This window comes from Brachycentrus maculatus, unplaced genomic scaffold (assembly GCF_059751285.1).
Source record: "Brachycentrus maculatus isolate JH-2025_06_01 unplaced genomic scaffold, ASM5975128v1 h1tg000102l, whole genome shotgun sequence".
Classification (NCBI taxonomy): domain Eukaryota; kingdom Metazoa; phylum Arthropoda; class Insecta; order Trichoptera; family Brachycentridae; genus Brachycentrus; species Brachycentrus maculatus.
The window spans coordinates 170,909-242,997 of record NW_028280856.1 but is presented as its reverse complement, the minus strand read 5'-3'; the positions used below and the strand labels follow the sequence as shown (position 1 = coordinate 242,997).

The 72,089-nt window shown below is 33.3% G+C and overlaps 4 protein-coding genes across 8 annotated transcripts in view; 2 read left to right on the top strand and 2 right to left on the bottom strand.

Moving 5' to 3' along the window:
• cpx (synaptic transmission protein complexin) overlaps nucleotides 1-4,118 on the top strand; it is a 561,632-nt gene extending 557,514 nt beyond the window's left edge. For all 5 annotated transcript variants that reach the window (XM_088258682.1, XM_088258679.1, XM_088258681.1 and 2 more), the window contains 2 exons: nucleotides 1,366-1,498; nucleotides 3,800-4,118. In XM_088258682.1, coding sequence (XP_088114808.1) covers nucleotides 1,366-1,498; nucleotides 3,800-3,873 — 207 coding nt within the window. In that variant the 3' untranslated portion in view covers nucleotides 3,874-4,118. The remainder of the gene's footprint in view (nucleotides 1-1,365; nucleotides 1,499-3,799) is intronic.
• An 8,924-nt stretch (nucleotides 4,119-13,042) lies between these two features.
• On the bottom strand, nucleotides 13,043-27,638 carry LOC148310254 (uncharacterized). Its single transcript, XM_088258678.1, has 6 exons — nucleotides 27,503-27,638; nucleotides 27,018-27,295; nucleotides 23,028-23,214; nucleotides 19,730-19,961; nucleotides 17,925-18,172; nucleotides 13,043-15,530 (listed from the first exon to the last, which is right to left on the bottom strand). The coding sequence occupies exons 2-6, from the start codon at nucleotides 27,280-27,282 to the stop codon at nucleotides 13,166-13,168; spliced, it is 3,297 nt and encodes a 1,098-aa protein (XP_088114804.1). The 5' UTR covers nucleotides 27,283-27,295; nucleotides 27,503-27,638; the 3' UTR covers nucleotides 13,043-13,165.
• Nucleotides 27,639-29,937: 2,299 nt separating this feature from the next.
• On the top strand, nucleotides 29,938-44,275 carry Hr96 (Nuclear hormone receptor HR96). Its single transcript, XM_088258712.1, has 7 exons — nucleotides 29,938-30,105; nucleotides 30,214-31,296; nucleotides 33,965-34,190; nucleotides 38,056-38,265; nucleotides 40,436-40,648; nucleotides 42,433-42,671; nucleotides 44,095-44,275. The coding sequence occupies exons 2-6, from the start codon at nucleotides 30,224-30,226 to the stop codon at nucleotides 42,631-42,633; spliced, it is 1,923 nt and encodes a 640-aa protein (XP_088114838.1). The 5' UTR covers nucleotides 29,938-30,105; nucleotides 30,214-30,223; the 3' UTR covers nucleotides 42,634-42,671; nucleotides 44,095-44,275.
• A 3,822-nt stretch (nucleotides 44,276-48,097) lies between these two features.
• LOC148310252 (uncharacterized) lies at nucleotides 48,098-64,376 on the bottom strand. The gene is made up of 7 exons (XM_088258713.1): nucleotides 64,186-64,376; nucleotides 60,388-60,502; nucleotides 56,249-56,319; nucleotides 55,638-55,710; nucleotides 53,547-53,696; nucleotides 51,470-51,635; nucleotides 48,098-48,436 (listed from the first exon to the last, which is right to left on the bottom strand). Exons 1-7 carry the CDS (start codon nucleotides 64,279-64,281, stop codon nucleotides 48,298-48,300), a joined length of 810 nt encoding a protein of 269 aa, XP_088114839.1. The 5' UTR covers nucleotides 64,282-64,376; the 3' UTR covers nucleotides 48,098-48,297.
• Nucleotides 64,377-72,089: the final 7,713 nt, after the last annotated feature.

The window sequence follows — 72,089 nt, the reverse complement described above, 5'->3', positions numbered from 1 at the left end:
CTGGAATTGGAGATAATCCAGATTTTGTGAACAAGTATTTGGATACACTCAAAAAGTTGTAAATAAATATCATGGATATTTTCAATATTTATAGAATTTACTGAAGTCATTTTTACTTTTTATACTTTTTTTTACAAAAATTTTAATAATGTTGGTATATACCCACACACCGGGATTTCTGTCTACCGTTTTTGAGACGTACCCGTCTCTTCGGCTGGACAATTACTACAACAGCATGCAAATAATACTATGAAATTGTTGAAGCATTTTTTTAGCTTGCTTCTTTAATATTGAGATGTCATCCGTAGGATGAATAATCCAGAATCTGATAATAATCAAATTAAATTACAATAAATAATATTATTTTAATTATTTTTTCCACTGATGCGTTATTATTTTACGTTTTATATACATATTCTGAAGCATATTTATTAGGTTACGATACTTCACGAAATGAAGGTGTTTACTAACATTCGTTGAGTTTAAGAAATTACGTAAATATTTAAAAAATAATAAAAAATAAAGGTACATTAATAAGGTATTGTAAAGCGGGGGCGAAGGAATGACGCGAACATTGTTTTTTCCAGGAATCGTCATTTGCCGTAGTAATTTTGACAACAGTTTGGTACTTCTGTCCGCCTCCGTAGTGTAATGGTCAGCACGCTCGGCTACCGTTCTGAAGGTCCCGGGTTCGATTCCCAGGGGAATATATATATATATATATATATATATATATATATATATATATATATATATATATATATATATATATATATATATATATATATATATATATATATATATATATATATATATATATATATATATATATATATATATATATATATATATATATATATATATATATATATAAATATATATATAAATATATATATATATATATATATATATATATATATATATATATATATATATATATATATATATATATATATGTATATATATATATATATATGTATATATATATATATATATATATATATATATATATATATATATATATATTTATATATATATATATATATATATATATATATATATATATATATATATATATATATATATATATATATATTTATATATATATATAAATATATATATATATATATATATATATATATATATATATATATATATATATATATATATATATATATGTATATATATATATACATATATATATATATATATATATATATATATATATATATATATATATATATATATATATATATATATACATATATATTATTAGTATTTCTAGGGTTAAATGTACTACAAAAAAACTTTAAATATACGTACGGAGTTGTATAATGAAACATGGGTCTCCATTTTTGTTTCTAGTATAACATCAAGAAGCGAGAGGAGGTAGTGGAGCAGATGCCCCAGGAGCCAGACAATCCGCTCATGCGCAAAAAGAAGACACCCGAGGAGCTGGCGGCCGAGGCGGAACTTGAAGACCAAGATGACTTTACCAGTAAGTGCCGTCTAATTTCTGGAATAAACGAACGAACTCAATCGGACTTATGCTCCGGTATTTGAAACGATATGTTGCACCTATGAATGGATAATATGAACATTGAAAGGGTTATTTTGTGTTTATTTTTATTTTATTTTATTTATTTATGGTTCACAAACAATGAAAAACATATTACAATAAATGAAATTACAGTGCAATACAAATTGTTTGAATGTTTTTCATCAATTGTTTGAAAGTTTTGAATATTGAAAGCATTAACTTTGTGGATCATATTGATATATTATTTCGAGAAATAAAAATACTTTGTGTTCTGATCCACTCACATTTTTATTAACCAACTAGTTTGGGCAACAACCTGTTGCCCTCAGTAATAAATGAAACCCTGAAGAGGGCAACAGGTTGTTGCCGAAACTAGTTGGTCAATAAAAATGTGAGTGGATCAGAACACAAAGTATTTTTATTTCTCGAAATAATATAATTGTTTGAATATTTATCAATGGATAATAGGAATTTATGTATTAATTTTTAAATCAAACACAGATTATGTCATTTGGCATTTTCAAGTTTGAAAATGCCATAACTAGCCGAAACAATTGTCAGAATATTAATTTTTTATGTGTTTTTGTTAATAAAATACAACTTAGTAGACTCAAAAACTCTTTGATTTAAAAATTAATAAATAAATTAAAATGGAGTTCTATAAATTAAACGCCAAATCAATAAATGGATAATAGTAACATTGAAAGAGATACTTTGTTCTTATCAATAGAAAATACGAACATTGAAACAGATGTTTTACATATTTTGTATATTAAAAGCATTGATAACTTTGGTATGGTAATATAACATTCTCCTTATCATTCATTGTTGACTTTGTGTAATACCACTTTTATATATTTTTTTAATTATTTGAATTCTAAAAAAAATTTTTTTAGATAATCCATAGAAATTATAAATAAGTAAAGCAAAAAATAAAGACTTACCCATAATAAATAATCAAACTAAATTGACCTTCGAGTCCACTTTTAAAAATATTCCCATTGTGATTCATTTGTCTTCTTTCTCTCTTTCAAAATTTTATTTTTTTACAAATGTCAAATCGTAATAATTTTATTTAAATTACCAAATAATAGAATGATTGTTCCGAAACCGGTAGCCACGAATAGGTGTTTATTAAAGTGGTATTACACAAAGTAAACAATGAATGAAAAGAAATGTTAGATATTTTACACTTATTAATGGATAAAACGAACATTGAAAGGGATATAGTGTCGGTTGTGGTCCAGTGGTTAGTGTCGCGGACTTTCAGTCAGAGTTTCTTGGTTCGAACCCACTCTACCACAATTTGATACGTATTTCTAATACTGAGCCGCTTAGGCTCACAGAAATAGTATGAAATTGAAATATTTGTGTAAATGATAAAAACACAAATAATTCTCTTTTTTAATATTTTTCACTTTTGATGGATAATTTTCTCTTACAAAAAAATATTTTCCTATGCGTCTTTTTAAGTCAATACAAAACATATGAAATGGTCAGAAATTCATCACATTTTGTTTAAAGTAACAAATTTGAATTAACTTAAATTTTAAATATTTAAAGCATTTATTTAGTATTTATTCATTGTTACTTTCTTGGAATTATTCATTTTTATGAATTATATTTTGTTATATATAAAATTTCCGCTTAAAAAAAAAACAAAACAGGCAAGATTTCAAAATTAAAACTCGCTTAAAATAGCTAAACCGATGCCGTAGAGAACTGATTTTCCTAATCGTTTAGTTAATTATTTCGAGCCGAAAGCAGAAAATATACATAATTCAAAATGGCGCCTAACGCGGGGTTGCTGTGCCGAAAATATGGATTTAGACTACCGATAATCTTCCTAATTACTACAAAGTAAAATTGACGCATTAAAAAACGCAAATTTAGCCATTTAGTCACGTTGAAAAATAAATAGTACGGCCTTAACCGCAATTTAAACTCAAGCAACGTGTGACGTAATTCAATTTGTTTTTACTTCAAATGCCCTTTTAGTATTAAAAAAAAATCTTTAAGATAAATATATGATTTTGTAAAGAAAAGAGTTTAAAAAAATTACATTTCAATATACTTATATTCTAAAAAAAAAGGTAAATTCCAATGCATTTTTTTAAACGCGCGCGAAAGCTTGACCGACCTCTAGCGTGGCCGTTCGCGTTCTAAATTTGAAGTTTGCGAGTTCCCCCTTAATATTTTGTCAGTTTTGTTTTTTGAGTTAACCTATATTTTGTCTACAATTACCTGTATTGTTTACAGAGCTGAAAAACACCATCGAGACGCAGGTCAACGAGTTAAAATCGCAAATCGAAAGCAAATGTGTGATGCAGTGAGACAGTGCGCTTTCTACACCGCGCAGTGGTCACCATCCCGAGAGTCAGGACACTGCGCCGCAACGCATCGGTCACTGGAACATCAGTGTCTATAACAATAACTCTGGCATCACTGTTAGTGACATAGAAACTCACCCTAATATATTAAAATGTGCCCCTCATTAACCCATGTAAACCTATTTATCGATCCTATAACTATGTATCCGCCTAATAAGTTTGCCTTGTTTGTTGTCATCTCTTAAGATATATAGCTAGTATGAAACTTAGAAACTGTTTGGGAGCCGTGGCTCGATAGAAATATGGAGATTGATGCATTGACGTGTCCACAACTGTTAACGTAATCGTTCCAAATAGGCGTCGTCCTAATACAACGCGAGGATCGCGAATTTTACTCGTACGAATCCACAATTAAACATACAGATCTTGAATCTTCTCCGGTCGTGATTGCTGAAGATCCTGACCCACCTGCTGGCTTCCTCTGGAACCTCAGACAATACTCCGCTATTGGTCCCTGCATTGTGCAGCCTTTAGAGCTCCAGCAACGGAGAGGCCTGTGATCTCTTTCACCTGGTCGGTCTACTTCTAGCTCTCCGACAAGCCTTTCCAGGTTGTATGTTGGTCTATGAGCAATGTGGCCGGAGAACTGGAGAACTTGTCTTTGGCAAAGAGTTGAAAGACGTTCTGTGATCCTCATCTGCTGCAAGATCGATGCGTTTGTTCTCTTTGCTGTCCATGGGATTGCCAATATATTCCTCCAGCACCACTTTTAAATGCGTCTTCGGCGTTCGGCAGCCCTTAGGGTCCAAGTTTCTGCCCCGTACATGCAGATCGGGAACACCAACGCTTTCATCAGTCGCACCATTGTAGCATTGGTGATGTTTTCTCCATATTTTCTCTAACCTAGAAAGTTTACAGAAACATATGAAGATTACAAAAATATGGAGAGAAAACTTAAATGATTAATGATCTATTCACGAGAACTAAGTTCGTACGAACGCGCGATCAAACATATTAATGTCGAATGGGTGTTCTAATTGAGATTCGCGCGATAATCGCGTCGCGTAGTCGGAGACTAAGGAACAACATGGTGCAAACCAGGACTCAGGCGGTCTATTAGGACACCCTATTTTCGTTATCTCGCGACGATCGCGCATTCGCGTTATATTAGGACGACACCTTAGAATCCCGATCGTCTAATTTCGGTAAGGTCACCAGTATATTCGTTATGTAGCCCTACGTCTGCATTACCCGACGTGGCAAGCTGACATATTCTCAATCCCCTTCTTTGCGGCTTCTCTAAGAGCCACTCGACGAACGGGCGAATCGTTACGGAGTGTCTACAGTTCACTTTCTTTCTCTTCCCTCCGAGGGGCATTCAACCAAGATTGTTACAAAATTGGTCTTGATCGCAAAAAGGACAAAGTTAATCTAGATAAAAAACAAAATGTCGAAGACTAAAGAAACAGCGCTTGTTATCAAAATTTAGCTTATAGAATGTTAAAAGGTATTTGTTACACATGAAAAATTGAAGTATTTTATTATTATTATTAAATATATAACCTATATAAATATTTGACTAGATATTAACACGAGCAGAGCTGAGTGTATAGAAGCTGTCGGACTGCGATTAACATTAAAAATGAAACAATGAAATGAAGCAATAATTCACTTTTTTATTAAAACGCTTAATTTTTTTACAAAATTTTGTATAACGGATTTAGGAAAATAACGCTATTTTGGATGTACTTATTATTGCTTTTGTCTGAAGGATTCAATGCTGTATAATTAAGACATTTAAAATTAAATCGAGTATATAATTAATCGCAGTTTTTCCGTTGTCCGTACACTTACTCCATTGAAAATATTTTTCCACCGTACCTTTTGCGTTTTAGTCGTATTTTATTTTATCTTTACCGTAAACAGTTCTTTTTTTTAATTATAAAAAAATATATTAAGCGTTTTATAATCGTATTTGTGTGGTTACAGGCTATTTTAATTTTTTATACGCAATGACTCGCTCACTTATTCAAAGTATCAGACCCATGTAACATTTCTAGTCTCCTGGCACATTTTCAGTGCTCTGTGACCATATGGGCCAACACCGCGACTAGAAATGATCCAAGGGAAGCTAGATCGATTTCAGAGGGTGAATCATCTCACTCGGCTACAAAAAATAACTTCGGCTTGTGATATACAAGGGTGGCGCAAAATTAATCACCTTATCGAAAGATGTTATAATTTCTGCAAATAGCGTCGCACGTCAGTCATATTTGATATTTACAAACTAAACAGCTGCAGAATACGAACAGATTGATAAAACGGAGACGAATGTATATCAACACTCACGGCAGCCACATGACGATTATCATATTTTCTACTTAAAAGAAAAAAATGTAAAGATTGAAATAAAGATTTTCACCACTCAAAATATTTTTTTCATTTAAAAAAAAGTTATTAAAAAACAAAATTGGATGACTAATTTTGCGCCATTCTATTCTTTTGTATGGTGCAGCATTTGTGCCCGTTTATCAATCTGTACGTATTCTGCAGCTGCCTAGTTCACAAAGCCATTTGCAGAAATTATAACAACTTCCGATAGGGTGATTAATTTTGCGCCACCCTGTATATTGTTGAAAGTGAATGATACATTTAGCAGCACATAGATGTCATTTTATAACAAGCATATTGTTAAGTGCATTGAAATGGATAGCGTAGCATAGTGATTGGTACACGGATCATATTCTTTTATTTTGTATCGAAAAACGTGAGATTTTTTTTATTTGGTACAAATTTAAAACACAGTCATCCAAATTCCAACCTTCCTTTAGTTTTGGGACGTTTCGTATTCCGCTATCGTTTCGATCCATGAGGTGTCTCATTGTACTGTTGATTACATTTTCCAAATGTTTTTATTTTAATTTAATGTACCTAATTATTGTTTTTACCACAGGACCTTTAGACATTAGTGATTCGGTTTTATTATTTGATATTTCAACCATCGGTGTTGTTTGCTTCTATGTGTGCTATGGCTACGCTTTGTGTCTTCAAATTTGATGTTTTATTCTGCATGAAGTTGATATATAGTTTACACATTATGATCAATGTTGCTTCTAGTTAGTACATTAATTATCACAAACTGTCTCTGTTACTAACGTTATCTTTTCCATCGATTGAATCCATTATTAACACACTTTTTCAAATTGACAATATGATAATGCGCGTATTCACGATTGCCTTTGAAATTTGACCTTGTATTTTCATCCAGGTAAAATCATATTTTCCGGCGCACCACCGCCGTGTGTCAAAAACCCGAAATCAAACGCAGCCGCCTTCGTTAAACATAACTAAATTTGAATGATGTTTTATATCACTACCAACCTGTGCAATATTTTATTGTTTACATCACTTTACACGTGACTATACCCGTATTGCATATTAACTGTCAAAATGTAACCTTGTGGCTTTGCTAAATTGTAAAAATAATATGCTGTTAACTTTAATTATTGTTTTCAAAATAGTTTGATCATTTATTTACTGAAATTTTTATTACTGGCCAATATTTGAGGAAAAAATATTAATTTATTTTCTCGACACATCGAACATTGACTCCAACTCTTTAAGTTCTGAAAATTTTTACTCCTTCAAATTTTGTAATCGGCTACTATGAAATAACAGAACGAGGTTGCGTTTGAAAGAATTTCGTTATGTCAAAAATCAGTCGTTAAATGTGATTAAAGAATACAAGCGTAAAAAAGTGTAAGTTCTTCATTACGATATTTACATCTAAATTATGTAGTGTTGATATTCGAGTCAAATATGTTTGTAAATTACAATTTTGGTGTTTTTTATTGTAACTATAGGTTTAAAAGGTGTTAGATTTTGAATATTTGTAGGTATCTGTGTCCACTTCAATCTCAATAGGTAAGATAAATGAACATATAAAAAAAACGTCAAAAGCTGTGATATAAAGCATGTTTACTGATGGATTTCTATTCATCTCACGTTGCATACTCTGCGACAAATAATATTAATGTCTTCTATCTCTCTCTCCTTGTCTATCTGATATAAAATGTTAGAAGGTGTGCGAAATCTTTATCACTTTAACTTTTGATGTGCTATTTATAGACCGATATTGAACAAATCTTGGTGAAAACTAAGTGTCAATATGACACACGGTACAATTCCTGTCTTACTTAAGTGCATACTTTAATCTTTCTCTGGTAACATAAATCACATCATGCAAAAAAATGATACAGAAAACAATCAATCGATCCCTTTTGGCGGTGAATGGAGTCAAAAGAGTACAAGGGCCAATGCAAGTGGGCATTCATTCTTTTTGCTTTCATTTTATTTTATATAAATAACGAGAGATAATGGGCACAGGATGAAGTACATTACTGCTTTGTGGGAAATTAAATGGAGAAAGAGGTAGGTTGTGTTAAGAAAAATAGCTAAGAAGTTAAAGTGGGAATGAGTATGTAAGAGGTGGTCCATATTGTCTGTGAGCAGTACTCAATAACTAGTCATAAGGCCATATCTTAATGAAGAATCCTGACAGTCATAGATCCATCAGAAGACCTAAACTTGGGTTGTCGGAATAAGTCTATAAAGAACAACTGATTGCAACTGGAAGACGCAGCAGAGAGTCAAAGGGTGATCAATCCAGAGACAATGTTTATGAATATCGACAAGATTAAAGTATCAACTGAGAGTAAGGATATGAATTGTAGTCAGAAACAAAACATTGGCTGATTGAAATGTTTTGTAATCAAGAACTTCTACCATTTGCCAACATAATTTGAGAACTTTCCATCTATGGAATTTGTTGTTTTATAAAATGCATGCGCACTTACTGTTTAGCTTGGCGTATGAATTTATAATGTTTGCATATATTGCACTACCTATCTATATAGTCTTACTGTGTGACATGACAAGAGCAAAAGACACACAGCTAAAGATGCTCTTTTCATTATTATACTCACTGTTCGTCCCAACATAATCTTCATCTCTCCTATACATATATATTGTAATCCTAAATATTATATCATTCTCTTGTAGATCTACATAAATGATTAGAATTTATAAACCCGATTCTCCTCTTAGATGATTTAAATTTAGTTTAAGTTTTTCAGATGAATCTATAATTGTGTCAATTACTATCCTTACCATAAATAAATATCTATGTTTTTACCCAAATATATTTAACTATCTTTATTAAACACATTCAATTAAAACATTATCAATTTTCCTATCACTAACCTTATACATCATAGTATATAGCTGTAAGCTGTTTGTTTTATAAATTTGTTCACATAATACATTTATCAAAGAAAGAATGAATCAATCGAGAAAAAGTACTGTTAAAAATTGTACCATATCGTCTTTAATAATGAACCTCTGAGCAATTCTACACATACAGCTTGATGTGGTGATTTTTCAATAAAATGTATTATTTGGACTAGATTTATATTCTATATACGATATACAATAATTCACTATAATTTTCACTCTTATCCCTAATCTAACTTTCTCCTTCGATATATGTAAACTTTATTGATTGGGACAAGTCTTCGCTTGTACGCATATGTCTCTGTTGTGGAATAGGTAGCTATACATAGTTTCAATGTGCCCTAATCCTCGCTTATTGTGCTATTAATATCGTTTTATATTTACGAGCTAAAATTATTAATGAAACTTACCATCCTTTGCGTATTATATTGACATCTTCATTGTTGTGATGTTTGAAAAAATATTATGAAAAATATATAAAAAAAGGTGTATATGTTATAAAACTTATTGTTGTAGGTTGCTAGAAGTTGTCAATGAATAAATACCTAGTTATAGAAGTTACATGTAAAGTGATTACATATTATAAGGGGATTATATTGGTTTTTTTCTTTACACACCCTCGGTTCCGAGATGCAGCTAGTTGGAGGTTTGTCCGTAACTACTCGACCGCAACATTCTCTTTTCTCACAAGATCACACGTGTTAAGTTGTTACATTTGTAAATGTGTTACGTTCGCTTGGAGGCATGCATCTTGAGCTTGAGCTTACTCAGAGTATAAGTGTCGTTTTCTCTAACTATTTTTTGTTTGTGATTCTTATAAAGTTGTGTATACTTCGCACTTGTCCTATTAGATCTCCATGTTGTGCTCGATGTTTATAAATGTATTTGTGTATTTAATCTCACAAAAGGTCTTAAGGTAATACTTTTAATTTTATGTAAAAATACTCCTTATGTGACACCAATATATGTATGTAATTTGATTCAAATTTTGTTAATTCAATTATCGGTAAGGTGTTTAATTTTCTCTTTTTTTATACTTTCCGTACATTTTAGTGTTCTTAATAACTCTTAAAGGAATTTGGGTGAATAAAAACAAACACGGTGTAATTTTAATATAAGTGGATGTAAAATAACCATTTTTCTTCTATGTAGTACCTATTCAAGTTAGGTGATATTTATACAACTTTCAAAAACAACGATTTTTCCGGGAAATTGGGTATATTCAATTGCCTCATTTCAGCAATCAATACTTTGTATAATTCTTCAATTCCATAAGAAATTTCGAGTCTTATTTTCCTTTTAATATTTCTGCCCTAGTATGGTATGTTTCAGCACACTGTACTCTGCAAATTATGTGTACATAGAAGTATCTGTTATATACTTGTATTTAGAATATGTTTGATATTAATACGTTTGCACCGGACAGATGACTTATATAAGATTCGAACCCCGCACATAAATGAGTATGAGACCGCTAGCCTCTTTGGGTTAGTTTTGACCGTATTTAGGCGCCGTGCGGGTTTCCTTATATCGAATGAATGAGGATATAATATATTATTGCAAAAGCTTTGAAATAAAGAAAATACATTGAGGTTTATACAAGGTAAATTTAATAAATGTAGTTACACCGTTCTTTTTGACACGAAACGTGTTGATGTTATTTGTAGTGTTTAATAATCCATTCATACTTGTTATAACTACTAAACTAGAAGACCTTTTTACATACGTAAGTTACACATTCTTAAATATACATTTGGAAAGGTGTTGTGTATATTTTACATACCCATCCCTGGCATTCGTTTCAAAGCAACTATTCAAATTATTATTAAGCAAATGCATTGTTTCTTCATCTAGCATATGATAGGAATTCACACAATATAATGCCATAGAAACATGGTTTAAAATGTGTTGAATGTATAAAACATTCATACAGAATATACATTTCCTAGAACTTTCAGTTAAAATTGGTGTATTTTTTTTTTATTTAATTTCTTTTGTAACTTACACCTCGAGTCAAATTTACGTTTTATGTTTTGTGTGCAATCCATACATGATGTTTGTGTGAAAATACTAGTTATAAATACTCAATATTTTTTTTATTAAATAATGAATTAGTTATTGTACTCTTGCTAGAGGTGAATGCCCTAGATCAGGGTTTCCAAAGCTTGTTTTGCAATGGAAAACTATGCATGTTTGGAAATTTCAATGGAAAACTTGACTTATTTTTAGCATTGAGAAATCTCTATCTTCTATCCTATTTTATTTATACTAAAGATTCTAAAGTATCGATTGGATCATTCCAAATTTTTGCAAAACAACACGAAACAAGAGTATTCCGCAGAACATCGTTTGGAAAACCTGTTCTTAAACTATTAATAATTTTTCCAATATTCACCTGTTTTAACTAACATTTTGTGAGTTTGTGTGTATTTTTTTAAAAATAATTATTAGGAATTTACTTTTTATTAACATTTAATAAGGGATGGGTATATTGATAAACTTTTTTTATGATAAAAGGCGTTTGCACATGTTTTGATAGGAATTATGATATTAAAGTTCTGTTGTGTAATAATACATGATAATTGACTATGTGTTTTACCAAGCATGCCTTGAATGTTTTAGAAATTAACAATAAAATATATAGAGACAACGACACATTATACATATTGGAAAGATTCATTTTGAACTGCAGTAAAAGTGAAGTTTTATATAGCTAAACATAATGATACTTAACTTAGAAACTATTCAATTTGAAATTAGTAGTTTAAAAAGTTTGGGAAAAAAAGAAAAATTGCTTTTAAGCTTTATGCTACATTAGTGACAATATAGTATAAAGTTAACTGACTAAAAGAAACATTAACAATTTCAGTACATTGTTTTACAATGGTAGTTTTTAACTTTGCAAATTTGTCTATCTATATATGTTGGAATTTCGGATGCGATCTTCAAAAATATACAAATATTATTTTACTAAAAGTAAAAATAAATAAATAAAAAAACTGTTGGATTTATTAATGTTTATTCATTTGAAAATAAATTAAATTGTTTTTCGATATAATAAATAGTAAGGAGTCTACACAATACTTGTAACAATGCAATAGTTGAATTTGAATAATTTGCATTCACACTTTCTATATATTTTGATTGAATACGAACCGAAGTTTTTGAAAAATAAACATGAGTATTTATAGACATTAGAAATTAGAGATTGCCATTTTTATATATTGTTTGAGTGATTTATAAAAATGGTCGATCTACGCGTTGTTAAATAATAATTAATGAATAAATAATATTGTACCACTTATTTGGCTTATTAATCCTAACCTAATCTCACCTGTATCCCATATCCCCTCATCTCACAAATTGAGAACAAATTCACGTGGAAAATTGGCAAAAAGTCTATAATTTGGTTAATCTAAAATATAATCAGTCAAATTTGCCAAGAAAAAAATACTTAAAGACACTTTTTGCACACATCTAAAATAATTAATAGTTGATACCAATACACAAAACAGAATAAATAGTGAATTTTCACTAGAAATTTTCAATCCCTTGGTTTCGACATTATTCATTGGATATGTCAATATTCTTCAGCTAATAAATAAACAATTACATTTTTTAAAAACAAATAAATAAAATAGTGTCTTTTCTAGGTTTTTATGATGTACCGTGTGCACTCTTTACCAATGTGGCATCGTCATCTTGGTTGATGCTAAAAGCCCTAATAGAGTCCAAAACATTGGTAAAAAGTCTAAATATACATGGAATAATACCCCAGAAAATGTCACCAGCATCTCAGCTATCCAAATTTAAAACACAGTAAGGGACATTTTTTTGTAGTACGTTTTTATTTCATTTTTGGACTAAGTAGAATCTACTTACTGTGTTTTGAGTTTGGACAGCCGATCAGAGCACGCATGAAAATCAAAAAAGATCAATCAAAATAAATATAGTCCCATTCAGATAATAGTCTGACCTTTAACTGTCATAATTTCTGTCATCTTCATGACGTTTTACTATAAAGATCCTTCATTTTGTCATACACGCTCTGGAGAAATGATGAAAACTTGTCAACAACCGTATCCAGTACGCTGTTGTCTCCGGAATACTTCCCCGTTTGGATCAACTTTTCATTTTTACTATCATCAACCTTAGGAAAGGTAAAAGAATCAGAGCCGCTTTCGCCCGAATCAGAATCCAACGGCAAACGTTTTTCGATCTTATTGTTGAGTTTTGGTTGGAATTCACCAAATTCTTCTTTAGAATCAAAATATTTGTCAGTGGTTATAGCAATGCCATCGTTGATTTCAACAGATTCATTACCGAGAGGTTTTAAATCCAACTCATTCGATGAATTACTAGTTTTCGGACTCTTTAAACTTACTTTCACACGACTTTTATCATTCAAATAGTCAAAATACTCCTTGTCTTCCATTCCCAGGATATTATTGATAATATTTTCATTAGATTCGCCTTTCGTTAAAATAAAACGTTTAGGCCGTACTAGGTTGTTGTTACCGATTGTCTTGCCATTTCTTGAGTTAATAAAATCAGTTTCTGAAATGTCTTCAGACTGATGACAGATTTGACCGATGACTTCCTTCTGTGACTGTTTACTCATCTTAATAAATAGCTTTCTCCATTTGTATTTTGGAGTATCTTTTACCTCCAGGTTTTTCTTGTTTTTGTTTCCATTTCGGTTAGCAGAATCATCGACGTCAACCGATCTTTTGATCAATGAATGCCCAAGTAAGTTTGCATTGAGGGCGGTCTTGGCTTTGAGCTCAGCGAGCTTAGCTTGAACTTTCAATTTCATCTCTTGCATTCTGAGGCGCGTTTTTTCCAAATTGGCTCTTACAATCAAGTCACCGGGAAGGTGTCCCAAAAGCAGAGGAGAGCCGACAATATCCTCACCCATACGACTTTCTTGGGCGTCACTGTCTTGCGTTTTGGCATCGTCTTCAACTTTCTTCAGCAACTTTTTAGCACGGGCCACTAAATCATCTAAAGCAGGTATTTGATTGGTCAAATTTAACTGTGGAAGTTTCGGTAACTCCAATTTAGGTAGATCACCTAACTCCAATTTAGGTAGATCACCCAAAATTTCAGGTTGGACTATTAATTCATCGGTCGTTGACTCCTTGATTGGTTCATCATTACCCTCATCTGCTCCTGGTATTTTTTCTTCATCCATTCTTTCTTCTAAGGTATTGAGATCAATACCCAATAAAGCTTGATTTTTATTTGTGTCTCGAACAATCAAAAGGGGAACAGAACCATTTCGGTTTTTTTGGTCTCCAAAAAATAAATCTTTTATTTCATTTGGAGTCAGTTCTTGTCCTTGTTTTAATGTTACCTTTTTGTAGACTATCAGACCATCGAAAGATTGAACAATATTTCCCTCGTGAATGGCTACTCTCGGAATTCTTTTGATCGTATCGACACCATCTTTAACGAGGTTCGTAACTCTTACCGCAGTCGAGATCGGTTTAAGAATGGAGCTCTCAACACCGAGGAATTCTTCCTGCAACTCCATCAGATCTGATAACTGCCCGATGAGACCGACAAGAGCTTCCATGTTGGACACTTGGCCGGATCCCCAAACACTGTCACCTCTCTGTTCATCCGCATCTAGATCACTCAAACCTTGAGGAATATCCACAAATTTCTTACCAATGTCCATGATGTCTGTGACTTTATTAACAGCTTCGAAAGCGATATTTTTAGAAAGACTAGCAGGTTCCATAAAATTATCTAAATCACTCTCTACTTTTGTATTGTCTCGATTTGTTTTTACCGCTAGTGGTACACTATTTTCATTCTTGTTTTCATCAAACTGTTTCTTTGTGACCATACCCAAAACAGAATTGACAAATGAAACGGGTTTTTCATCAAATTGTGTATCAGGAAACAAATCAACTGGAACTTTATCATCTTTCATTTGTAGTTCTTCTCGATTCACATTTTGATGGATCCTTTTCAACTCGGTCTCTTTCGACTTTTCTTCCGAATAATACTCTTCTATTTTGGGTAACTTTCGTGTCAACACTCCGTCACTTATTTCCTGGACATTTTCATCAAAGTTCTTTCCCAAGTCACCAAATCCGGACACTTCTTTACGGGGGTCTTCGATAATACTCCTTTTGAACACATTATTTGGTTTGGACATATACTCTGCCTTATTGTCTTCCACTTCCAAGGTTTTTTCAACAAAACTACAAGCCTCCACATCGGTGTGTGTTATCACCCAGAATCCGAATGATTTTGGCGGTAGCGAAACGTTAAATGAACCTAATAGATTGGATTCCTTCACCATAGGTTCAAGATATTCTTCATGGAGTTTCTCTTTACTGTTTATGATCACCTCTCTGTAATACAAAAAATGTTATTTACAAAAGGAATATTGTTAGTCAATTCATAATCCTAAAAGTTTAAAGATATTTATCTAGAGCAGGCATGGGGAACCTGCGGCCTTAAGGCCGCATGCGGCCTTTTGACTGATGCCAATTTTTGTAAATATGCATATTTTTTATATTTTTTTAAATTGCATTTTCAACTATTTATATTGTGCTATAATCAAAATATTTAGTTTATAGGGGGTGTGTCAAAGTTTTCTTTACTGCGGCCTCATGTTGAATCAGATAAGTGAATGTGGCCTTTTGAAATAGAAAAATTCCCCATGCCTGATCTAGAGCCTTCTCCAAGGCAAAACACATTGATATGTGAAATTTTCTCACATCAGACACCGATTTCTAGGTCAAAGCACAAATGTATGCAAGATCTTATGAGATTATTTTACATACTGGAAGATGCCTGAAAACATGATTGCAAATTTTTATGCAGCTACAATCATGTCCGTCTCCATAGTGTAGTGGTTACCACATATTGCTACCATGCTGGAGGTCCCGGGTTCGATTTCCATGGGGGTCAAAATAAATAAATATAAGTGTTTTTCACTCTCATATTTATTCAATATTATCCTGGGGCATAAGACCTATTTGCCTTCATATAATTTACAATTAACTTAACATTGCATCAATTTGATGCAGTGGCCTATGCACCATTGGGTGCAGATAAGGGAAAAAAGAAAAAGTATAATTTAACCAGATTAGGAAAATTGTCCGCCTCCGTGGTGTAATAATGGTTACCATGTTTAGCTACCGTGCTGGAGGTCCCGGGTTCGATTCCCAGGGGGGTCAAAATAATTATTAGTAATTAAAATATGAATTTGTTTTAAAATCCCTATAATTTTTTTTTAAAACTTAATTATATTGTCTACCAGTTTCAAAGCTAATCGCTTCTTTTTCAAGACTGATTAATACTAAAAAAATTAGTTATATTTTAATTATAAAATGTAAAATCGCAAAGTAAATAGCTTCAAATATAAATTATTTAAATAATAGTGTACTTCACTCTTATATTAAATATTATCCTGGACTGGTCCCTGAAGCGTAGGAGTGATCACCTTGCCTTCATATAAGTAACAATAAAGATAACAATACTGCGTCAATACAATGCAGTGCCCTATGCACCATTGGATGCGGATACGGGTTGAAAGAAAAAAAGAATAAAGAGACGCCTGAAAATATGATTCAAAATTTTTTATGATTTAAAATTGACCGGTTAGGAAAAATATGGTGATTGATTCCATGAGAATGAAAAGCCTATTAGAACAACTGAAATGAAGACTCTATGACCCATTGCAGGCCTAACACTTCATGACAGAGTAAGAAACTCTGAAATAAGACAAATCTGCGATGTCGAAGATATTGTGCGATGGGGAAGAGAAAGAAGACATTTCTGGAGAAATGCGAGTATTTTTATCTAAAATTTTCACTCATGATTCACATGAAATTATAGTAACTTTAAACATAAAGAGTAAATCCACTCACGAGTAGGCATAGGTTATGAAACTTAAAAAGTTGAAGCCTGAGTAGGGTCATGATAAGCGATGTTGCATAAGCTGTAGCTAGACTAGCTCTCTTATGGTAGAGAAAGACCAAAAGAAGTTTCTGAGGTATCTCTACATGAGAGAGTACGGCTATTATCCTTGGCTCTACCCCACCGAGTTTCTCCAGGGTATGCTTGGCTACAATAGTTTAGAGACTAGAAGGAATGTGTATTTGATTACGCATTTTTATTGATTGTTGCGCGGTATGATCGATAATCCTGAAATTATCTGGAACATTAGTCTGTATGTTCCCGATAGTTACCTAAGACAGCGTCGACAAAGATTGTTTCACATTCCTATACACAGGACCAACCTGCCGATGGTTATGCCTGTGTAGGAAGAGCTACCGCTATGTTGAACAATATCTCATTGGATATTGATCTGTTCCATGTGCCTGAAGGAGTTTTCCGAAGTTGGATTCTTCTATACCTTTAGCAAAAGTATTCTTGCTTATTTTATATTTTATATTGCCTATATCTATGTTAATGTATACAATTTAAATTTAAGTTTGTAATGTGTATATTATCTATAAATAATAAATAATTGAATTGAATTGAATAGATTTCAGAGTCACTTGGACGTTAGGTAATTTTAAAAAAAAATCTGGAGAAATCATGTGGGAGGAGCAAATTCGGATCAAGAGGTGAGAATAGCAACAGACGGCAGCATAAGAGGTAACAGGCCCCCAGAAAGACCACCTAAACGATGGAGAGACAGCTGATCTTCCACCTCCCAGGAGCGGACCGGAGAATAACAGGATAAAGTCATTAATAAAGAAGAAAAAGAGGAAAAATATTTTAAAAATTCTTACCCTTTGTCGTTCCCCTGCAGTATGAACTGAATGACCTCTCCCGGATTGACGTTGGACAGCTTGAAGGTCATGTTGGCCGGTTGGCTTCCGGAGTTGGCGGCAAACAGCGTGACAGCTCCAGACACCGGTCCGCTCGGGAACTTGGCGCAGTGTCCAAATACGGACACGTTGGCTGAGTTGGCGCTTGGCGAAACGTCCAAAACACCCTTACCGACAAGTTTCTTGTGGAGCAGAGACACGTAGTAACTCTAACGACAGAGAAAGAGAAGAATATTAGAACTTTATTGTGATTTTTTTTTTAAATAATATTTATGAGTTGCCTAAAAAAATACTTCTTGCCTATTGTGTATAAGGATTTATAGTATATTCAGTTTACATATCTTAACTCTTACCACTCTGTAGGCCAGACATTCTGGCCCATATGATTCTAGTAGGCAGCTCTGTGGGCCACAATGTCTGGCCCGGCGCAGGTATAAGTTTAATCACTGATTACTCTATCACCCAAGTATATTGTACCAAAAAATATTTCAGATAAATACAGTTAATCTAATTAACATGGTAATACGAATTGCCAGACAGAGTGTCCCAAAATTAGGGAACCAAAATATTTATTTGAATGGTAGAAAAACGTCGGATTTTTTTGATCAAAGTAGTTGATCAGTTGAGAAAAAATGGTCAGAGTAGAAAGGGTTTAAAACGATAAAGAATGTGTGTTGTAAATAATAAATGAATAAGGTTGATCCCTAAAGAAAACCATTGCGGATTCCAGAGGTATTCATTGTTCCCATATGAACTTAAAAATTTAAATGTTTTTTCATTTCCACAGCAAAACATTTTACAGCGTGGAAACTTGATTGATACTACAAACTTGATTGAAACTAGCACGCTCATGATAAGCGAACCTGTTCACACATGTTCAAAACAACCCCCCTTCCACCAAAGCTGCATGTCCGAAAATTGAACAGCTGTCAAATTGAAAAGCATTCTCATTTCTTTTTGACCATTTTCATTTCAGTATGTGCGTGCACACATGCCTCTAAGATCCACTTGCTTAAATATAGCATGCTCATTTGCTCAAATATATTATGTGTACCTAGACCTTAACCTTTCAGGGAGTACAATAACTGACGTCCGACTTTCTCTGCGGAGTGGATTCTTTTTACATGAAAAACAAACAAAAAATAATGAAATCTATGTATTATACTTTGTATTGTATTATACTTTGTCCGCCTCAGTAGTGTAATGGTCAGCACGCTCGGCTACCATTCTGGAGGTCCCGGGCTCGATTCCCAAGTGGGGTAAAATAAAATTGAAATAAAAGTGATTTTTTTCACTGTAATATTTATTCAATATTACCCTGGACTGGTACCTGAAGCGGAGGGCTGATCACCTTCCTTCATGTGTAAACGATCAAGACAACACTGCGTTTATATGACGCAGTGCCCTATGCACCATTGGGGTGCGGATAAGGGTTTTATTATTATGTATTATGAAGATAGAAATAATGTTATTTTATGACAAAATTACACACAAATATCCACAGATGTCATTGCTATACTGACGGACGGACTTAGACGTTCACTAACGTCAATACTCCTTTAAGGAAAATTCGCACCGATGTTCATTTACGTGTTATCAATTGAAGTATCTTGACAATAAGTGTCACCTGTCAGGGAAACAATGAATCATGTCGATACGTTCATTATTGTAGACCAAATACAGATTTAAATCTATTCTTTGTACTGGGCTCAAGTAACACATCAAAGTTCAAGTAGCCCCGTTCTACAGTAACTAAAATGAATTACCAATGTTGGAATCCTCAATTCGTTTTCCTCCATCTTCTTGAAAACAACGGAATAGCCATCTCTAGCCGCTTCTCCGAGAGCTGTCAGCCAACTGGTTGCCTTTTCGTTCTCATCCAAATCGTCTCGTATTTGCACCTCTTTCCAAAGCTGAATATGATTGTCTTTGAAGTAGGATTTCAGTTTATCATTTTGGCTATTGTCTGTGAAATTTGCATCTTCATTTATGAGGGATCTGAAATAACATTAGCTTATTATTACCACTTACTATCAATAATTATTCATCAGTGCATTTCACTTAAAAAATGGTAATAAAGTAAAATCTCGATATAACGGGGCTCTATTTAATGAACATCGGATTGAACTGACAAAAAATCTGGTCAGGTGTAAGAAATTTTTTAAAAAATCTAGCTAATATTATACATGCTTGAATTCAAGTGCCGCCGCATGTATGTTTTCATTCATTCATTCAAACCCTTATCCGCACCCTAATGGTGCATAGGACACTGCATCATATAAACGCAGTGTTATCTTGATCGTTAACACATGAAGGAAAGGTGATCAGCCCTCCGCTTCAGTTAGCAGTCCAGGGTAATATGGAATAAATATAAGAGTGAAAAAATCACTTATATTTATTTGACCCCCCTGGGAATCGAACCCGGGACCTCCAGAATGGTAGCCGAGCGTGCTGACCATTACTCTACGGAGGCGGACAATGTATGTTTACCAAATATACTACTACTACTACTACTACCATCACGCCGTTTCTCCGCAGGGGTAGGCAGAGAGGATGGAATGCCACACTCTTCTGTCCTGACATACACTCCTCGCCTCCTTCACATCCATACATCTAGTCATACATGCCCTCCGATTACGCAGACTTTTGACACCGCCAGATTTTAGGTTCTGATTGATCTGATCGTGCCAAGTCTTTTTCGGTCGTCCACATTCTGTTTTCCCTCTCACATTCGCCACATATATTTTCTTAGTCATTCTCTCGTTATCCATTCGCTCCACATGTCCATGAGTTCTTTGCGGTGGTATGGACATGTGGAGCGAATGGATACCAAATATAAAATTGTTATTTTTAGCAGCCATGATTATGGCACTAGAATTTGTGACTTAATGCTGTCCTGCTCAAAGACTACACTGCACCTAGCCGGAGCAACAACAAAAAATGAAGTTATCAGTGGTAAAATGAACTGATAACATTTATTGACTGTTCGTCAGGTAACAAACTTCAACTAAATAACACGCATTTTCGTAAAGTAAGAGAGTTGATTATAATAAAAAGCAGCAAACTTCAAGTATGCAAATAAAACTTCATTCCTTTCTTTTTCCGCCCTACACATACGAACGTACGTGATACGCGCGGTTTTTCTTCACCATTCCGCGCTAACCCGTATGACCTACACGCACGAGAAAAGATATCTGTTCCAAAAATATTTAATGCGTACCGGATACACTGACAAATTTTTGTCAGGTTTGATACCTGACAATATTTTGTGACAACAAAAGTTGTGATTGTTTTGCTTGTTTATAAAAAATATGCCTGAAAATAACCCGAAGGTACGGTGGTTAAGCAGGGTTACCAAAAGCAAGTGCCTCGATATCAAACAGCAATGTCGCATCACGAAAAGTGTCCGAAGACAATAAATAGAATTTTCTTTGTTTTATTTTACACCTAATTTTATATAACAGACTTTCGGCTTTGATACACACGGCTTTGGACACCCTCTTCCCCCAATTAGCCCGTTATATCGAGGTTTTACTATATATAAAAAACATCTGTTTTAAATTTTTACTACAAAAGTATCTTGTGACAAACATGTAAAATTGCATCCAATTAATCTCTTTAAAATTCCTTCGAAAACAGTTGCTTTCTGAAGATGCTCCGTAGAAGAATCAATTTCAGCAACAAAATCTGGCAAACACCCTTAATCTTTCGCTCTTATAGCTAAATTGAGGTTTATCGCAATATTTACATATGTAAATATTGCGATATCCCTTATGTATGGAAGCGAAGCATGGAGTTGGCAAAAGAAGGATGAAAGCAGACTGAATGCAGTCGAAATGCGATCCCTCAGACGAATGTGTGGCAAAACGATGTTTGATAGATGTTCGAATGATGAAATAAGGAAAGAATGTAAGGCTGAGATAAGCATTATCGATAAAATTAAGAAAGGTGTGTTGAGATGGTTTGGACATGTGGAGCGTATGAGCGAAGAAAGAACGGTTAAACAAATTTATGGAGCGAATGTAGTAGGAAAAAGAAGCAGAGGACGACCGAGGAAAACTTGGCACAATCAGGTATGTCAAATACTTGAAAGCGGCCGGGTCAGGAGTCGTAATAATCGTCGGGTATGTATGAGGAGATGCATGAATGTAGAAGAGGCAAAGAATGTTTGCAAAGACAGAGTGATGTGGCGTTCGATTCTCTCTGCCTACCCCTGCGGGGAAGCGGCGTGATGGTTAGTTAGTTAGTTTTTTTTTACATATGTAATTTAATTCTCACATTCATGGAAGTTCCCACATATTGGAATTATTAATTAATATATCGCTCACTCCTTTCAAGAACGTCATAAATCAAAAAACTTGATTTTTCAGGAGGACGTTTTTAAATTTTAATTAAATTAAACACTTGAATAATCCACTGAATTGAGTTTTATTTTTATTTACGACTAGTTTCGAAAACGACAATTGTTGTCATCTTCTGGTACAAATTAAAACTAATTTAATTTAATTAAAATAATCATGTCATTCCGCAAAGTTAATGCCGAATCAATAAATAATATAACGTTTTTAAAGTTTAAAAATATAATACAATGAATTAAAAAAAAATATCAAGCCACTTATTGAACTTTTTACTGTGCAACAGATCTTTTTAGGTAAAACCTGAAGATTTTTTCTCCATTTGAAAAATATTTAGTATATTTAAAAAAAATTATGAAACAATATCTTTTCTTCAAAATGCAAAAACAACGCTTTTTGCCCTGTAGCGAGTAAATATTAAGTTAAAAATATGCCTCTTTCGCTGGGATATATGTAGTACATTTTATGGGCATTCCGAAAAACATGCACTATCGAAAATTGTCAATTTTTGATTTATGACGTTCTTGAAAGGAGTGAGCGATATGTGAGTTGAGTAAGCTCTTTTATGTTGAGATGTCAATAAATAAATAACTCCTTAGTGGAAAAACCCAGATTTGTAAATAATGATTTGAACACACTCAAAATATTGATACATAACCAAAAATCAAACCCAAAAGATATGAAATTGTTAATGTTCTGTTTTACTCACGAATGGAAAGACGCGTAAAGAATGTCAGGCACGGAGAGATCTTCAGTGATATTTGCGTTAAGACATCTGTTGGGATCGCTCGAAACTAAATGCCATCCATCTTGTTTACCGCCGTTGAAAACGGTCATCATGAGCTTGTACGTCTTCAACATCTTCAAATACTGGGACGGAGACTGGTCTTCACACCCTGAATGAGACATTACAAAGATTACATCACCGTTGGCACAAAAAACCCGCTTAGAGTGTCAGAAATGAAGACTCTAAGAAGCATATCAGGCAAGAGTCTTCGAGATGGAATAAGAAACGCCAGGATCAAGGAAATATGCGAGATCGAAGATGTCGTTAGGTGGGGAAGGCAACGAAGGAGACAATGGTATGTGAGGCGCATGTGAGGAGAATGGAACCATCCAGACTCCCCCACATCGCACTGGTAGACGACTCCCGGGCAGACCACCAAAGAGATGGATCGATAGCTGGGAATCGACATCGCAGAAGGCTAATCCCTCTTAAAAACAGGCCACAAGGCCTACAACAAGATGAAGAAGAAGATTATTCTTGTTGTTTCAGTGTTGAAAATAATATACCCATTAATCTGAATAAGATCAACCAATTTGGTTAATGACATCCATCTTTCTGAAGTCGTTTGATTTTTATAGTGAAATGTTTCTGAAACTTATAGAAAACCTGACATAAAAATTGTCATTCAATCATCATACAACTGATGTTTTGTTTGTTTGTTTTTGACTAGATCTATATCACCATCAAATATATTTCCGTCTCCGCGGTATAATGGTCAGCACGTTCGGCTACCGTAGTGGAGGTCCCGGGTTCGATTCCCAGGTGGGCTCAAATAAATATAAGTGATATTTTCACTCTAATATTTATTCAATATAGTCTGGTACCTGAAGCGGAAGGCTGATCACCTTTCCTTCATGTGTTAACAATCAAGATAACACTGTGTTTATATTATGCAGTGCCCTATGCACCATTGGAGTGTGGATAAGGGTTTGAAGAAGAGGAACATATGTTTTAACCTACCAGAAAGTGGGATTCTGTAGACAAAACTGTATCTGGGGAGTGAGTTTTTATTTTTAAAAATATATATACATTATATCTTTGTCAATGCTACAAGCACCAAATTTTCTTGAATAATAAATAAATATTTACACCAAAAAACATGATTTATATCAAAATTATACATGTTCCATTTCATGGGCTTTCTTTGACAGGTTCTTTACAATCACACAAACTTTGTTTCAACAAAAATGTCGTGGGTAAAACAGAAAAATGTTCTAAAGTGTGGTTTTAGTGTTTAAATACGACCACAGATGGCAGTACCAGTTCCATTTTAGAAATAAATGTCACCGGGCTTTGGTTATAAGCCTCATAATGCCTCTAGCGAGATAGTGAGTGATTTTGCCTAGAATTTTCACTCATGAATTACATGAAATTGTAGTAACTTTAAACATAAAGAGTAAATCCACTCACGAGTAGGCATAAGCTATGAAACTCAAAAAGTTGAAGCCTAAGTAGGGTCATTATAAGCGGTGTTGCATGGATAAGCCATAGCGAGTCACTTGGATGTTAGGTAATTAAAAAAATACACTCATACTTCTCTGTTAAAAGTTTGTTTGGATAAATGACCATGTACTTCCAGACAGGTTAACACATTGTTTGCAGGAAATGCTTAAAAACGACTTTTACATACTGTTAGTAGAGAGCGGGAGACACTAGTAAACATTCTATTTGCTTACTTTTGGTAGAGCGCGATACTCCAAAAGACATTGTACATATCGGAATAGGGTTTACGGTTATTTGTGATTGTTATATGTAACTAACTAACTAACTAACCATCACGCCGCTTCCCCGCAGGGGTAGGCAGAGAGAATAGAGCGCCACACCACTCTGTCCTTGCAAACATTCTTCGCCTCCTCCACGTTCATGCATCTCCTCATACATACCCGTCAATCGTTATGACTCCTAACCTGACCACTTTCAAGTATTTGGCATACCTGATCGTGCCATGTTTTTCTCGGTCTTCCTCTGATTCTTTTCCCACTAACATTCGCCTCATAAATTTGTTTTACCGTTCATTCCTCACTCATTCGTTCTACATGTCCAAACCATCTCAACACAACTTTCTTAATTTTATCGATAATGCTTATCTCAGCTTTGCATTCCTTCCTTATTTCACTATTCGCACATCTATCATACATCGTTTTGTCGCACATTCTTCTGAGAGATCGCATTTCGACTGCATTCAGTCTACTTTCATCCTTCTTTTGCCAACTCCATGTTTTACTTCCATACATTAGAGTTGGAACCAGGACTCCGTTGTGCACTGCCAGTTTAGCTTCCGCTGATAGGTTTTTATTTGCTATAACTGATTTCAGTGCACCATTCACTTTGTTCCCAGCATTCACTCTCCTTTCTATGTCTTTATCAATCTTTCCATCCCTAGAAAACATACTACCCAAATACACGAAATCATCTACCTGTTCCAAAATCTCTCCGTTTACCAATATTTCACATTCAGATCTGCAATCTTCTCTTTCAAAAACCATAATCTTGGATTTGCTATATATGACCTTAATTATTATACTAATTAGGGTCAGGGTTGATGAAAAAAACGCCTGTCAACAATGTAGCTACATGTGCTGAACTATAATAAGTAATATACAAGTCAATTTTTTTTTATTCATGATCTTGTTTTGTGTACTATTGTGAATTTCATGTCTAAAGTGCTCGATTTAAATACATAGCTTTTTACACATTATGAATCTAAATATTCAAAAGAAAACACTACAAAATAATTAAGAAAGCTCACATTGGAAAGTTCAATTGGCTCCCCTGTAAAATTTTCTTAAATGCAGTAAGGATAGTTCTGTTTTCAGATGACAATATATTCTCTATGAAGTCTTTCCACACCAAAAGGTGTACGGAGGTAAAGGTTTGATTTATAAAAAAATTGATTAAACCCTTATCCGCACCCAATGGTGCATAGGGCACTGCATCATATAAAGGCAGTGTTATCTTGATCGTTAGCACATGAAGGAAAGGTGATCAGCCCTCCGCTACAGGTACCAGTCCAGGGTAATATTCAATAAACATTAGAGTTAAAAATTACATATTTATTTGACCCCCTCCCTGGGAATCGAACCCGGGACCTCCAGTGCGGTAGTCGAGCATGCTGACCATTACACTACGGAGGCAGACGCGGCGGAGGTTCGATTAACTTGAATTTTTTTCATATAAATGAAAATTGATCACCACGCTCCAAATTCATGGATATGGGAATGGAATATATTTAATGGGATACAGTTTATGAAAGTCCATCTCCATAGTGTAGTGGTTAGCGCGTTAGGGTATCATCCTAAAGGTCCCAGGTTTTATTCCCAGAGGGGTCAAAATACATATTATAGATTTTTTCCTCGCATGTTTATTTAATATCACCCTGGACTTATACCTGAAGTCCAGGGCTGATCATTTTTTCTTTATGTATTTAACGATCAAGATAACACTACTTCTACACTATGTAGAGCCCAACACACTATTGTGTGCGGATAAAGGTTACAAAAAGATTTCATTAATTGATTCGGCAGTCACTTTGTGGTAAAATCTATCCATTTTTAATTTAAGTTTTACTTAGTAAATACCACTACTTCTTAAAATCTATTGTGACACGGGATTAGATGGTTTCCACATCATACAATGTTTGAAAATGATGTGGAAAACATCGAAACACGTGTCAGAATAGTTTTTAAGAAATAGTTGTATTGACTAAGTTAAACTTAAATTAAAAATGGTTAGAAAAAGAATTGAAGGCGCTCAAAGTTAAAGAAAATTGAGGGGGAAATGTAGGAACAATTTAGAGCGCTTGTGGCTGCATACCAGTACTCGTAAAAACTTGTGTGAGTTGGACAAACTACAACTAATGTAAACGAGTCTGTTCTTGTTATAAACATATTAAATAAAATGTAAAAAAATTACCTTGTCCTAGTTGCCATGCTGAATCAGGCAATGAGAATTTTTCAGCCATTTTCATAGCTTTTATAGCGGTTGTTGGGTTCCATTGGTCATTTTCATCATTTTCAATGGTTATAAACGGAGTAAATTTTCCACGTTTCATCCAACCCATCAATTTCCCGAGACGATCTACTGTCATTGAAGGTGCTCCTCCATCTTTTATTTTAACACTGACTAATTTTGATGGAACAATAATTCTCATGTAAGATGGATACAAGAACTTTTCCATGCAAAGACATTCCCTGAAAAAAAACGTGTGATAATTCCAGGCTGTTACAACTATATAATATGTTTCTAAAGAAAAAAATCATTATGATATTGATATATTTAGAAAAACTTTGAGGTAATTTACTGCCAGTAGAGGAAGATAACCCACAAGAAAAAAAGATCTACCCATATATTTATAAATTAGAGCTAAGATCTATGTTAAACAGAAAAATTATAAATACCGTATACAATATAGTGACAAATATTATATACGAATAACGTCATTTGGCTCTTGTGAATAAAATTAACGGATCGCATAAAATTTGAACCTGGAAATTTCAAAACAGCCTCCACTGACGTGATTGACATTGACAAATTATCAATGCCTTATAGACAAAAAATAAAAATGTCACAAAATTTAATTTTCAACCAAAATAAGAGCATTCGTTTCTATATTCTGATAGGAAAAAAGAGCTATTTTACTTTAAAATATATGACTCGACGAATAATATCGAATTCCATCAAATGGCGAGCGCTCAAAGATAAACGGTTTAACGAAAACGTCTTTTTCTGAGTTGCAAAACGCACATAACACGAGCCAAAGTGTGATATAGAAAGCATATGCAATAATGATGGCCTTCTCTTAAAGTTTTCGAAAACAAACATCGATTTATTTTCTTATCGATATATGTTTTCAATTTAGGGTTCACGTATTTGATACTTTCACTTTAATGTGTTTACTTTCAAGTTTCATAAATAATTAGATTTTTCCTTAGCAATTTGTTTTCATCCAGATAAATTTTGAAATCTATTAAATCAGAATCGATTCATTAAATAAATCGATCAGGCAATTAAAATGAGTTTGCCCATCACTATGAAAAAAAGCCATTAAATAACTAATGTATCTAAGTACTTATTGACTGGTACCTACCGATTTCTTAAAAATAAAATCAGTGGGTAGATCTCATTTTTATAGTTATAATTACTGTCAATGTAATAGTTATAGGAAAGAATAAAGTTCTTTTATTGGATTTTACAAACCCTGACCCGACTAAAACGTGAAAAGTCAACAAAACGAAGAAAGAACAAACAAAAAATTACAAACCTGTGAAAATGATTTTCATTTTCTTCAAATTGTTTTGGATTTGCGCTGAAACTTAAGAATTTATCACCAACTTCATTTATTACTTTATTTTTAACAACATCAACTGAAATATTTTCACAAAAGCCACTCGCCAAAAATGTTAAACTCAAAAACTTAACAATATACATATTGACAAGAAAAAAAATTCAAAACCAATCAATACAAGAAAACACAAAGATTTGCGAACTAAAATTAATAATTAATTCCGATCATATCATTCCTAGGCTTTATATACAATTTTCTTTATGGGTCAGCATATTCTGCATATGCAATTTTTCATTGCCTAATTCAATAGTTTACATTGACACACTTTATTTTTGATTCCTGGTCTTCATACATAATTATAAGCGGAAATATTTTTCCGTCTTTTAGTATTTTGCTTACACTAACCTAATTATTATTTCCTCATAAGTTACATCCGTCTTAAATATGCTTACGAGGTAAATAATTTCTTATTTTGGCTATTTTAATCGTCAAAATAAATTAAAATATTTACCCATCTCCTCTTCTAGATATTTGAAGTTTTAAAGTTATTAATGTGTGATGTCAAATTAGATGTTTATTTCTTTATGTTTTCTTATTTGTTTCCAGTTGTATATACTGCTTCATTGGATTAATGCAGTGTTATATTGATCATAAATTGCATAAAATCTTTAAACGGGAGTCCTCAGCAAGTATTTATAGTAGTACCTTTCTTTTGTTGGCTTTATTGGGAATCTACTATTTTATTAATTACTCTTTCTAGTACAAATACGGGTACACAACTCTAAGTACCCTAGCATTGCTACTATTCTTCTTTTTCTCTGCTATTCTGTACCTACTGTTCTTTCTCCACGTCATTCCTTATATAGCAGTAGTGTTTTTTACACTCATTTAATTACGCCATTTGCATACCATAAAATATATTCCAATTCTAAACCTAAGAATCTGAAATTCAAAACTAATTACCATGTCTTCATATATCAAAGGATTGAATTGAGATCGAATTGATCCGATTTGATCGAATTAAGCTTTTTGCATCATTTGGGTGCGGAGAGGGGCTAGAAAAAGAAAATTGAGAGTTGCCAAACGTTTTAACCAGACCATTGCCATAGAGGCAAACAGTATATTACAATATAATATAATTATTATCAAATAATGGTGACAATTCATTTAAATAAATACATAAGAGCATATGAATACATTTTTTTTATTTCTATTTCCAGATCAAGATGAAGTCTAGCAGTTTCATATACTAGTTTATATTTTATCATTTATGATTTAAACATTTTAATACTTAATGAAAGGCAGGATTAAAGATAACTAAGACTTTACAGATCTATAAATAGTTTAACTAATTTTTTTATTGTTGCTAAAGGACTTTTTTCCGTACCTAAATTTTCAATCGGTACAGATAATTTTGAAAGAAAATTAAGTTTATAATACATATTACCTAACAAAAAAGTTTTGTATTTTTCACGAAATTTTAAATTTAGCGCCTACAGTATAGCAAACTCTACCAACTTATCGTGACAAAATCACGTTGGCAGCAATGAGTCAATAAAAATATTATCTCCTATCTGACGTTTCTCAAAAAAATAGAATTACTTCTGATATTTTTTGCGATATCAGTCATTGATAATCTATACTTTGCAATCAAATATTTACGTAAGCAATAAATAGCGTCTACCGTTTATTATCTCTCCGTGAAAATGATTTTTGGTGAGTGTTAAGGTCTGCGACGAGTGTCAGTGAAATATACCAGACTCGTTAGTATTCCTGATGTATTTCCTTATTTAGAAGTTTATCATTTTCATTTCCCTGTTTTAGATAATATGAAATGGCGCCTCGAAATTTAAAGTTTATAGAAAATATTGACAGAAACAACGAAATGGAATGTAATGAGAAGGTCAGTGCTAACAAGAAAACATCGACGGGGGTAGCTGGGAAAGTGTGTGGTGTTTGCGGTGATAAAGCGTTCGGGTATAATTTCAACGCCGTCACTTGCGAAAGTTGTAAAGCGTTTTTTAGACGCAACGCTTTGGCGAGCAAGGAATTCAGATGTCCCTTTGCGGAGCAGTGCGACATAACGGTGTTAACGAGAAGGTTCTGTCAAAAATGTCGTTTGGAGAAGTGCCTCGTGATCGGAATGGTCAAAGAATACATTTTATCGGACGAAGACAAGGCCCAGAAGAGATTGAAAATCGCGGAAAATAGAGCTAAGAAGCGGCAGAACAAATTCGGCGACGATGAGGTCTCTAGCTCTAAACTTATTAAACGTGAAGACAATGATGATTCCAACACTTCGTGGACTCCAAATGGAAAAGTCTCTTCCCCGGTTTCGGGTGAAGAGCAACATAGTGTAGAATCTTCGGATAATTTAGTATTTGATCCACCTCTTAGCAATCAAGCAGTCAGTGTTATAAGAAATAATAACCTATCCGACAGCCATATTGAATCAGTAAACGACTCTTCCCAGTTCACCACATTACACAAAAAACCTGACTATGGGGTAAATTATGCCCCTTACAATGAAAATATACCTACAAACTCGCCATTATCACACGTCGCAACTTCCTCAAATATGCGATATGGCAACACCGTGGACAATTTGAAAAATGGAATTCAACAAAATGGCGTTTCCCACCAAAATGGCGTCCCTCACCAAAATGGCGGGGTTTTGTTGGAAGATCAAGTGAATTCGAGGTTTATGAGTGAAAAGGATGACGATAATGTTATGATCAGGTCCATGTTGACTACCCCCACTCCGAACAGTGAACGCTCGAGGATATTTACGACTGTAAATAGTAATCCGGTATCGCAGCCTCTATGCGATAATACATTGATGAACGGACAGCAAGCGAAACCGAACAAAGCTGATGTTGCACGCGATGTACTGCAAGATGTAGAAAGGTAATTACCTATTTTGCATTTTATTTACCAGACTTATTTCTTCATCGTACACTCTTGAAAGAGTGGATTGCTGTGGTTTTATCATCCAGCTAATCAAGAGATGATTGGAAAATATAAATAAACAAATATCTCTAGATAAAAATTAAAATCCACTATAATAGTAATAGAAATAATAATAAATTAGCAAGTATGATTAGATATTTCATCATGTGTAGTAGAAAAGCGTAGAAATTAGGAATAGGAAAAAAGTATTTATGTAGGAATGAGGTTCTTCATAGAGCTGGTTATATTCATATTTTTTTTTAAAATCATGTGCTATAGCTCCTTCCTTTTAACCCTTATCTGCATCCAACGATGCATAGGGCACTGCATCATATAAGCAGTGTTATCTTGATCATTGAATTACAAGAAGGAAAAGTGATTTTAAGAAATTGTACATTTTTAATGCGAAGAGGCAGTATATGTATATTATATATAACTGCTTGATCATAACTGTAATAGGAAAATGTAGAAATTGGAATAGTGTGTGTAGAGAAAAAAGGGGATGTGTTGGATGTTCTGGTAATCTATCGTCAATCGATTAGTTACATTCATAAAAAAATCGGGTAGTATAGCTTAGCCAATTGATATCGTGGAAATTGTATTACATATACTATATATTGTAAATCCCAAACTTTTATCGTATTAATTGATTACTTTTTTTTATCTTATTTGATAAAATACTGATTATCTCTCTGCAGGAATGGTCACTCGTCATAAACATGGGGGGGCGTTCAGAATGTGAAGTAAAACCTTCTTAAGATTAAAGATACAATAGATCAAGATAAAGATTAAAGATAAACCAAGGGTGGCCAGCCCGCCGAGTGTCTTCTTGTGGCCCGCGAAGCATATCACACTTTTTTTTATCTTATTTGATAAAATACTGATTATCTCTCCTCAGGAATGGTCACTCGTCATAAACATGGGGGGGCGTTCAGAATGTGAAGTAAAACCTTCTTAAGATTAACGATACAATAGATCAAGATAAAGATTAAAGATAAACCAAGGGTGGCCAGCCCGCCGAGTGTCTTCTTGTGGCCCGCGAAGCATATCACACTTTTTTTTATCTTATTTGATAAAATACTGATTATCTCTCCTCAGGAATGGTCACTCGTCATAAACATGGGGGGGCGTTCAGAATGTGAAGTAAAACCTTCTTAAGATTAACGATACAATAGATCAAGATAAAGATTAAAGATAAACCAAGGGTGACCAGCCCGCCGAGTGTCTTCTTGTGGCCCGCGAAGCATATCACACTTTTTTTTAAGTGTACAGTGCATAGTCCGTATCATATCCATATATGGAAGTATCTCATTATCGTGACAATTTCTTCTATTCGTTTAAACAAACAATTACAACATTTTGCGATAGACTTTTAAACACACATTGATGCTGCTATTGAAGACTGACTAGAGTGATTCAAGAGTCAATATACTTTGTAAAAGCTAGTTACGCAATAGCCATGATACTAGTGAATAAATTGAGCCAATATTCAGATTGTGTACAGAAAAAAAAACTGATTTCTCAAAAAAAAACCCTGTCCCTAATTTAATAAAAATGATTGATTATTGCCTAACTCTTTTTTAATAAACTTGTTTGACAATCATTTTTTAATATCCCCTTTAAACAAGCAACATTTTTCATGTTTGCTTTGAATAATTAAAGAAATTTTGTTTTACGGCCCGGTAGGAAATCTCATTTCTAAAATTTGGCCCGGCTGCTGAAAAGGTTGGCCACCCATGATATAAACAATACATTTACTAAGGGTTTCGTTCAATGCTTAAACTTGATAGAAACATTAGTGTATACCCATTCATGCAGATCTTTTTTTTGAACTGCGGGTATCACTAACAATAATTGAAATCTATATACATAAAATAAAATAAATGAAAAAAATTGATTAATGTGTTTTTATGATATACATATATGTATTCTGTCCACCTCCGTAGTGTGATGGTCAGCACGCTCGGCTACCGTTCTGGAGGTCCCGGGTTCGAATCCCAGTGGGGGTAAAATAAATATAAGTGATAATAATAATAATTTTCACTGTAATATTTATTTAATATTACCCTGGACTGGTACCTGAAGCGGAGGGCTGATCACCTTTCCTTTGTGTGTAAAACAATCAAGATAACACTGCGTTTATATGACGCAGTGCCCTATGCACCATTGGGGTGCGGATAAGGGTTTTACTTACTTATATGTACATCTACATATATTATTTGAATAAATAAAGAAAAATAATGAAAACCCTATCGACACCATCAGACTGGTCGGTTGTCGATTACAACGAAACCCGGTTGCTGGTAAAATAAAATTCAAGTGGAAAAAACTACATCGTTATTTGTTATTTTATTCCATAAAATGCAGTTCTACCAAGAAATATCAGTACAAAACTTAAATCTAGAACGTGCAAGAACATGTTAAATGTGATAATTCTCCACTTTTAAGCATTAAATGTGATAATTCCCCACTTTTCAGCATTAAATGGGATAATTCTCCACTTTTCAGCATTAAATATTATAATTCTCCACTTTTCAGTGTTAAATGTGATAACTACCCACATTTCAGCACTAAATGTGATTCGCCCACTTTTCAGCATTAAATGTGATAATTCCCCACTTTTCAGCATTAACAGGATACCAATTGAGCCGAATTCGATAGAGTCTATTCTGTGCGAAGCCATCAAGTTGGAGTTTGAAGCCTACACGTCCCTGTCGCAGATCAACAGCTCGAGTCGAGAACTGAATGATGCGGAAAGGGCCAAGTTGAACGAGCTGATTGTGGCCAACAAGGCGCTCCTTGCACCCCTAGATGAACATATAACCCTGGTATCTGAAGAATTCAGATTCAAGGTCAGTGGAATATTACTGATTCTGAGTTTATAGAATTTAATTTTTTCTGTTTCTTTAACGCTTCCCTTAGGACATTTGTCCACTACGCGGAATTAAGTAGAATTTTACCGTCCAGTACGTCAGTTAGCGTTTTAAAATGACAATTTACGATCGAATTTACGCTCTACGTGTTAACGCACCGATCAAGAGCTCCGATCCGAAGAAAGATGGACAAAATCACAAGCCGATCCAAGCCAATCGTCGTTTTAAAACGCTAACTGACGTGCCGGACAGTAAAATTACACGGAATTCCGGGTAGTGGACAAGCGCCCATACGGTGCTAAAAACTTCCGCCATATATCCGGTGATATGTATTTTGTACACCATATGAACACGTGATTCAAAAACAGGAAATATGTGAATATTCCTAAATGTGACTTTTATTGATCATAGTTGAAGTCGAAATGTAACAATTTTATAATGTTAGCTCGGATAATTATTTGAAAACGACTAAAAAGACATCGTAAATAGTCGCAATAGCTAGCGTAGCGACACGACCGTTGCATACGACAGTCTGCGCGCTAATAAACTTGCAACGACATGCGCGTATACACAAGCAACGGCACGCGCTCAACAAATGAGAAACATTTGTGTATTGGTGATTTTATTCCCGATTTTTTCACAAATTATTTATTTCCGTCGCTGTACATGAGTAACTTTATATTATAATACTTTTGTGTAATACATGATTATACGGGCTCAGAATTTTTGTATTCCTATAAATTTTGTATTTTGTATTCCTATGAATAAAAAAATTCTGAGCCCATATTCATTATATTTTATATTGATATTCTCATTTGATAAGTCTAGTTGTAGTAAATACATATCACCGAGAGGGGAAGGTTAACCTTTTAAACGCGTTAACTTTGTTCCTAAGAGACGCCCGTGCGCGGCGGTATTTTGCCGTTTTTTAAATGATTACTTTTATCATGTATTTAGTTATGAAACGATTTATTTTCCCAAACAAAAACGTTCAATGGGATTCATTGTGCCTTTTTGGTACTCTATAATACACGTGTGTCACATTGTTCTTGAAATATATCGTAATATAAACAAATTAGATCGTAACATAAATAAATCAAAGCACGCATCGTGTGTCACTCTTACCCACTGGCGATGCGTAGCGTCGAGAGTGTGACAGATATAGGGCATGATTATGGCGCGGACTAATTACCGACCGCAAGAAAAATCAGGGATCTGTTGTTTTATTTATCCTTGTGATGTTACAAATTATTAGTCAGATATTTCAACAGATGTCATAAGGCCGAGGATTGACGTATTATTTTATCTAAAGTTCCACACCATGAAAAAATCCCTCCAAGTTGAACTGAGGTTCGAAACTTGGAGCAAAGTGAAAACACAAACGCTTATGTCAGCCGCGTATGGGGCATGTCTTGTTAAAACACATACGGTTATGCGAGCCGCGTGGATCCGGTTAATGTTGTCTTAACACACTTAGGGCGGGAAAGGTATTTTTATCTTCTGCACTGACCTCATTTCAAAATCAGAAAAGAAGCAATTATTTGATGTTTTTATATGGATACTAGAAATCTAAACCTAAAGGTAGGAACTGACCGGAGCATTTTATCATAATGTAATGTCGTAACATCGCTCGCGGCGAGCATCCGAAACTATGGATGGAGCGCTCGGCTCGCAGTATTGACTATACGAATGCTCGCATCGTTACGTGTTGCGTTACGACGAAATGGCTCCGGTCAGTCGCTACCATAATAGAAACACTAGACAAAATCATTGTAAGTTTATTTTACTGAGATTTATTACTAAAATTTCATTTTGTGCAACTAAATTGTGTTTTTCTATTAAAAAACCTATTTAGTCATTGTTATATTTCTTCCATAAAATCGTTATTGCTTAAGTATTCTATTTTGATGACTTAGGGATTTTAATATGCCTAATATCATACAGTATGAAAATGTTTAGAATATGTTTATTTTTAAAAGTAGATAAATTAATCAAATGCACTTTTAATCAGTTGCAACATAGTATGACGTGTGCTGATAACTCCAATGTCATAATAATGATATTGTTTATCTAATTCAGCAACATACACATTTTAAGTGCTGTTTGTATCTTCTTGATATTTCCGGGCGTATTTATCAGTTTTTCGTGTATTTGTCCATAATTATAAATTTACAGGGCATTTTTTTTAAAACAAAAATGATCCCGAAACTCTTATGAACTCCTGTAAAAGATCCCGGAACTCAATTTCTATTTATTTATTCAAATATAATTGAACCTTTCCGGGAGTACAAAAATTGATGTCCGACTTTCTCTGGGGAGTGGGTTCTTTTTACATGATTTTTTTTTCATTCATTCGATGTACGTACCATCTTATGAAGAAAGAAATTGTGTTAAAATAATTTAATGAAAAAAAACAATAGGTACCAAATATTTTTCAATTATGACAAAATTACATACAAATACCCACAGATGTCATTGCTATACAAGTAACATCATACTAACTGACAGACGGACTTCAACGTTCATTAACGTCGATACTCCTTTAAAGAAAATTCGTACTGACGTTCATTTACGTCCATACTCCCGGACAGGTTAAATATTCAATACCATACCATATTTTATCATTTTGACAAATTATTTAAATATAGATTGTAATTACGTAAGCACAAAAATTGTTTCGTCTAATTGATTTTGAAAATTAAAAAAATATATATCCGTGAAAAAAGGTGCTGGAATGCCATTCCGCCGCGTTTCATGGAAAAAAAAGCCCAATAAGTAATTCATTCAAACCCTTTTCCGCACCCCAATGGTGCATAGGGCACTGCATTATAAACACAGTGTTATCTTGATCGTTAACACACGAAGGAAAGGTGATCAGCCTTCCGCTTCAGGTACCAGTCCAGGGTAATGTTGAATAAATATTAGAGTGAAAAAATCACTTATATTTATTTGACCCCCCCTGGGAATCGAACCCAAGACCTCCAGAACGGTAGCCGAGCGTGCTGACCATTACACTACGGAGGCGGACAATAAGTAATGCTTAGTTAAAATCATTAATATAAGTATACAATTGGAATTTTTCGCTTGTTATATTATATATTGATTTCTATTCATTTTACCACATTTTTGCGGGAATCGCTTAAAAGCGTCTTTTACACACTGTTAGTAGAGAGCGGGAGACGCGTTCTATTTACTTACCTTTGGTAGAGCGCGAGAGACACCAAAAAACATTTTACAGATCAGAATTAGGCTTGCGGTTACTTGTTATTAGTACAATGAGGGTCGGGCGCCGGACCGTCTGAGTATAATTAGAGTCGGGGTTGATGAAAAAACTGCCCGATGACAATGTGTTAAAATAACCATTTAAATTTTTTATCTGTCCGAAAAAACCATGTCAACTTATCATTTTGGTGCCGTCCGTATTAGTAGCTCTTACATTGTGCAGTAATTTTATATATTTCCATTATACTTTGGGCATGATAGAGTGATGTAACGTAATTTGTTGCCAAAGCACTTTGAGGCATGTGCCTTCCCATAATGATATGTTGTTTCTCTTCCAGTCTTCTCATAATGATATTTAATTTCTCTTTTCATCATCATCTTCTAAAGGCAGCGCCTTGTAGTGTCAGCCACTTGTCTCTGTCAGCCTTCTTATAATGATATCTTGTTTCTCTTTCAGCCTTCCCATGATGATATCTTCTTTCTCTTTCAGCCTTCCCATGATGGTTTCTTATTTCTCTTTTAGCCTTCCCATAATGATATGTTGTTTCTCTTCCGGCCTTCCCATAATGATGTATTGTTTCTCTTTCACCCTTCCCTTGATGATATCTTGCTTCTCTTTCAGCCGTCGCAGGGCCAGAACGATCCGACGCTCCTCGGCATAATAAACCTCACGGCAGTGGCCATCCGGAGGCTGATCAAGATGTCGAAGAAGATTAACGCGTTCAAAAACATGTGTGAGGAAGACCAAGTGGCTCTCCTCAAGGGAGGGTGCACGGAAATGATGATTCTGAGAAGTACAATGACTTATGATTGCGCCAGAGATACTTGGAAGGTTTGTGAAAAAATCCTTCAATCCTATGGAAAAATCCCTTAAAAATGTATGTAGATCAGATTGTGACAACGGTTCCCAATCGCTGATGGTTTGTTGACCCCTGATTATTACAATTTTTTGAAGTCTTCAATCAATTAGTTGAAACGTTTGACTACCATCCGTGAGATCCCGTGTTTGATTCTCTGGAGACTTAACATTTCTTAGAATAATTTTTATTTTTTTAATAAATTTGATACTATCCTGAACGCGGGACTAATCACCTTGCCTTATAAAAACGGTCAAGTGAACATTGCATCAATTTGATGCAGTGCTCTATGCACCAATGGGGGCAGATAAGGGTCAGTATTAAGTACTTTATACTTTAAGTTATGTACTAAAAATATTGGGAAATTTAAATTATTTATTTATGAAAATGGTTACTTTATTTGTATCCCAAGAACTGCTTTGAGATGGTCACCCCACCTAAACTGTAGACTAGTTCAAATAGTGTAAATGATTTGATTTAAATAATATATAAATTTGTAATGTACGGAAGTGAAGCATGAAGTTGACAAAAAAAGGGTGAATGTAGATTGAATGCAGTCGAAATGCGATCTTTTAAAGGAATGTGTGTTAAAATGATGTATGATTGATGTTCGAATGGTGATATAAGGAAAGAACGCGAGATAAGCATTATCGAAAAAATTAAGAAAGTTGTGTTGAGGTGCTTTACACATCGCTCACTCTTTTCAAGAACGTCATAAATAAAAAAAACTTGATTTTTCAGGAGAACGTTTTTAATAATAAAATAAAACCCTTATCCGCACCCCAATGGTGCATAGGGCACTGCGTCATATAAACGCAGTGTTATCTTGATCGTTTACACATGAAGGAAAGGTGATCAGCCCTCCGCTTCAGGTACCAGTCCAGGATAATATTGAATAAATATGACAGTGAAAAAATCACTTCTATTTATTTTACCCCCCTTGGGAATCGAACCCGGGACCTCCAGAACGGTAGCCGAGCGTGCTGACCATTACACTACGGAGGCGGACGTTTTTAAAGTAAAAAAATATAGCACAATGTATTAACAATAAATATCAATCCACTTATTGAACTTTTTACTGTGCAACAGATCTTTTTAGGCAAAACCTGAAGGTTATTTCTCAATTTGAAAAATATTTAGTATATTTAAACAATACCTTTTCTGCCCTGTAGCGGGTAAATATTAAGTTAAAAATATGCCTCTTTTGCTGGGATATAGTACATTCTCTGGGCATTCCAAAAACATGCACAACTGAAAATTGACGATTTTTGATTTATGACGTTCTTGAATGGAGTGAGCGACATGTGGATCAAATGAGTGGAAGAAGTATAGTAAAAGAAATTTACGAGGCGAATGTAGTTGGAAACAGGAGCAGAGGAAGACTGAGAAAAACTAGCAAGTGTTTCAAATACTTGATAGTTGTCAGATGTCAGAACGATCATCGGGTATGTATGTGGAAGAGGCGAAGATTTTAAAAGACAGATTGGTCTGGCGTTCTATTCTCTCTGTCTATCCCTGCAAAGAAGCAGCGTGACGGTTAGTTTGTCTGTTAGGCTGGCGTCTTGGCATAGCTGGTTAGACTCTCTACTGCGAAATTGGCATCGCGGGTTCGATTCCCGCCAATTGCAAAATAAAGATTTATTTTCAATTGGTTTAGGTGTTTGTGATGAATTTTTTACATTTACCTTTTCTATCCTTACTATCCTACCTGCAGACAAGCCTCTAAAAGTAGAGGCTTTGCGAGTTTTTCTCTTAAAAAAAGATAGTTCAAATGAATGCTTTGATATGGGTTTCAAATTGAAAAAAAAATGGTATGTATAATCTTCAAACCCTTATGATGCAGTGCCCTATGCACCCCAATGGTGCGTAAGGCACTGTATCATATAAATGCAGTGTTATCTTGATGGTTAACACATGAAGGAAAAGTGATCAGCCCTCAGCTTCAGGTACCAGTCCAGGGTAATATTGAATAAATATTTGAGTGGAAAAATCACTTATAATTATTTGACTCCCCCCCTGGGAATCGAACCCGGGACCTCCAGAACGGTAGCCGAGCGTGCTGACCATTACACTACGGAGGCGGACGATATTTATGGCGGAGTAAGTATGTATAATGTGATAATAAATTTTAATATATGATTATAGATTCCCCACTCCCAGGAAAACATGAGAAATATCAAAGCGGAGGTATTGAAACTCGCCAAAGGGAATATATACGAGGAGCACGACAGGTTCATACGAACCTTCGATCCAAGATGGCGAATGGATGAGAACATCATCCTGATCATGTGTGCGATAGTTTTGTTCACGCCGGACAGGGCGAGAGTCGTCCATTCCGATGTCATCAAGCTCGAACAGGTAATACAGTAATATGATATTATTTTCTGACATCTCAACATAGATGAAGAAGGATGTGGAAGTCACTTTAGTTATCACTTTACACACGTATTTTCTTCAAACCCGTATCCGCACCCGATGGTGCATAGGGCACTGCATCATATAAATGCATTGTTATCTTGATTGTTAACACATCAAGGAAAGGTGATCAGCCCTCCGCTTTAGGTACCAGTTCAGGGTAATATTAGAGTGAAAAAATTACTTATAATAATTTTGTTGACATCATAACATAGCTGAAGAATAACATGGAAGTCTGCACATTTATGGGGCTCATGACTGTCATATCACTTTACACCTGTGTAACATTCACCAATTCTACCCATGATTGACAACCACACTACTCAAATTCTTGGAATATCTATATATGTATATATGATCCAATTTTTGAAACATTGTACAAGAATCACTAGAATTTTCACTAGTGACATCTATTGGTGAGATGGTGAAGCTTTTTTATTGAGTAGAAACTTTTATATTTGTATGTGAGGTCCTGGATTATAATCACATACATGAGAAATGCCAGAAAATACCCTCTTCATTTTATTATTTTAGCTTATAGTTTGACCAGATAATTTAATAAAACAACATATTGATTGTGTCCATATACTTATTCACAAATCTGGATCCAATTATAGGAGTTATTTATCACATTATGCGTATTTTTTAAATTCCAAGGTGAATTTTTTGTGCTACTTTAAATAATAACAATTTTTCATATTATTTTACTGTCAAATTATAATAATAATTAGTTAAATTAATGAGGCGAATTTTGCGGTTTGTTTTTCCTTATTTTTATGCTGATGAATGTTTTTTCAATTACACAGTTATTTTATTTACTTTGTGTTACTTGCTACGGATATACGGAAAATATATCTACTAAATAAACAAAAAAGCAAGAATAATTTTTAAGCTAAATTTTATTATAAACAATGTTTTACGCGGTAGAAGAAATTTGATTCAAACATTTATTACGATTAAAGAAGCTAATTTTTGGATACTCAAAAATTTATTACCGTTGACAGGAGCTAATTTTTGGATACTCAATTATTTATTACGGTTGACAGGAGCTAATTTTTGGATACTCAAACATTTATTACGGTTGACAGGAGCTAATTTTTGGATACTCAATTATTTATTATGGTTGACAGGAGCTAATTTTTGGATACTCAAACATTTATTACGGTTGACAGGAGCTAATTTTTGGATACTGAAACATAGTGCCGGAGGCGCACTTAAAAGTTGAAAGAGATCTTGACATAATTAATGAATATAGTCATCTGTTTACCTTTCCATAAAAGAAAGGATACGTATTAGATCAGCCGTTTTAAGGGTTTTCCCATAACTTCTTTTCCTTACTGTCTCATCCTTCTCTTCGTCTTCTTTTTCAGGATTTTCTGACTAAGGGTGATCTAATTCCTTCGTCAATTTGTTTAATTCCTGGTTAGGGAAACCCACGGCTGGCACCAACTGGCGTTATTGTGACAGATGCCGTGGCGTAGACGCTCGGCTGCAAAACTGGCGTTGCGGGTTCGATTCCCGCCAATTGCAAAATGAATCCAAGAAAGCTTATTTTCAATCAATCTGGAAGTTTCTGATGTATTTTTCACATTTATTTTCCCTATCCTTACTATCCTACCTGCAGATAAGCATCTAAAATGCTTTGCGCGTTATTCCTTTAAAAAATAAAATGTTAATCGAACCAGCGCAAAATAAGGTTTACCTGTATTATTTTTGTTTGTTTCCAGAACTCGTACTACTACCTGTTGAGGCGTTACCTGGAGAGTATTTACCCGGGATGTGAAGCCAAGTCCACCTTCCTGAAACTCATCCAGAAAATCATGGAGCTTCACAAACTCACTGACGAAGTGATCGGCGTTTACCTGGATGTGAACCCAAGCCACGTTGAACCACTTCTCATTGAGATATTTGACCTCAAACAGCATTAAAGTTGATTTATTAGCAAATCACTTTTCAGGCAGACTTTGTAAGTATGCTTTCTTTAACCTGTTAACTGGGCGGTCCGCTGTCCAATTACGCAACTTGTAACGGGGGCAAATACTGATTCACTCCGTGTCTTAAATTCATGTCAAGACATGTATGGATGACTCATACCTTTGTTGTTCGAAAAATATACGTCCATATATATAATATAATAAACATATATTTCAAGGACGTATTCATATGTCCTACCCGTACCCGATATTGTTTACGTTTGACGTATTTATGCATCCCGCCCGTAACAGGTTAAGGTGGAGACTGACCGGAGCATTTTGTCGTAACGTAACACGTTCCGATGCGAGCATTCAGGCAGTCAGTACACCGAGCCGAGCGCTCCATAGTTTCAGATACTCGGTGATGCTCGCTGTGAGCGATGTTACGACAAAATGCTCTGGTCAGTCTCCACCTTTATAATAGCAGTTTGACAGGGTTATCGCAAGCTAAACTGGCAGTACACAATGGATTCCTGTTTTTTTTATATAGGAAATATAAAAAAAACAGGAATCTATCTGTAGGTAGATAAGATGGATATCTGTAGGTAGGATAAGAAAGCTAAATGTGAAAAATACATCACTAACACCCAGACCAATTGAAAATAAATCTTTCTTTAATTAATTTTGCAATTGGCAAGAATCGAACCCACGATGCCAGTTTCTCAGTCGAACGTCTACGCAACTACGCCACGGCGCCTGTCTTAATTCTAATGTATGGAAGTAAAGCATGGAGTTGGCAAAGGAAGGATAAAAGTGGATTGAATGCAATCGAAAACACATTCTCTCAGATGAATGTGCTTATATAAGTGATGATAAATGTTCAAATGGTGATATGAGAAAAAAATGTTGGGCTGAGATAAGCATTATAGACAAAATTTAAAAAGGTTTGTTAAAATTTGAAAATATAGTTTGAACATGTGATTCGAATGAGTGAAGAAGGAAGAAGTAAGATATTTGCATCTTCAACAAGTTAATGAAGCAAATGTGGTTGGTAATAGAAGCAGAGGAAGACCAAGAAAAACTTGGCATGATCAATACATGAAATTGGTCAGGTCAGAAACAAGTCTATGATGCAAATGTGGTTGGTAATAGAAGCAGAGGAAGACCGAGGAAATCTTAGCATGATCAATACATGAAATTGGTCAGGTCAGAAGCCGGCATAATCGGGAAAATTTTCTTAAGTATTATTTTTTAAATCTTAAAAAATATGGATTATTCTTATAAGTTACTTACTTATGAAGTTACGGAATTAAAATTAAAATTTGGAGGATTAAATCCCCCTGTTTGAGCCAACTAGGTCAAATGAGTATTGTGAAATGATGGCTTAGCATGGAAAAATATAGATAAAAAACCATTTTAACTTTATATTATTTTCAATATTTTTATATTGACGTTGATTTATATATATTTTTCCAGATCCTGTTTGGTCCGGAGCGTCGACAATACAAATGTACAAATTTAGTTCATACCATCTACACATTCAGGGTTGAACATTACCTATTACATTAATACCAGTAAATGTAAAAATATTACCATAATTTTATATATTTTATCATTATTTATATTAGATTAAGCAAAAAATATAAAGTTCTACATTACTTATTGACATTTTCTGTACCTTAAACTGCATATGTCCGCCTCTGTAGTGTAATTGTCAGCACGCTCGGCTACCGTACTGGAGGTCCCGGGTTCGATTCCCAAGGGAGGAGGGTCAAATAAACATAAGTGATTTTCACTCTAATATTTCGTAGTCGTACAGGAGAAAGTGACCAACTAACAAAACGTAAAATGTTCAGGAGGGCCATTTAAGTCACTTTTGCTTGGCAAGAAAATAAACATCAATGCAGTAAGTCATTTTTAACATGTCAATATATTATACTTCCAAATTTAAAATCCTTTGGGATTTTTTTCAGGGCAACATTAAGCTAGTAAGATATCAAATGGTCCATGATCACGTTTTTGTAAAAAATGCACATGGTCACATTCTCCTGTATGACTACGATTTATTCAATATTACCCTGGACTGGTACCTGAAGCGGAGGACTGATCACCTTTCCTTCGTGTGTTAACAATCAAAATAACATTGCTTTTATATGATAAAGTGCCCTGTGCACCATCGGGTGCGGATAAGGGTTTGAAGATGAAGAAACTGCAAATTAAGTGCTCAAGGCACTGTCAAAAAGATTGTCAATGTTTTCATCATTGATATTTGATGATAAATTGCACTGAGGTTATTGAAATAATTGAGGATTTCTTAACGGTGAAAAATTATGTCAATTTCGATCGTAGGTAACTTTTATCTCTGATGTTTTCCATATGCCTTCACATTGTCTGTCTTCGTAGTGTTGTGGTTAGCGCACTTGGCTACCGAGTTGAAGGCCCCGAGTTCGATTCTCAGGGGGGAACAAAATAAATATTTGTGATTTCTTCAATCTAATATTTATTTAAATATTATACTGAAAAATCACACTGAAGACCGAGAAAAAGTTGGCATGATCAAGTATGCCAAATACTTAAAAGTGGTCAGGTTAGGAGTCGAAACAATCGGCGGCTATGTATGAGGAGATGCATGAACGTGGAAGAGGCGAAGAATGTTTGCAAAGATAGAGTGGTGTGGCGTTCTATTCTCTCTGCCTAGCCATGCGGAGAAGCGGCGTGATGGTTAGTTAGTTAGTTACTTATATTTATTTAACGCATTGTTTGCGGGAAACGCCTTTTACATACTGTTGGTAGAGAGCGGCAGACGCTTATTAGCGTTCTATTTGCTTACTTTTGGTAGAGCACGAGACTCCAAAAAACATTGTACAGATCAGAATCGGGTTTGCGGTTACTTGTGATTAGTATACTGAGGGTCGGGCGACTGTCTGAGTATAATTAGGGTCACGGTTGATGAAAAAACCACCCGACAGCAATGTGTTAATTTAACATCACGCTGGAATGATACTTGTAGCGCAGTATCGCCTTGCCCTCATGTAATTAACGAACAATATAATACTGCATTTAATGCGATTCAGTGCCTTATACACCATTGTGTGCGGATGAGGGCTAGAAGACTGCGCTTACTGCGGATTTGTTTTTTTTTTTGCATAAATCTTCATTTTATCGTACTGGCATTTGAACTTGTCATTTGACTTAGAACTGCATTTGATCATATTTCAATAAAACAATTTTAATATTTTATAATTTTGTTTAAAATCACTTTTATAACTTAATTATATTGACACGTTTTAAACTAATTCTTCCTTAATACTAATTAAAACCATGTAATTTTTTTTAGCGGAGGGGTGATCACCTTCCTTCGTGTGTTAATGATCAAGATTTTTTTAGCGGGGGGCTGATCACCTTTCCTTCATGTGTTAATGATCAAGATAACACTGTACTTATATAATGCAGTGCCCTATGCACCATTGGGGTGCGGATAAGGGTGTGTTTTTTCTTTTCATTAGCAGTAACAGTTGAAGGCATCAGACATCATAAACAATAGGAAATATTTTTATCACATTAGTTACGGCAAATTTTGTTAAAAATATGTTATTTGATGCGGCCAATATTAGATTACATCCAAGGAATGATGTCCTTCAGATATATTTTGAAACCAGAAGAGAATCTATGAATTTTTGTATTATAGTGACACCTCCGCTACATAGCAAAGCAAACATGACAAGAAATTAGGCGTTAAATTTTTTTTTTACATGAAGTTAAAGATAAATGAAATGCATAAAAATGTGCATACCGTCATAATATAAGTTTCCGAAATTGTACACAAATGTCGCTCATTCCTTTCAAGAACGTCATAAATCAAAAAACTTTTTTGAGTAGAACGTTTTTAAAGTTTAAAAATATAATACAATGTATTAAAAATAAATATCAAGCCACTTACTGAACTTTTAGCTGTGCAACAGATCTTTTAAAGTAAAATCTGAAGGTTTTTTCTCCATTTAACCCGATGGTTGCCAGAGACGAGATATCTCGGCAAATGGCGGAGTGCCCGTATGGCCAGAGACGAGATATCTCGTCAGTACTTTTGATGACGTATTACTCCGCAGTTTTAACTCATATTGACAATCTGTCAAAAACGGAACATACATTGCCATCAGTTGAAGTTGTCACAAAATATTTTATAAAGTTTTTAAATACTTTTAAGTGATTTATCGGTATCACTTTCAGCTGACAGTTGACAGATGTCATTAGGGCTACCACTCAAACCACTTGAAATATTGATTATTTTAATCGATTGTTTTGAACGCCAGGGGTTTTTATTTTGCTCAATTTTTTTGTGTTTTTCTTATTATTTTAAAATATTCCATTGATAAATAATAGTTGTGTGTTAATATTAAATTTAATAAAAACTTGCGTGTGCGACTTAGTGTGACAACCCTGAAAATTTGAAACTGGTTTAACTTCAAGAATAAAACTCTAACAATCGATGCGGGATATAATATTTGGTAAGTAAATTATAATTCAATAAAAACAACAAAAAAAAAAATCTTTAGACAACTTTTTTTTTTCAAAAAAATACTTGGCCTGTTGAGCACTGCGGCGTAATTTATTTGCGGCTATGAAAAGGTTAAAAATACATATTTAGTTTATTTAAAAAAATAATTAAACAATACCCTTTCTTCAAAATGCAAAAACAACACTTTCTGCCCTGTAGCGGGTAAATATTAAATAAAAAATATGCCGCTTTTGCTGGGATATAGTACATTTTCTGGGCATTCCGAAAACATGCACAACTGAAAATTGACGATTTTTGATTTATGACGTTCTTGAAAGGATGGGCGATATGTGCATTCCATAGACTTTTAGACAATATAGTTATTTTTTATGTATTTTTCATATTACCCATCCTTACTATCCTACCTGCAGAGAACTAAAACGGAGGCTTTGTGGGTTATTCTACTAGAAAAAAAATATTAACATCAAATTTCTTATTCAATAGAATATTTCAAAATAATTTAATTTAAGTTATAATAAGGTTTTAATGTGATTTTATACAAAGTTATTTTGCAAGTTATATTATTTGTGTTACATTCTTGTTCGATGATTTAGAGAAAATGCAAAAATAGAAAAGTTTCTCTCAATTTCTATTAAATTTCTTTCAAAAAACTGATTTTCACATTCAGCAATTAAATTTAATTGCTGAATATGAAAATTCAGTTTTTTAATTATGAAAACTAGCACTTAGTAGAGACCAAATCCCATATATGGATTTTTAATAAGTAATTTTAGTAAAATTAGCTGATTTAAATGTCTAATATTTAGCTATTTAATTATTCTCTACTAGAAACATTGTTATTCTATATTTTTTTATATTCCACGGTTTTCGAAAAACCTTTTTATGTATGTATATATACGGATAGACATTGTACATATTACCAGTGTTGATGTTTGTAAATTTTTATGTGTATGTAAATAAATGTTTTATTAATAATTAACTGTTTTTATTTCTTGCTACACTTACAATTCAAAAGTGGACCTGCCACCTTTCGTTCAAGGTCCCTTATCATTTCATATTATTTTTAAGATACTGAAATTTTATTTTACACAGAGATTTAAGATTAAAAAATAAATATGATTCTCTAAGTAACTTAATAAATACTGGGTGATTAGGAAATGCTGTCAGTAGAGGAAGATGGTGTCATCTGTGTTCTTTTCTATGTTGATAACTGGTGGGGGAGGTTCTTTTCGAATAAAGTACAATCGGACAGCCAACAGAACTCCATTCAAAATGTTGCAGAACATGGCTATGAATACCAACCTAAAAAATAAAAATTAAAAAATTATCAAAAAGAAGGAAAAGTAAGAACCCTCCCACTAAGGGAAAAAGAATAAATAAAAAAATATATAAATTGACCTATCAAGGAGTGAGTTTCTTCGGACAAAACTGTATCTGGGGAGAAAGTTTATCTCTATTTATTTTTTATTTTTGTATAATTTACAATGATTAAAAAAAACACTTCGTTTTTTACCACTTGAGTTTTATTATAGACTACATGTTTCAGAAGTTAAACTTCCATCATTTCTGTATAATAACTAAAATATAAAATATAAAATTGTTCTATAAATAAGGAGAGGGGAAAGTAACAATTATAGAACAATTTTATATTTTATATTTTAGTTATTATACAGACCTGAATGATGGAAGTTTAACTTCTGAAACATGTAGTCTATAATAAAACTCAAGTGGTAAAAAACGAAGTGTTTTCTTTAATCATTGTAACATGTCTTACCACAAAGTTAATGCCGAAACAATAAATAAAATATTTGTATAATTTAATATTTTAGTCAATGCTACAAGCAACACATTTTTTTAATAAAAAAATATATTTATACCAGTAAACATGATTTATATCAAAATCATCTATGTTTTATTTCATAAGCCTTCTTTGACTGCGTCATTATGGTCATTGTTTAACCCTTATAGTGCTGAGCTTATTTTCACATATTTCGTATAAATTGCTAATTGCTTTTCATCATCATCACTACTTGACGAATTTGACATTTTGTAGGAAGAAATAAAAAACTTTTACTTAAAAAAATACAAAAATCAATGTTAAATTCACAGCAAAATCATTTTAAATTGTTATTTATAAATTTTATTAACTTATTAAAAACGTTACACATGTGCGCGCTAAGACACGTCCGTACAGGTCGATACCTAAATCAAATTGCACAATAGTCGGTATTCCAACGCTCCGCACTTTATACGCATTAATAGAGAGTCCATCTATCGACGGTTCGCACTCTAAGGGTTCAAGTAAAATATTGGTAAAACAGAAGAATAATTTGAAGCGTTGTTTTAGTATTTAATTATAAGTACAGATGGCAGTACAAGTTGACGACTTATACGAGGACACGGGCTGTTCAACGCATGAAGAGCTGAAGAGGGTTGCGCAAAATAGGCCGGAGTGGCGAAGATGGTGTCGTTCAATTTATATTTGAAGCAATAATTTTGTGATTTTCTATTTTATAATTAAAATATATCTTTGTTTTAAGATTATTATAAATATTTTATTATAACTTAACTATAACGTCCGCCTCCGTAGTGTAATGGTCAGCACGCTCGGCTACCGTTCTGGAGGTTCCGGGTTCGATTCCCAGGGGGGGTCAAATAAATATAAGTGAATTTTTCACTATAATACTTATTCAATATTACTCTGGACTGGTACCTGAAGCGGAGGGCTGATCACATTTCCTTCGTGTGTTAACAATCAAGATAACACTGCGTTTATATAATGCAGTGCCCTATGCACCATTGGGGTGCCGATAAGGGTTCGAATTTAAAAATAATGTCCAATATAATACCAGTTTTGAAGCTAACCACATCTTCAAGAAGCTAACCACATCTTTGCGACAGAAAAGCCTGGAGACAGTTTATGGACTCCATATGCTCCACCTAGGGAGCGGATATGGTTTGATAAAACATCTTCAAGACTGATCAAAACTCAGTATTAATCAGTCTTGAAAAAGAAGCGGTTAGCTTCGAAACCGGTAGACATTATAATTAAGTTATAATAAAATATTTATAATGATTTTAAAACAAAGTTATATTTTAATTATTAGGTGTCATCTGTTGCTGCGGACCAATCCACAGGATTGAGACCACAGAAGATGAAATCTGATTTATAATTTCATTAATTGATTGAGCAGTCACTTTGTGGTAAAATCTATCCATTTTTAAATTAACCGTTTGAGTGCCAATGTTTTTTACTCATATATACTTAAAAATGCCAAGGAAAGCTTTGTTTTTTATGTCATTTACCCTTGTCTTGAAAAAAAAACTATCTCTTCCAAAAATTGTCTAATTTTAATATTTTTCGGTGTTTTCTTTATAAAAACATGTACAGGGGTAATGAAATACAAAGAAAATTATGGAAATATACATTGCGAACAAAAAATATAACAATAACTGGAATCCTAAAATAAAAAAGTTAACATGTCGCTCACTCCTTTCAAGAACGTCATAAATCAAAATACTTGCTCTTTCAGGAGAACGATTTTAAAGTTTAAAAATATAACACAATGTATTAAAAATAAATATCAAACCACTTATTGAACTTTTTACTGAGCAACATATCTTTTTAGGTAAAACCTGAAGGTTTTTTCTACATTTGAAAAATATTTAATTTATGTATAAAAATAATAACACAATACATTTTCTTCAAAATGCAAAAACAACATTTTCTGACCTGTAGCGGGTAAATATTATTAAAAATATGCCTCTTTTGCTGGGATATAGTACATTTTCTGGGCATTCCGAAAACATGCACAACTGAAAATTGACGATTTTTGATTTATGACGTTCTTGAAAGGAGTGAGCGATGTGTGCTTTCCCGTTGACACTTTATGACTCCATGAAGATTATAGTTGTGTACCATTGATGGTTTATTTTTTATAGATTCGTAGTTTCCTCTCTCTTTTGTGACAGATACATTTGCCATATCGCTGTATGCAGAAATCAAAATAACCGGATTTTTGTTTTGTCTATTTATCTCTAATATAACACATCAACAAATACGTGTTACATAAAGTGCATATTATAATATTATTGTAAGTACTAAAAATATTATAATGTGCACTTTATGTAACACATATGAAGATAAAAAAACTTATACGTGCGAGCGACCTCCCTTGTTGCGTGCTAAATGGCAACTGATTTTGGACGCGCTGTCGTGCTCCTTGCAATTTTGGATAGTATTCGCAAGCGCGCGATCGCGCGTCTCGGCACTCTCACGGTTAAGTTTTACTTTACAACGTAAAAATGATTTACAATATTTAGAAAAGAACTCACCAATATGAATATCCCAGGTTGGACAAGACACTCAAGTAATCTCCATTGGCGATCATGATTTGGGTGAAGCCAAGATTTTGTGTGATGTTTATATCGTAGTGTGCACCCCATAACATCAATACCATCAACTCACTGCAAACTGCACAGCCATTCCAAACATAGAGACCTGTATTCATATTTATCATGCTATTTTACCTTTTTTACACATAAAACTTTTTTTAAATGTGTCAAATAAGTAATACGTCAAGTAATGTGGCAAATAATAATGTCAAATAAGGAATAATAAATGAATAATTTGCTAGAAATCCCTATTTGCAAATCCAGACCCGCCCTAAGACACTCATTTTTCATAGCTCCAAAACTGTTTTATTCATTCCACAAAGACTATATGTAAGACATTAATTACCTAAGTTGGGTTCAATTTAAAATTTTGCTTCAATTATTTATTAAAATAACAGATCTAAGTACCTTCTTCTTTTAAATGTATAACTCATAAAGTACATATTTGCCAACTTTTTTTATTTTTGTTTTCTGTTAAAATCAAACATTTTTAGTTTAGATTAGCACTTTTAATCTAATTTTATTTCTGATATCTATTGTATTCTAACAGTAACAACACCAAGATGAAGCTTGTCAGGAGCTTAGTCCACTCCATTTTTCTCTATCTGCTGAAACATGGACTATAAAAGCAGCAGAAAGGAGAAAAATTGATGCCTTCAAAATGTGGTGTTGGAGGCGCATGCTCCGAATTCCATGGACAGCTAGACGCACCAATGAGTCCATTCGCCAGGAACTACGCTTGGATGGCTTGACTCTGGGCAATATCTGTACCCGACGGATTCTCCAGTTCTTTGGACACGTTGCGCGTGGCAACGAGGATAGCCTGGAACGACTAGTTGTGATCGGTAGCCTGGAGGGAAAGAGAGGGAGAGGAAGATCCCCACACGATGGACCGATCAAATTAAGGCAGCAGCAGGCACCTCAGTGGTTGGAGCGCTACGTGCAGCGCAGTCAAGGGATAACTGGAGAAGAGTCATTGCTTCTGCAAGGGTCACAGCCCTCAGCAATAGGATTAAGACGGAGAAGAATTGTATTCTTACCAGAGCCCTTAAGGGCCTGTGACCTAAAATAAAATGTGTACCCGCACACAGGCCATGCCTTTGAAGGTTTTTTTAAAAAAAAAATTCTGTACTCGTAATTATAATATATTGTGAAATCCAAAAGAATTTAAAATAAAGGAAAAACTGAAGAGTTCATATTGTAAAAATTGTATAATTAGTTTTAATTTTACTTTTTTTTATTTTCTTGTGTGTATAATATGTAATAGATAGTACAGGTCGTAATTATAATATATTGTGAAATCCAAAAGAATTTAAAATAAAGGAAAAACTGAAGAGTTCATATTGTAAAAATTGTATAATTAGTTTTAATTTTACTTTTTTTTATTTTCTTGTGTGTATAATATGTAATAGATAGTACAGGGGTGGGCAAATAGCAACCTGCGGGCCGCATGTCACGTATTTCCGTGCGGCCCGTGAAGCATTTTGTAAAATATATTAAAATTTCAATTACAATAATGCATTTTCTCAGCTTCCTTTCACCTCAACATAGATAAAGAATAATATGGAAGTCTGGGTATTTACAAGGCTTACGATAATGCCCAGACTTCCATATTCTTCTTCATCTATGTTGAAATATAAAAAAATTGTAATGTAAAAAAATAACTCCTAATTGGAGCCTATTGGTCAGCACGCTCGGCTACCATTCTGGAGGTTCTGGGTTCGTTTCCCAGGGGGGGGGGTCAAATAAATATGTGATTTTTTTCACTCCAATATTAATTAAATTTTACCCTGGACTGGTACCTGAAGCGGAGGGCTGATCACCTTTCCTTCATGTGGTAACGATTAAAATAACACAGCGTTTATATGATGCAGTGCCCTATGCACCATTGGGTGCAGTTAAGGGTTTGAAGAATTGGAGATAATCCAGATTTGTGAACACACATATTTGGGCACACTCAAAATGTTGTGCTTCTAATTTTGTCAATTTTAATGGAAAATATTTTTGAAGACCTTACCATACACCCCAGCCAATGGTTCCACGGGACTTCTTGTCGTGTTATAGAGTCCAAACAGAGCAGCGATTGCAGACATTAGAAGTGCAATGGACAAAAAGAGAATGGTGCTAATTATCACTCCGTCGTTCATCCACACTACTTCCTTGCTTACTAGAAATGTAAAGAATTATGATTTATAATAATATGTAAAAAAAAATATGGCATATCGCTCACTCCTTTCAAGAACGTCACAAATCAAAAAACTTGATTTTTCAGGAGAACGTTTTTAAAGTTCAAACATAAAATACAATGTATTAAAAATAAATATCAAGCCACTTATTTAACTTTTTACTGTGCAATAGATCTTTTTAGGTAAAACCTGAATACTTTTTCTCCATTTGAAAAATATTTAGTATATTTAAAAAAATAATTAAACAATACCTTTTATTCAAAATGCAAGAATAACACTTTCTGCCCTGTAGCGGGTAAATATTAAGTTAAAAATATGCCGCTTTTGATAGGATATAGTACATTTTCTGGGCATTACGAAAACATGCACAACTCAAAATTGACAATTTTTGATTTATGACGTTCTTGAAAGGAGTGAGCGATATGTTAGAATTTTACATTCTGAGTGGAAGATCCTTAGACACTAAAATATTAAGCTTCGTCATCTAAAAAACGACTTACATTTGTTACATTAAAAAAAATGACATATGTATTAAAGCAGTGTTCCGCAATCTTTTTCTATTCAAGGTAGACCTAACAAATGAATAAATTTCAGAGGTGCGTATTTACCATATTATGGTAATATAGTTACCATATTATGATTAATGCGAATGTGAGCCTATTTAACTGAGCGTAGGCAATAGAAATTTGGAGCAATTGTGTTATTTTCACAAAACTAAACATTTTTCCGCAAAAAATAATCACCACGGTACACCAGTGTGTCGCGGCACACACTTTACGGAACAATGTATTAAAGGTTTATTAGAATATTTATTAAAAAAACATAGATTTGTATTCTACCATTATGTTTTTCACAAACCAAATGTTTTTTTTTATTTGTTGCTATTTGAAAGGATTTCAACATATGGTCTTTTTTCATAAGCTTCCACTCCTAAACTAAATGTTGTTATTTTAAAGGATTTGAACATATGGCCTTTTTTTATAAGCTTTTACTCCTAAACTAAATGTTGTTATTTTAAAGGATTTGAACATATGGCCTTTTTTATAAGCTTCCACTCCTTGTGAGTGATTTTAGAAATAAAGCATTAGATAGCTAAAAAAACACATTGGTATTCAAGGGTTAGTATTGCTGTGTACTATTCCTGAATAATATATGCTAAAAAACATATGAGCTGACAATTGGAATCAAAATTTGCCATTAAATGTACCCAATTACAACATTGTTCTTTGGCAAATCAATCAATTACTGTATTTGCAAAGTATGACAGTATAATTAGCAGTCTTAATTAATTTGAAGTAGGTTTTGTTATACTACATATTGTTTAAATCTTAGTTACCCATTTGTAATGAGTTGACTAGTTACCGTATACCTGAATGGTATTTCACAACTGATTAACATAATAAAAAATGTTTAAAAAAAACATAATTCTGTCACTTATTTTCAAATGACATTTTGCTAAATATGGTTACAATTTTTACTTAAGGTATCTTTTTAAAACAAACATACGTTTAATACATATTTCCATGAATATACCATTAAGAAAAACAAAAAGATAAAATTTATTCCAACTTGTTTAGGTTTTATCTTTGTGAAAACGCTGCTCAATTGTTATTAAAAAATATATCATACTAAAGTCAATGATTCTTTTTCGGATACCAGGAAAAGAACCAAAGTAGACAATATCAGGCAGGTCATTTTGCAAGACCAGACCCTAAGAATTTTACGATGGAGACTGTTGGAGAACAAAAGAGATGTTAGAAGACCCCAAAAGAGATGGTCCGATGACATAGTCGCTGTGGGGAGTAAAAGCTGTCTGCAAGCAGCAACCGACCAGAAGAAATGGAAAGAAGGGGAAGAGGCCTGTACCCAGCAGTGCAGAGATCTCATGAAGACGAAGAAGAAGAAGTTAATGATTAACTTACATGCATTTCCATCCGATGTTCCATTGTTATCACAAGATTTGGCTACTGAAAAACCATTTGAGATAGCTGTAATCTGTAAAAGTATTTATTTTAAAATCACTTAAAAGAAAATATTTTTTAAGATACAAAATGGTTGTTGAAACTTTTGAAATCATGATAATAATAAAAAAATACACTAGTGATGCAACATTGATTACACAAGATTTGTCAATACCGAATTTAAACCCCGCCCACTCCTTTCATCCTATATAAACCCAAGGTATTTCATCTAACATCCTTAGTGCATATCGGACCTTGGCCCTTAGTGCGTGTTGTTTGGCAATCCTCGGGTTGATCAGAATTGCATTTGATTAAAATTTTGTATAGTTGTAAGTGTGTTGATAGTGCTATGGTAGTGACGTGTAGTATTGTTTGCATGCTGCTGTAGTGATTCTCCTGACGAAGAGACGGGTACATCTCGAATCCAGTAGACAAAAGTTTCGGTGAGTGGTTATACACTAAAATTACTAATATTTTTGTAAAAAAAGTATTTAATAATGTAATGTAATAATGTTTTTCAATAAATTTAAGAAGCATTGGAAAGTAAAAAAACATAATAAAAATTGACATACCTCTTTTTTTCTTGCTTCTGAAGAAGTTTTGCAACTTAATGCACATATATTATCCCCAAGAAGACAGGTTACTAGAAAATAAATGAATATTTTGTTATTTACTTGGATGAGAATTTTCTAACAAAACTTAATTCATAAAGGGTAAATCAATTTGTGAAATAGGTTGTCTAAATAACCAGGTAGGTGTCCTCAATACCCCTGTCATACCATCCACTTGTTTTTCTTTTATTCGTAAAATGGAAAAATGAACACTGGTAATAAATATCATCTATTCACATTTCAAATGATTGTGAAATTCTGTACAATATTTGACAGATGTGGATATGATTTTTAAACACGTTGACTGCCACAGTAGTTTTCAGAATTCTGGTCTAAAAAGCCAATTTATTTAATCATATTACATTATTAAAAACTAATTAATATACATAATTATATTTACTGTTCATGTTTTAATAAATTTTAAGCCATCATTGATTTTTTGTTCTCTACCCAGAAGCCATCTATCCATATTAGCGCTGATATACTAGGAATGTTATCATAGCTGCAGGAATATAGCAAGTTAACACAGTACAAGATAACTCAGTCAACGTCCTAGCAAAGAACGCAATCCACGAGTTATCTCGTAGTTGGCAGTCAACTTGTTAACAAGAGTTCAGTTTCTGACAAATTCACACAAATAAGTCTGTGGTTGCCGGATAAACATTATCTTCATGTAATCAGATGTGCCCCCATCGAAAAATAGTCAATAAAAATCATGTATTAATTTTTCAAATAATTGTGAAATTCTGTGTAATATTTGACAATTTTGGATGGCATTTTTTTAAATAAACGTTCAGTTTCTGAATTCATACCAATAAATCTATGGATGCGGGATAAACGTTCACTGAACAAGTCTTATAAAATAAGCCAAGACGTGCCTCCACTGTAAAAAGCTAACAAATATAATATTCATATTTCAAATAATTGTGAAATTCTGTGTAATATTAGACAATTTTGGATGGTATTTTTTTGGATAAACGTTCAGTTTCTGAATTCATACCAATAAATCTGTGGATGCGGTGTAAATATTCCCTAGGCGCGTCTAATAAAATGAGCCAAGATGTGTCTCCATTAGTAAATAGCTAACAAAAATCATATATTCATATTTCAAATAATTGTGAAATTCTGTGAAATATTAGACAATTTTGGATGGTATTTTTTAAATAAACATTTAGTTTCGGAATTCATACCAAAAAATCTGTGGATGCGGTGCAAATATTCCCTAGGCACGTCAAATAAAATAATCCCAGGTGTCTGCATTAGTAAATAGCTAAACAAAATTCATTTTTTCATATTTCAAATAATTGTGAAATTCTGTGTAATATTTGACAATTTTGGATGGTATTTTTTAAATAAATATTCAGATTCTGAATTCATACCATTAAATCTGTGGATGCGGTGAAAATATTCCCTAGGCACGTCTAATAAAATAATCCCAGGTGTGCCTCCATTACTTAAATAATAATAATAAAACCCTTATCCGCACCCCAATGGTGCATAGGGCATTGCGTCATATAAACGCAGTGTTATCTTGATCGTTTACACATGAAAGAAAGGTGATCAGCCCTCCGCTTCAGGTATCAGTCCAGGGTAATATTGAATAAATATGACAGTGAAAAAATCACTTATATTTATTTTACCCCCCTTGGGAATCGAACCCGGGACCTCCAGAACGGTAGCCGAGCGTGCTGACCATTACACTACGGAGGCGGACAATGCATTAGTAAATGCATTAGTAAATAGCTAAACAAAATTCATTTTTTCATATTTCAAATAATTGTGAAATTCTGTGTTATATTTGACAATTTTGGATGATATTTTTTTAATATACTTTCATTTTCTGAATTCATACTAATAAATCTGTGGATGCGGTGAAAATATTCCCTAGGCACGTCTAATAAAATAATCCTAGGTGTGTCTCCATTACTAAAAAGCTAATAAATATCATGTATACATCTTTAAAATAATTGTGAAATTCTTTGTAATATTTGACGATTTTGGATGATATTTTTTCAATAAACATTTAGCTTCTGAATTCATACCAATAAATTTCTGGGTGTGGTAAATAAACCAAGATGTGCCTCCATTCATAAATAGCTAACAAATATCATCTATTCGTATTTCAAATAACTGTGAAATTCTTTGACATCTCAACATAGATGGAGAATAATATGGAAGTCTGGGCATTTACAGGGCTTACGACCGTCATAGGCTTAGTTAAGTGATTAATCTATAACACAAATGTAACATTCACCAATTTTACCAATGATAGACAACCACACTACTCAAATTTTTGGAACTCCTATATATATTGATCAAACTTGTGACACAGTACATTGTAAATACCCAGGCTTCCATATTCATCTTCCATGTTGAGATATAAAAAAATTACTCTTTAGCGGAGATAATCCACATTTGTAAGTAAGTATTTTGACACATTCAAAATGTTATGAAATTCTGTGCAATATTTGAGAGTTTTGGATATTATTTAAAATAAGCGTTTGAATTCATAACAATAAGTCTGTGGTTGCGAAACAAATATTTGCTAAGCATGTCTAATAAGAAAAGCTGAGATGTGCCTTCGTTGATAAATATTCATAAATAGCCTTGAATACATCATATATGGGCGTACATCAATTCTTTATCTTCTTTAAACCCTCATCCGCACATAGGGCACTGCGTCATATAAACGCAGTGTTATCTCGATCACATGAAGGAAAGGTGATCAGACTTCGGCTTCAGGATTTTGTTATTTGTAAATCATTGTAGTAATTTTTTTATTACATATTGAATAAGGATATTATTAGGATATATATTTTTACCGACTAACCTTACATATAAGCCAATTCTCAAAAATAATGAAACTCTTTCAAAACACATTTACAACTTGTGGTAGAGTGGGTTCGAACCTACCATCACGCCGTTTCCCCAGGCAGAAAGGATGGAACGCCACACTCTTCTGTCCTGACATACACTCCTCGCCTCCTTCACATCCATACATCCAGTCATACATATCCTCCGATTACGCAGACTTTTGACACCACCAGATTTTTGGTTCTGATTAATTTGATTGTGCCAAGTCTTTTTCGGTTGTCCTCGTTCTGTTTTCCTTCTCACATTCGCCACATATATTTTTTTAGTCATTCTCTTGTTATCTATTCGCTCCACATGTCCATACCACCGTAAAATAATACAATCAACAATTAATTACAGTATGAATGAACAAATAATTACAACATAATACATAAATGAAACTGTCAATTGATGACAACAAGGAAGGCACGAGTAGAAGGATCAGATAAGGAGTTGAAGGGGGAGAGGTATAGAAAAACCAAGAAAGAGTGGTTTGATGGACAGTTAGGGTTCCAAATATAGATAGCAATATTTATTATTTTGATAATGGTGTGATCATATATTTACTTTATTTGTTTACCCTTTTTCGATTCCTGACCAATATTATATAATTAAACAAAAACAGTTATCAGCTGACTATGGAATGACAGTCGTGAATCCCTTTGAAAGAGTTTTATTATTTTTGAGAATTGGCCAATATGTAAGGTAACTCTCTGAAATGTATATATCCTTATAATGTACTTATTCAATATGTAATAAAAATTATAAAAATCATTTAAGAATAATAAAAAACGTTGCAACTTACCCCTTTTTTTAATTACCTAACGTCCAAGTGACTCTGAAATCTAGCTACACTGCTTATGCAACACCGCTTATCATGACCCTACTCAGGCTTCAACTTTTTAAGTTTCATAGCCTATGCCTACTCGTGAGTGGATTTACTCTTTATGTTTAAAGTTACTATAATTTCATGTAATTTATGAGTGAAAATGCTAGGCAAAAGCACTCGCTTGCAACTTACCCCACTATTTATTTTGATATTTAGGGTGACAGTCTAAGTACGGACCTATAAATGTAGCTAGCTTCAGGTGTGCCAATGTGTGCCCACTTTGACATTTGATTAAACAACGTCTTTCGGCCGTGTAGGTACCTCTACTTGTACTTAAAATTATGAAATATATTCGTAAAGCCATTCCATCATTTATTTTCGCTGGAGTTAGGTGATTTTGTTCATTCAAAATGCTTACCGTAGATATTACTAGAGACCGCGGTGGCAAGAATCCTGTTGACAAACGTTCCTTGAAAGAGTCCATAGTTAATTAGATTATTTCTAGTTTCCCCCGTAACACCTTCCCCTTCGACCTTGAAAAAGAGCGTAAAATAAAAAGTCATGGCGGCTGGAATCACAGTAAAAAAAAAATCGCCAACTGGGCAATACCTAAGCGACTTATACGAAGACATAGGCTGCTCGACGTATGAGGAGCTGAAGAGGACTTCCGAAAATAGGCAAGAATGGCGAAAGAGATGTTATCTGTTGCTACAGACCAATCCGCAGGATTGAGACCAAAGAAGGCAATTTAGATTTTAAAACACATTTATTTGATAAATAATATTATAGATGTATTTGTATATATACAATATGTATGTTGGCATTCCTACTAGTTTTTCCGGTCGTCTGGTCGTTCAAACGGTCAAGTTGTGCACAGTACACGATCGAATTAATGATTTCGCCAAGTTTCAACAGCTCATAATAGACGATTCCCTTCCATTCCCTCCAAACACTCAACTTAACCTTGTTTGCCGAAAACCTGGCTGGCTTTGAAGTCGTTTGTGGAAGCTGTCAGCAACCTTTTACCATGATCATATTGCTCACTCCTTTCAACAACGTCATATATAAAAAAATCGTCAATTTTCATTTGTGCATGTTTTCGGAACGCCCAGAAAATGTACTATATCCCAGCAAAAGCAGCATATTTTAAACTTAATATTTACCCGCTACAGGGCAGAAAGTATTTTAATATATATATATCGTTGTTGAAAAGAGTGAACGATATGCATATGATATTTTCGTATTTCACACACTTTTCATGGTTTGTAATGATTCGCTCCAAAAATGGTTAGATTTCGTTGCGTTTTAACATCATTTCACTGATGGTAATTCGTTCAGTTAAATTTCTTCGCTTTAATTCATGTGGCACCCGAACATTAAGCTTATTTTTGTAGCCTGCTCATTTAAAATCCTTTCAAACTATCGGGTAGTTGATGTTTAGTGTCTTCGCTATTTTATGACCGCATGCGTATCAGACTTACTCCACCAGTTCTAAAATTTCATTGACTTTTTCAGTGACTAGCCGACCACAGTGAGGTCTATCTTTGACATCGAATTTTTTTAACGGAATCGAATAAACAACTGCCGAGTCCTTCCGGGTTCACTCACAGCATTCTCAATGTACACTTCACAAAATTTTCGGCATATTTTGCAACGTTTTTATCTTTTTATAGTAAAAAAACATCACATAGCGTGTTTCTTCAGATATTTTACTCATTTTCAAATCAGTATAACTTTTTACACGAGCAATGAATTGGAAAATTGTGTTTGAAAGAAATGTAAACTGAAATGTCGTCTTTTAAGCACATGTTCATTAGAAACAATCGGGTGAGTGTTGACCGATATATAATCATCAACATCATCTCATTGCAAAAACCGTGGAGACTTTATATCACCTATTATGGGTAATAAATAAATACTCCAGATAAATTTGACATTTTTTCGGTAAAAAAAAGAAATATACAATAATTCTCTTTTTGGTATTATTATCATCTTGACAATCACTGATGTGACTACCTTCAAAACGCCAATATCACAATATGAACATTATAAAAAAATTCTCTCGGGTCTTTTCATGAATAATCAGCTCGTTTAGTATGAAATATACGATTACAAAGATTTATTATTAGGTTTCATCTTTCTTCTTCCTTCCTTCTTCCCACTGCTGGATATAAGCCTCTTCTAATGCTCTCCATTCCTTCCTGTCTTCCTGTCTTCCTCTCTCCTCGACTGATTTCTTCCCTCAAATGGGATTATATCATCTATCATGCACCCATCCTAGGGTGACCCCAAAATGCGCAAATGATTACACTTCATACTTCGTACATAATCATTATTCATAGTCACGGGAGGAGTCCCCAAATAAAGTAAGATTTTTTCTTGAATGTTTGCTGATACTTTGTTGCACATTTTTAAATAAAAAAATTCTCAAATTCTATTTGAAAATGATTTATTTTGGTAATTTTTCCAACCAGTTTCAACAAGCACCATGCCATCTTATGAGATGTATACGTACTAAACTTTAAATAGAGAAATTACGGTGAATGTATGGAATAAGTAATCATGTTAGGTTTGAAGGGATGAGAGGGGATGCAGGCGTAGAGATTTTATAATTGCGGAAGTCCTCACTAAAACGTTACATTTCCATTATAAATGATTTTAAGTAAGTAATCATGAATTCTAGCTTGTAAAATTGTTACGTTTTGGTGCGATTCAATGATTTCATATTGCTTTAACACATCACTCACTCCTTTCAAGAACGTCATAAATAAAAAAAACTTGATTTTTCAGGAGAACGTTTTTAAAGTTTAAAAATGTAATACAATTTATTAAAAATAAATATCAAGCCACTTGCTGAACTTTTTACTATGCAACAGATCTTTTCAGGTAAAACCTGAATGTTTTTTCTCCATTTGAAAAATTGTAAGCATATTCAAAAAAATAATTAAACAGTACCTTTTCTTCAAAATGCAAAAACAACACTCTCTGTAGCGGGTAAATATTGAGTAAAAATAGTCCGCTTTTGCTGGGATATAGTACATTTTCTGGGCATTCCGAAAATACACAACTGAAAATGGACGATTTTTAAAATATGATGTTGTTGAAAGGAGTGAGCGATATGTGAAATTTTGTAAATGGAAGGTTAGAAATAATTTTTTTTGTTACTTATTAATGTAAATGTATTTATGTAACTGTTTTGTAAAATGGATCATGATCAGACGGGAGGAATATCTAATTTGACACTCCCAACCTATAAAGGATTGTATTAGACTCGTTTTGTGTTTATAACAGCCGATATAATCAAAATTTTAATTTCATCATTTTCTTGTGGAAAATTCGCCTTTGTAAATACGTTGTTTTCGTAAATTGGTAATGAAGACGTCACAGAAACGATGGACTTATTTTAATATTTGTAACATTAATAAATTATTGGCGGCTCTATTTGTTGATGTCTATGATCCAACCTACCACCCCCCCACCCCTCATAATTGAAAACACAAATGGTAGTATAGTGGTAAACAAACAATCTACACTACTACTATTACAGCTCTATAAACCATAGACAATAAACCATATGACGTCATAAAACGTTCGATGACGGAAATTTGATGACAAATCGCTCACTCCTTTCAAGAACGTCATAAATCAATAAAACTTGATTTTTCAGGAGATCGTTTTTAAAGTTTAAAAATATAATACAATGTATTAAAAATAAATATCAAGCCACTTATTGAACTTTTTACTGTGCAACAGATCTTTTAAGGTAAAACCTGAAGGTTTTTTCTCCATTCGAAAAATATTTAGTTTATTTAAAAAAATAATTAAACAATCCATTTTCTTCAAAATGCAAAAACATCACTTTCTGCCCTGTAGCGGGTAAATATTGAGTTAAAAATATGCCGCTTTTGCTGGGATATAGTACATTTTCTGGGCATTCCGAAAACATGCACAACTGAAAATTGACGATTTTTTATTTATGACGTTCTTGAAGGGATTGAGCAATATGCGAACGCACGTTTTCGTTTTATTTCAATATCTTATGTTTAAACCTTAATATCTCCCTTAGTTCTATACAGATTTCAATAAGAATGCTATCGATAGTCTTGTGATTTTTTATTAGTTTATCAGCCAATAAACCATCATCGTGTCAAAAATCTATTGCCAAATAAAATAAGTGGCTGTATTTCGAGAGTTTGAGTGTTAAAAACCAACTTACCCAGTTTTGAGTTCCAAAAGCACCGATCAGTAGACCCACAGACACACAAGAACTCACAAATGTTCCTAAAATGAATTCTTTTTTCGTCACAGCCATTTTGAGTCACGAGTAGATGACAACTTTAATCACTAATAAAATGTTACGAGTCAACACAACGATCACGCACTAAACCAATAATCGCGCTCATCTTTCTAGAAACAATAGAACATTTTAAATTTTCTTGAAAATTGTATCACAAATTATTTGCGACCATGAAATGTTAACCCTTGCATTTCTTATCAAATAATCATTCTTTCAATTTTGAAGATGGGATAGAAATTTTACATTGTAATAACAGAACTAGTCAAATTAATAATTTAGTGGTTTTAGAAATAAAAAAAGCAGTTAAACAAAAATTAAATATAATTAACAATCAAATAAACGTAAGTCAAAGTCCCATTTTTAATATTTCTCCTATAAAATCAAACCCAACCTAAACAGAGTTATCCCCTTCCTTGCTCTTACCCCTCCTTAAAACACCATTACCCCCACCCCTACCCTTTTGAAACCCAACAACTTGTACACTGTTTATTTTTATATATATATATATATATATATATATATATATATATATATATATATATATATATATATATATATATATATATATATATATATATATATATATATATATATATATATATATATATATATATATATATATATATATATATATATATATATATATATATATATATATATATATAAATATATATATATATATATATATATATATATATATATATATATATATATATATATATATATATATATATATATATATATATATATATATACATATATATATATATATATATATATATATATATATATATATATATATATATATTTAGTAATAAATTAAACCCTGAAGAGGGCAACAGGTTGTTGCCGAATCTAGTTGGTTAATAAAATTGTGAGTGGATCAGAACAGAAAGTGTTTTTATTTCTCGAAATAATATATCAATATGATCCACAAAGTTAATGCTTTCAATATTCAAATACTTACATTTCTGTTATCCGGGTATTAGAAAGCAACGATTTTTGAATTAAAAACCGAATAAAGTAGTAAAAATATAAATATTTACAACATTCTGAGTGTGTCCAAATACTTGTTCACAAATCTGGATTATCTCCAATTACAGGAGTAATTTTTCATTTTTTTTGGACTCAAAATGTTGTAGAATAATTAGTCAAATTATAAGCTAAAATAATAAAATGATTAGGATATTTTTAAGCGTTCCTCATGTATGTGATTATAATCCACGATTCAGACCTCACATACAAATAAAAGAGTTTCTGCTCAATAAAAAGCTTCTTTCATCTCTCTAGTGAAATTCTAATGATTCTTCGAAATTAAACCATATATAACTTCCAAGAATTTGAATAGTGTGAAGAAGAATTTGGAAGTCTGGGTATTTACAGGACTTACAGCCGTCATAGGCTGGTTTAAGTGGTCACTTTACACACTGTAACATACGCCAATTCTACCCATGATTGACAACCACACTACTCAAATTCTTGAAACTTCTAGATATATTGATCAAACTCGAAACACAGTGTGCGAGAGTTCCTAGACACATCTATGTTGGGATGAGGAAAGCTTTAATTTGACATTTTCTGTGCAATGTATTTAGTTTTGAAAGTTTTTAAACGATTTTTATAACAGTAATCCATGGATATATACTGACTTATATGTTTAAAAACAGTTTCAAACTACATTATATATAATAAATATGACGTATTCTATGGTAATAAAGGGTTAAGATATTCTTAGAATTTTTATTTGTAATCCTGACCGTAATTAAAGTAAATTAAAGAATACACGCTTTTCAATTATCTTGTTTCGTGTATATCCTGATGACAGTAATGAATTGTGACAAGTATGAACATTTAAAAAAATATATGTAGGTAACCCATTTAAAACATTTTGATTGTGTCAAAATATTTGTTCCCAAATCTGGATTATCCCTAAGTAAGAGTTATTTTTACATTACTTTTGTCAATCATGGGTAGAATTGGTGAATAATTATTTTTTGACATCTCAACATAGATGAAGAAGAATATGGAGGTCTAGGCTTTTACGGGGCTTACAACCGTCATTGGTTGGTTTTGTGGGTAGGTCATCACTATCATTTTCCGAAATATTCCGAATTTGAAAATCAAATATAATGTAATAAATACACCATACACTTTTACATTCACATATGTAATTCAACGCTGTATTACATTTTCACAAATATAACACACATTTATAACTTATAACACAATCTAGTATTTTCTAATATTTAACTAGCTGGAAAAACAAATTAATTACTTTTTTCACTGAGAACGTTTTCAACTGAATACATGTAAGTGATTTGTAATACGTATTGGTTTTCCGAAAGGTACGATACGTTATCAAATAATCTCCATCAGTTTTGATAATGAATGCCTTCGCTACGTTTAATCTAAATTGGATGATAAGGATATATTACACTATTGTGCGAATATCGAATATATTGATTGCTATATTGTAGTAAGTGGATGGTTTGTGTGTTAGGGCCAGACATGTCTCATATAAAAATGATTTAGGGATTCTAAATAATCAAATATATATCAATTTAAAATAATTTTTTTTTAAACATTGATATTCAAACATTTGTAAATTAATTTTGTAGTTAAAAGTGTTGTTTTTTTTATATACCAGAAATACGATATATGAACATATGGTATATGAGTTAAAGATTCAAATCGAATATAAAACAAATATTTATTCTAATTTTGATACTTGATTAATAAAAATTAGTGTTTAAAAAATTTTAAAACATTGAAATTTGAAATTAAAATTAAAATCCTTCAAGTAGTATTTTTGAAATGAAACTCCTGAGGCAGCGATTCTATAATTGATAAATAGACGAAAATTGAAAGTGAAAGTAGGCACAATTCGTTACACGAGGGAAAAGAAAGATATGACGTAGAAAGAAGGAAAAGAAACAGCTATACAGTCCGACGCAAAAGAGAGCAACGTATACAAAAATTCGAGTTCGATAGGGTTGTTGAGATTTTTAAATATCTTAACAAAGATGAAGAGTAATGTGGAAGTCTGGGCATCTACTGGTCATAAGCCCTGTAAATACCCAAACTTCTATACTCTTGTTCATATACGTTAAAATATCTTTATAAATAACTCCTTAATGGAGATAAACCCAAATATTGTTACAAAGATTTAAACACATATAAAAAGTATTTTTTTTCTTCATTTGTGCGTTAGGCATCTCTGGCTCTGATCCACACACATACCATATTTCACATTCTTTAATGGTAGGGAAAACGATTGTAAAATGAATCATTCATTTTTTATTAATCTGATAACTAATAATTTCAATATATTTTGACAATCTATAATCTGTTAGTGGGTAGGTACCAACATGTCGCTCACATCCTTTCAACAACGTCATATATCAAAAATCGACAATTTTCAGTTGTGCATGTTTTCGGAATGCCCAGAAAATTTACTATATCCCAGCAAAAGAGGCATTTCTTAAACTTAATATTTACCCGCTATAGGGTAGAAAGTGTTGTTTTTGCATTTTGATGAAAAGGTATTGTTTAATATTTTTTTTAAATATACTAAATATTTTTCAAATGGAGAAAAAACATTCAGGTTTTGCCTAAAAAGAGCACAGTAAAAAGTTCAATAAGTGGCTCGATACTTATTTTTAACACATTGTATTATATTTTTAAAATTATAAAACGTTCTCCTGAAAAATAAAGTTTTTTTATCTATGACGTCGTTGAAAGGAGTGAGCGATATCTTTTCGCTTTATATCAATTTTTATTGAGATAATCCAGATTTGTGAACAAGTATTTGGACACACTCAATTCAATTCAAACCCTTATCCGCATCCCAATGATGCATAGGACACTGCATTATACAAACAGTGTTATCTTGATAGTTAACACACGAAGGAAAGGTGATCAGCCCTCCGCTTCAGGTACCAGTCCAGGGTAATACCTATTGAATAAATATTAGAGTGAAAAAATCACTTATATTTATTTGACCCCCCCTGGGAATCGAACCCGGGACCTCCAGAACGGTAGACGAGCGTGCTGACCATTACACTACGGAGGCGGACACACTCAAACTGTTCTAAATATATGAATTGTAAAAAATGATTTTTTTAAATTTTCGTATGAAATATTACGTTCTCAAAATGTTCATTATTGAAAAATGTGTAATAAACTGTTAACGAATCATGGCTTTTATAAAATAAAAAAAAAAAGAAATAAGTACCTACTTAAAAATGTTAAGTTCACTTGAGATATATGCGCAGACAAAGGAAACTGAAACAATATACGTACGCGTACACAGTACCCTGTGGGTAAGTACCTAAATACTCATACACATTAAAGTTAAAAGTGTTGCCAGTTAAAAGTACAGGGTTTAAGTTGACCCAACGATGAGGACGTCCACTAGAAAAAATATTTTCGTCAAAACAAAAATACAGAAAATACTGAAAAACTGATAATTGCAAAGCTCGAAGGGTGTCTCTACGCCGTTGTAAACTCACTTTTTTTTATTACAACATTCTGAGTGTGTCCAAATACATATTCACAAATCTGGATTATCTCTAATTATAGATGGATTATAGATGTCTGCCTCCGTAGTGTAATGGTCAGCGCTCTCGGTTACCGTTCTGGAGGTCCCGGGTTCGATTCCCAGAGGGGGGTCTAATAAATATAAGTCATTTTATCACTGTAATATTTATTCAATATTACCCTGGACTGGTACCTGAAGCGGAGGGCTGATCACCTTTTCTTCGTGTGTTTACAATCAAGATAACACTGCGTTTATATGATACAGTGCCCTATGCACCATTGGGGTGCGGATAAGGGTTAAAAAAATAGATGAATTATCTTTTTTGAACTCTGGGCATTTACGGGGTTTACGACCGTCATAGGCGGGTTTAAGTGATCACTTTACACACTTGGAAGATTCACAAATTCTTATCTATTGTAACTGCATTCAGTTGGTAGAATTCTATTTTTAATTTTTGGACAATGTATCCAAAATAAAACAAGATTATTGAATCGAATTCTACATTTATTTAAATAAATACAATGATTTATAATGTGACGCGTTTCGCTTTATCAAGACATTATCAAACTCAATGAGTTTGATGAATCTTAAATATCGAGACAAATTAAGCAAAAAACAGTCTCCCGCTTTTGCGGTAAATTTTTGGTAATTGTGATTACAGTCAAACGGCTAATGCTACACTAAGGACTTAAAAAACTCCACTCTTTTTCTTCTCCTTCCTCATGAGCCCTCTGTCTTCCACTGCTGAATATAGGCTTCTTCCCCTTCTTTCCATTTCCTCTAGTCGGTTGTTCCTTGCAGCCAGTTTTTACCCCCCACAGCGACTATGTCGTCGGACCATCTCTTTGGGGTCTTCCGACATCTCTATGTTCTCCCAAGGACTCCATCGTCAAGATCTTGGGGTCCGGTCTTGCAATATGTCCTGCCCAATGCCATTTGAGTCTTGCCACGCGATCCATGATATCCTCTAATTTGGTTAAAAAAGGAAAAGTCCTGGTAGCAGGAAAAGAATCATTGACTTAGTATAAAATATTTTTTATAACAATTGAGTAGCGTTTTCAGGAAGAAAAAAACCTTAACGAGTTAGTATTAATTTTGTCTTTAATTTTTTTTACCACTTAGTGCTATATTCATGGAAAAATGTTTTAACCATAAGTAGAGACCTAAAGTAAAAATTGCAACCATTGTTAGCATAATGTGTTGTAGGACCATCTCGTTTGGGGTCTTCTGACACCTCTTTTGCTCTCCCAAGGTCTCCTTCACCTAAGATGTGTTAATTTGCACTTTTAAATAAACTCCTTATTCATTTTTTTAATGGCTTCTCACCATTTTGAGTTAATTCATTAATAACTCGACGCTGGCTAGAACGTCGAGTTATTAATGAATTAACTTGTCATTTTCTCGGGAGCGTCCACAAATGCAGTGCAGTCCGTGAAACAGTTGGGAAATATATTTATTTTTATTACCCGTAGCTACGGCTGGCTGCCCTTATCTTTCTGTAAGCGTTCCATTCGTTATTTATGGCTGTTGGACACACTGCACTGATAGATTTTTACTATTTTCTTTATTCGAATTTCAAACAACGCTGTCAAACCGAAATATTAATGCGATTTCTTGAAAATAAATATATGGTATACCATCTTTATAAAATGGAGTATTTATTTATACAGGGTGACTCGCAACTCTCATCGCACTCCTTTTCTTTGCAAGTGGCAGGGATTTTAAAAAATAATACACCACTTAGAAAACAGTTTTTGTTTCTTAAAATATTTTTTACTTTATTCTCAAAATTATTTACAACATTTTGAGTGTGTCCAAATACTTGTTCACAAAATCTGGATTATCTCCAATTACAGGAGTTATTTTCAGCCTATGACGGTCGTCAGCTCCGTAAATGCCCAGACTTCCATATTCTTCTTCATCTTTAATGAGAACTCAATATTATTAATATTTAAAGCATTTACATTGTGGTTAGTCATTTTTACTTATTTATTTTTTTACAAAAATGTTAATGATATTAGTATATAACCACTCACCGAGATTTATCCACAATATTTCGAGTATAAATTCAGGATTCGCTCCTCTTTGGAGTTATTTAAACAAGGATTTTAACCAATATCTGAACACAGATGAAGAAGTCTGAAGTGGGAATATGGAAGTCTGGGCATTCACCTCAAATAGATTTCTGAGGATTCCCATCATTAGTGGATGTTTTAGTTTTCGTATAATATTATATTATGTACATCCTATAAAATTTATATTTATGTATTTGGTACATAAAAGCGTGAGAGATATGGTTATCAAAATTCTTTTATGGTTGCTATTTTTTAGAAGGGTCTCTCTATCCAATATTTATATTCTATACTCCTGTTTTTTATCACATTTTTATATCAATTTTTACGTTTAACGGAAAGAAACTCTCTTCGAAATATTATATAGGAGGTATCTCTGCATATTTACGTTTTCGTAAAATATGAGCCGAGAAAAATGCACAAAATTCCGATGTTTTACAAAATATTGTTCAAGGAAAACCATCTAAAAAGCTTCTGTGTCTTTTCATTCGTGTTTTTGAGTTAATGAAGATGATTATTGCACTAACCGCCTAATTATCAACTAACCATCGATGTTTTTATTACTAATTGGTTAACTTTCAACTTGATCATTAGGTGTTTTCACTTATTGGCTAACTATCAACTTGACCATTAACTATTTTTACTTATAGGCTTACTATTAACTTGTCTCTTAGCTGTTTTTACTAATTTGCTAATTACCAACTTGACCATTAACTATTTTCACTTATTGGCTAACTATTAACTTGTCTCTTAGCTGTTTTCACTTTTTGGCTAATTATCAACTTGACCATGAATTATTTTTACTTATTGGCTTACTATTAACTCGTCCATTAGCTATTTTCACTTATTGGCTTACTATTAACTTGTCTATCTGTTTTTACTAATTGGCGAACTACCAACTTGACCACAAGCCGCTTTTATTCATTGGGTAACTATTTAATTATCATTATCTGTTTTCACTCATTAGCTAACATCAACTTTCCGTTAGCTGTTTTTACTTTTTGGCTAACTATAAACTTACCATTAGCTGTTTTTACTTATTGAATCACTATCAAATTATCATTAGCTGTTTTTACTCATTGACTTAATATACACTTACCATTAGATGTTTTAACTTATTGACTGACTATACACTTACCATTAGCTGTTTTTACTTATTGACTGACTATAAACTTACCATTAGCTGTTTTCACTTAGTAGCTAACTATCAA

What these genes read in the sequence shown, in the direction of transcription:
- LOC148310254 (XM_088258678.1), bottom strand. Translation starts at nt 27,282, where the DNA reads ATGGAAAAGTTCTTGTATCCATCTTACATGAGAATTATTGTTCCATCA. An exon ending in CTTTACGCGTCTTTCCATTC is followed by an intron (nt 19,962 to 23,027) that starts GTGAGTAAAACA and finishes ATGTTATTTCAG; the next exon opens with ATCCCTCATAAATGAAGATG. An exon ending in CTGCAGGGGAACGACAAAGG is followed by an intron (nt 15,531 to 17,924) that starts GTAAGAATTTTT and finishes TTTGTATTACAG; the next exon opens with AGAGGTGATCATAAACAGTA.
- Hr96 (XM_088258712.1), top strand. Translation starts at nt 30,224, where the DNA reads ATGGCGCCTCGAAATTTAAAGTTTATAGAAAATATTGACAGAAACAAC. An exon ending in GTACTGCAAGATGTAGAAAG is followed by an intron (nt 31,297 to 33,964) that starts GTAATTACCTAT and finishes CCCACTTTTCAG; the next exon opens with CATTAACAGGATACCAATTG. An exon ending in GCGCCAGAGATACTTGGAAG is followed by an intron (nt 38,266 to 40,435) that starts GTTTGTGAAAAA and finishes ATATGATTATAG; the next exon opens with ATTCCCCACTCCCAGGAAAA.
- LOC148310252 (XM_088258713.1), bottom strand. Translation starts at nt 64,281, where the DNA reads ATGGCTGTGACGAAAAAAGAATTCATTTTAGGAACATTTGTGAGTTCT. An exon ending in CAGAAGCAAGAAAAAAAGAG is followed by an intron (nt 55,711 to 56,248) that starts GTATGTCAATTT and finishes ATACTTTTACAG; the next exon opens with ATTACAGCTATCTCAAATGG. An exon ending in AACCTGGGATATTCATATTG is followed by an intron (nt 48,437 to 51,469) that starts GTGAGTTCTTTT and finishes TTTATTTTTTAG; the next exon opens with GTTGGTATTCATAGCCATGT.